This window comes from Pogona vitticeps, chromosome 4 (genome assembly GCF_051106095.1).
Source record: "Pogona vitticeps strain Pit_001003342236 chromosome 4, PviZW2.1, whole genome shotgun sequence".
In the NCBI taxonomy this organism is placed as follows: domain Eukaryota; kingdom Metazoa; phylum Chordata; class Lepidosauria; order Squamata; family Agamidae; genus Pogona; species Pogona vitticeps.
In genome coordinates this window covers 6,945,449-7,017,537 of record NC_135786.1, presented here as the reverse complement: position 1 = coordinate 7,017,537, position 72,089 = coordinate 6,945,449, and the positions used below count along the sequence as shown (strand labels likewise).

General features: G+C 43.9%; 1 protein-coding gene across 2 annotated transcripts; it reads right to left on the bottom strand.

Moving 5' to 3' along the window:
• Positions 1-22,656: 22,656 nt before the first annotated feature.
• OPRL1 (opioid related nociceptin receptor 1) lies at positions 22,657-64,457 on the bottom strand. 2 transcript variants are annotated; one of them, XM_072996719.2, is made up of 4 exons: positions 64,214-64,457; positions 63,290-63,546; positions 38,196-38,551; positions 22,657-32,948 (listed from the first exon to the last, which is right to left on the bottom strand). In XM_072996719.2, exons 2-4 carry the CDS (start codon positions 63,508-63,510, stop codon positions 32,425-32,427), a joined length of 1,101 nt encoding a protein of 366 aa, XP_072852820.1. In that variant the 5' UTR covers positions 63,511-63,546; positions 64,214-64,457; the 3' UTR covers positions 22,657-32,424. The 2 variants fall into 2 exon arrangements, with proteins under 2 accessions (XP_072852820.1, XP_078248117.1); XM_078391991.1 differs by lacking the exon at positions 64,214-64,457 and having other exon boundaries at positions 63,290-64,142.
• Positions 64,458-72,089: the final 7,632 nt, after the last annotated feature.

Sequence of the window (72,089 nt, the reverse complement as noted above, 5' to 3'; positions counted from 1 at the left end):
GCTTGGGTGTGGGATTTTAAAAACACTCCTCTGATCTGTTCCAGCAGTCACCCATTTGATAGGGATTTTCAGCACATCCCACATAGAACCATAGTTCTAGCACTGTGAAAGAGAGAAAGAAACGTCTTGTTTATTTTCTTAACTTCATGCATTTTAATGCACCTCTATCTTGTCTCCTTTTCTCCACTTTTTTTTCTCTAAGCGGAGCACCTCAAAATATTGGCCCAAATTATCTTGCCTCGCATCACACAATCGGTGTAACTTTTGGAGACAAAATGCCTTAAGCCAAGAAATCACTGGAGACATTGTAAATTGCATACCGGATTTTCTATGGTGATTTCTTAACTTGGGGAAAATTATAGAATTATATATTATGCTCACTGGAAGGACAGATCCTGAAGCTGAGGCTCCAGTACTTTGGCCATCTCATGAGAAGAGAAGACTCCCTGGAAAAGACCTTGATGTTGGGAAAGTGTGAAGGCAGGAGGAGAAGGGGACGACAGAGGACGAGATGGTTGGACAGGGTCATCGAAGCGACCGACATGAATTTGACCCAACTCCGGGAGGCAGTGGAAGACAGGAGGGCCTGGCGTGCTCTGGTCCACGGGGTCACGAAGAGTCAGACACAACTTAACAACTAAACAACAACATAGAATTATAGAATCATAGAATAACTGAGTTGGAAGGGGCGTATAAGGCCATCAAGTCCAACTCACTGGTCAATGCAGAAATCCAAATGAAAGTATATCTGAGATGGTTATCTAAATTTGTCTTGAATGCCTGTAGTGTTGGAGCACTCGCCACCTTTCGAGGTCATTAGTTCCATTGTCATACCGCTCTAACAGTTAAGAAATTTTCCCTGATATTCAACTTAAGTCCAGATTCCTGTAACTTGAGCCCGTTGTTGCGTGTCCTGCACTCTGGGAGGACCAAGAACAGATCCTGCCTCTGGGAAAGTTGGAAAAGAGGAAGACCCAATATGAAATAGACTGATTACCTTACAGAAGCCACAGGCTTGAGTTTGCAAGAGCTGAGCAGGGCTGTTGAGGACTGGACATTTTGGAAATTGCTTATTCATAGGGTTGCCAAACATCAGAGATGATGACACATAACAACAGCAATATATACAGATAGACAGAGAGAGAGAGAGAGAGAGAGACTGAGAGAGAGAGAGAGAGAGAAGCAAATCCTTAGGGAATGTTTTTGGCCTACAGGCCACATTTTATCCATCCCTTATTCATGTCAGAAACCTCAACAAGAAACTTCCCATGCTCTGCAAGATTTCTGACTTTCAACCACTTAAATAAGGAGCACTTGTTACCCCTTTCAAGATGGCTTCACCCCAGCGTGCATCAAACATATGTCCTTTCCATGGGAGAAGCAAAACACACACATACACACAAGTACTACACGATTGCCACAAAACAAACAAACCCACAAATACCTAATCAGAGGTTTCTAACATTTAAAAGTCAGTTCAAAGAAGGTTGTTGTAGGTTTCTCGGGCTGTCTGGCCATGTTCTTGAGGTTTTTCTTCCCAGCATTCCGCTGGTTTCTCTGGCCGGTGTCTTCAGAGGACGGGAAGTCAGAACTCTGTCTGTGCTCTGGCGCAGTTTGTGGGATAACTGAGTATTTATAGCAGTGGGATCAGCTTTCTGTCCTTTTCAGGAGATTGAGTGATTATCTCCTGATAACCATCGGATCCTGGCCGTGAAAGCCTTCAAGAGTTCAAAGAAGCTTTGGGGAAGCAGACCTTTTGCACAAAACCCTACCACCTCCCTCCCCATGACAAAGTAGGACTACAAAACTCCTGGATCAGGGATATTTCAAGGTAAGGAGGTCTCCAACCATCCAATGCGGAATTGGGGAAACAGGTGCACTTACTTCAGTTTGTACAATTGGTGCCTTGCTAGACAATGAGAATCCGTTCCACTGAAATCGCTGTTTAGCAAAATCATTGTCTAGCAAAAAGCATTTCCCCATTGGAATGCATTGAAACCTGTTTAATGCATTCCAATGGGGAAGAATCGTCGTTGTCTAGCGAAGACCAGCCATAGGAAAGCTGTTTTGCAAACCGCCGATCAGCTGTTTAAATAGCTGTTTTGCGAAGCTTAGGTCCCGAAAACACCCGTTTTGGGAGCATGGAGGGAGCTGTCAAAATCGTCGTCTAGCAAAAATCGGTTTGCGAAGCAGGAACCAAACATTGTCCAGCGAAATTCCTCCATAGGAATCACTGTTTTGCGAATCGCTATAGCGATCGCAAAAAGTCAATGTCTAGCGAAAAAACTGTCATGCGAGGGGTAGCTGTCTAGCGAGGCACCGCTGTAATTTTCTGTATTGCTATAAGGAAATATGTTGTTATGACATCCCCAGGGCACCAGGGGGTAGTCTTGTTCCAGTCTTCAAACGATCCCAGCCGTTGTAATATTGTTCAACTTCCCGGCATGGAAGAAATGTTGATTTTGTTTGGTGCTTGCTTCTGACTGATTGAACGCTGACTCCAAGTTCTAGGCAACGTAACCAATACGTCGATCTACTGACTTTTTCAACTGATGAATCACTTGAAAAGATCTTTGGGTGAAAATGTGGACAATAATGCGAGAGCTGGGTATTTGTTATTTTGGAACATTCAGGCCCTGGATCCAAAACGTGCTTTCCTTCTTAGGTTCCTTAACCAAGTCCTCAAATTTGTGACCCCTACCAGGCTAAATTTTCTAAAATTAGATTTCTAGTCATGGTGAGGTGCATTTGTCCCATCAGCCCCATCCTTATTCGGACCTATAAATTCATATTATAATGGAGCTTGAAGGGCCTATAAGGCCATTAAATCCACACTTCTTGGTCAATGCACAAATCCAAATTAAATTATATCTGGTAGATGGTTGCCCATTTTTTTTTTGGAAAGTTTCCAATGTTGGAGCGCTCACCACCTCCCAAGGTCATTGGTTCCATTGTCATACTGCTCTAACATTTAGGAAGTTTTCCCTGATATTCAAGCTGGCTTCATGTAACATTGTGTCTCCTGCAATGTGGGATGACTGAGAACAGATTCTGCCCCTCCTCTGTATGATAGCCTTTCAAGTATTGGAAAAGGGCTCTCCTATCTCCCCTCTGTCTTCTTTTCTCAAGGCTAAACACGGCCAGTTCTTTCAGTCTATCCTCGTAGGGCTTGGCTTCCATCCCTCTGATTCTCTTTGTTGCCCTTTTCCGAACTTGTTCCATTTTGTCATCATCCTTCCTAAAGTGCGGTGTCCAAAACTGGATACGGTATTCAAGATGAGGCCTAACCAGTGCAGAAAAAAGTGGATCTTTGTGACCCCATGGACCAGAGCATGCCAGGCCCTCCTGTCTTCCACTGCCTCCCGGAGTTGTATCAAATTCATTCTGGTAGCTTCGATGACATTGTCCAACCATCTCGTCCTTTGTCTTCCCTTTCTCCTCTTGCCTTCACACTTTCCCAACATCAGGGTCTTTTCCAGGGAGTCTTATCTTCTCATAATATGGCCAAAGTATTGGAGCCTCAGCTCCAGGATCTGTCCTTCTAGTGAGCATTCAGGGTTGGGTTTGTTCTCTTTGAGTCCAGATTGCTACTGATAAGTGATATCATATCAGTTTCCAGTCTTCTCTTCCCCAAGCCAAGCGTATACAGCTTCTTCAACTGTCGTTTCCACAGTGGTCTGACATAGCAGAAGACTGGTAATTTCCAGGGAGTCTTCTCTTCTCACGAGATGGCCAAAGTACTGGAGCTGTAGCTTCAGGATCTGTCCTTACAGTGAACACTCAAGGTTCATTTCCTTCAGAATAGATAGGTTTGTTCTCCTTGCAGTCCAGGGGATTCTCAAGAGTCTCCTCCAGCACCACAATTCAAAAGCATCAATTCTTTGACGGTCAGACTTCTTTATGGTCCAGATCTCACTTCCATACATTGCTACTGGAAAAACCATAGCTTTGACTATTCGGACTTTTGTTGGCAAGGTGATGTCTCTGCTTTTTAAGATGCCGTCCAGGTTTGTCATCACTTTCCTCCCAAGAAGCAGGTGTCTTTTAATTTCGTGGCTGCTGTCACCATCTGCAGTAATCACAGAGCCCAAGAAAGTAAACTCTGTCACTGCCTCCATATCTTCTCCTTCTATTTGCCAGGAGGTGATGGGACCAGTGGCCATGATCTTAGGTCTGATCATTTTAGACTACATTACTTCTGTTAATGTAGTCTAAAATAACATTTGCATTTGGAGGGTTGTAGGTGGGGGAGGGCTTTATGAATCTGCATTATTGCATTTCTTCAAAATTATTTCATAGCTTTTTCTTTCATTGTACTTATTATATGCATTTTATGGTGAGATGCTCTCTGCCAGGACGCTCAGTTGGACCCCTCCCTCTTGTCCTTCCAGCAACAGGTCGTACGAAACAAACATTTTTTTTTTTTAAACAGACTTTTTAATAACTATATAGGGCATTAAATCCAGCCTTCCTCTGAGATCTTGGTTATAGTGTTCTTTAAGTGAGCTTTTAAAAGTTCTCTCTGTGCTTTTAGATGTTTCCTTGTTAAACTAATGTATGTTTAATTGTTTTTAATTGAATAATTGATTGTGCTTTTAACCTTACTCATGTTTTAATTATTGGGAGCAGCTTTGAGTCCCTTGATGGGAGAAAGGTGGAGGCAGAGATGGGATAAACTAAGATGGGAACACATACACCCACCTAGAATGGGAAAATTTGGGGAGAAGCAACCCATAGACACAACACGGAGATGCAACTGAAAGCACTATGACATGTTGAGTTTTCTCTCCCTCTCCCACATTGTTCCTAGGTGCAGTCAAGTCACTTCAAAGTTATGGTGATCCATAAATGAATGAGTGACCTCCGAATGGACCTAGCATTAACAGCCCAGGTCAGGTTCTGCAAAGTCAAGGCAGTGGCTTCCTTACTGGATTCAATCCATCTCATCTTTGGTCTTCCTCTTCTCCAGCTTCCTTCAACTATTCCAAGCCTTATTGTCTTTTGCAAGGAGCCTTCTCTTCTCACGATGTGCCCATGAAATGTCATATTCTTTATGACATGTCTTCCTCCTTCTCTCCAGCAGAAATTGATATGAGCCAGGCATAGAAAGTGTCCTTGTTGAATTTCTTCTTCTTGCTGATTTAGGCTGTCTCAATGTGAAAAACCCCTACCCCCACCAATTTATTTTTAATATAATGGCCCAGAAATGGCTTTTGTGCCTTCTGCCCTTGTTAGGCCCCGAATCTCAATTGTTTTCTTTTAATTGGCCACTAGGTGATGCAAAAGGTGCAACTCCACACTGTCAAAAAGAGTTGGACAAGATGAAGGTCAGAAACAGGAAATTTTTAATGATTGAAAATTGTTCCTTGTGGATGATGATGTCTTCATACTTCTGCAGTTACGCGACAGGATTTCAGCCATTATAAGATAAACTGGGGGGGAGGGGCAGAGGGTTGTGGAAATCCATACTGTCCCCCATGGCCCAGAGATAGGCATGGACATCCAAGGCGTTGCACGCCTCTGTTGTAAGGTGTAATGCGGTCCTGATTCAGGTGGAACTGAAGAGAACACACATTGGGTCTTACCAAGTAGAGAGGTGATGTGGAGACCCCCCTCATTGCAACCTTGAATATAACCATATATATCCATATATAAATATAATACTGTATAACCATATATAACCATATGTATATCGGGTTAGATTTCAAGGTTGCAATGAGGGGGGGTCTCCACATCCCCTTGTTATATATATAAATCATACTATGGCTTATTTTCAGGTTAGATTTTATTTTCAGGGGAACAAGATATATATATGTATATAAAGTCTAGTTGCGCTGGCCACGTGACCACAGGAACTGTCTACGGACAAACGCTGGCTCTATGGCTTGGAGCTGGGGATGAGCACTGTGCCCTAGAGTCGGACACGACTGGACGAAATGTCAAGGGGAACCTTTACCTTACCTCGGGGTGTGCAAACACCTGCCACACACACACAGAATACCAACATCAACGAATTTCTGTCATAGATGTGAACCAGAACAAGGCTGGCTTGGCTGGGTGAGAATATAATTTAAAATGTTTCTGTGTGCATTTTTCATATGCCTAAATGCTAAGAAAGCCATTTTCTTTCATATATTTTTACTTTTAAGAACTTCAATATTTAAGAGGTTGTTCTGTGTCTTTTGCTTTTTACCTTATAAGCTATTACGTTTTAGAATGTAACTTGAAACATCATTTTTGATATATTTACGTATGTTTGCTCCTGAATTTTGAAAAGAATTTTGACTTAAGTATTTGCCTGCAGGTGAAGTTCAGTTTTCTCATATATATATTTCACATACAGTTTTTACTTATCTCTACTATTTTTGGATATTCACAACTTGGAAGTTGTGAACATCCAAAAGTGTAGATATGGAACCCAGAAGCAATGTAAATAAATAAAGCTTGTAAAATTAAACAGCTGATGTTGCCTGGAATCATTGCAACCACAAAAACACTTTTACCTTGATACTCAGATGAATATTGATATGATTCTCAGTGATTGTCTGGTTTCCTTTTGGAATTAACTCTTCATTGGGATGAAATGCTAGCTGTGATGAACACAGGCTTCTGATTTCTTCCCCCGGAGCCCTGTAACGTGAGTAGGGCTCTTAGGGAGATGTTCAGGCATCGGAATCCCTGACCTGACCATTTCCACATATCATGTAAATTGCATTATTCTCTCTACTCAGTGTTCTCACTCAGTTTTAATTACTGCTTCCTAAGGGAGAATTGGATGAAGGCCAGAGGGAAATGCAGTTAATACACTTCCATATTTGCTTTTATTTTTCTGCTTCAGAATGTCACCTGACTTCTCCTAGGAGATGGTGGTTGCCCGCCACCTGCTGTCCGTCCGTCCGTCCGTCCGTCCGTCCGTCCGTCCTTCCTTCCTTCCTTCCTTCCTTCCTTCCTTCCTTCCTTCCTTCCTTCCTTCCTTCCTTCCTTCCTTCCTTCCTTCCTTCCTTCCGGACCTTACAATAGCTGCCAGATCACTCTTGCTTAGCATTCAAAAGGGATTTATTTGAAGCAGCATTGCCTGCATCTCCCAGCATGGCAACACGGATTTCATGCTGAAACAAAACTGGGAAGAGCAAATATATACATCTGCACAGCACAGCGGGTGAACGTTTGGCCTTCCAGTCATGTTCTGATGTTAAGCAAAAGGGCTCCCTTACCTGAAAGAAGGATGGGGATGATTGCACAGTAGAAAGAAGATGATTAGGTTTCAGAACCCTGAAGTGGGTGGCATTTTGAACTACAAGTCCCCAAATCCCTGTTGACCAAGATGACCCAAGGATTCTGGGAGCTATAATCCCATGGAGCAGTGGTTTCCAACCTTGGGCAACCCAGGGGTTCTTGGACTGCAATTCCCAAAGGCCTTCACCACCAGCTGCTCTGGTCGGGGTTTCTGGGAATTGTAGTCCAAAAACACCTGGGTGACCCAAGGTTGGGAACCATTCCCACAGAATAATTTAACCGGGACTTACCTAACTGTAGTCCCCAAAAGCTTTACAAAGCTTTGAGTTTGGTAAGAGGAACGAGTGAGGTTGAGAAAGTGGAAGGGGAGAATTTATCCTCGTGTCTTTCAAATACAGGATTATTTTGCGTAATAGGAGAGATTCTAGCTCAGCCATAGAGTACATTGTGCTATATATCTTGCACAGACGTGATCCCGGGGTGAATTTCCAACACTTTCCCAGTTAAAGGAATCATACAGTAGGTGAGGGAAACAGGTGAGGGCCACATAAATCCCAAAACTAGGGGGATGGGGTCCCCACTGCTCTGATCACTAGTCATGCTGGCAAACAAATTCCTGGAATGCTACCAGCAGTCAGAGCACAGAGGCTCCGACTGAGCCAGAATCTCACCCCCCCTCCAGTCCATCATTTTTCAGGGGTGTGTGAAATACACACAGGTTGCCTGCAGCATTAAAGCTGCTTGTTCTGCCAGCTGTCATTTTCCCTGCAGAAATCCTTCTGCAATAACACTACAATTCATTTTCCTTCTCTTTTTCCCCAACCCCTCCAGAGCTGTGCAGGAAGGAACATCAATGTTATCACAGGGGACCATTCCAGGATGGTTTGTCCAGGAGGTAGGGGTGGAAATGGAGCCATGCTCCCCAGTGCCATGAGAGCGGAAATTAGAGCCAGTGGCAGAAATGACAAAGAAAGGGGGCAGAAGGTGCAGCAGGTTTTTGTTTTTTGTTCCAGATAAGATTGGGAAGGAAGGCTCATAGAATTATCAAATTAATCATAGACATTAGGGTGGGTGCATCGCTTACAGCGGAGTTTGATTCTTCTCTGCATCTCCTTGACAGGGACTGGACTTGATAGTCCATAGAGTCCCTTCCACCTCTGCAGTTCTATGATGATGATGATGATGATGATGATGATGATGATGATGATGATGATGATGATGATGATGATGATGATGATGATGATGATGATGGAGGTAGTTTATGGCCAGAGCAGGGGTGGTACATCTCCCTGCTCAAATCAAGAGCCACCTTTCCCCTTTTCGAGGGTATATTTTTAAATGTTATACCTTAGATGGTTTTAGAAGGCTTAGTCACTGCTCCACGTCAGGGCTATGAAGTGCCTTGCAAAGAAGGCTTGAAAGCCCCAGAAATAATAGTGTGTCATCAGTGTTCATGAGGACATCCTAGTCCTGTTTGCAAAACGTTCAGCAGCCAGGCTGCTCAGCATCGGTGGGAGCAACAGCTTTGCTTTTATTTTTTTTACAGTTTCAACTAAAAAGGAAAGGAGTGGAGGAGGAGATCCTCCCATTCCCTTGAAATAGTTGGTCTTCCGTACAGGAAAGCCATCTTCCCATTTTTTATTCTGTAGTTTGTGGATCTGGTTCTGGAGAGTACATGGACCTAGAATAGGTCTGGAGACCGTACTTTAAGAAGGATGCTGGCAAACTCAAACAAGTTCAGAGGAGGGTACCACAGATGATCAGTGGACTGGAAACCAAGCCCAGTGAGGAAAGACTGAAAGAACTGGGCCCGTTTAGCCTTGAGAAAATAAGACTAAGGGCAGATAAGGCAGCACTTTTCAAACACTTGAAAGGTAGTCATACAGAGCAGGGGCAGGATCTGTTCTTGATCATCCCAGACTGCAGGACTCATCAGAATGGGCTCAATCTACAGGAAGCCAGATTTAGGTTGATTACCAGAAAAAAAAACACATCTTCACTGTTAGGGCTCCTTCCACAGCCATGGCTGCAGATGGGGTGCATCCAGGGGAAGCTATGGGGGGGCTGGCAGGGGTGAGCCAAAGCTTACCTTTAAAAGTGGAGCTCGCCCCTGCTTTGGCCTCTTCTTACTTGAAGCACCGACCTGCCCTCTCACCCATGATAAGAACGACCACTGCTGATTGCTTCGGAGCTGGATGGGAATTTTTGACCTGTAGCTGTAATTGGCTCTGAGGTGCAGGTGTGTTTTCGCCCATCCCATTCTTAGCTTCTTTCATTTACAATTTTGTCAATGGGAAAGGTCCATGGTTCAATTTCAACTGTGGGTCACATGGGCGGGTAGTGCGGAAGGCATGTGTTTTTTAGGTACGTTACAAGCGGCACCCAACAGGGGTGTAGCCGTAATACCTCCTGGAGTTGAAGACTAGGAGGTTTCTGCACCGGGAGGTGGACAAGAAGGGGCCTCCCCAGGGTGTGGACTACCTAGATTCAGGAGCATCAGATGGCCTGCACTTGGGAGATAACCTAGGTTTATGGGAACTCACCACGAGAAGGTCTGGATCTGGGGCAAGGCCAACCCCAGATACAGATCATGCTTCTGCAATACTATAGCCCTCGCTTTTAAAGGAAAGGGTTGTTTCCACTGGGTTCAATTAAGTGTGGCCCTAATTTATACCCACTTCTTGTGTGTTTTCTCCTTTTTTTCCAGTCTGGCTGGACAAAACAGTTTGACAACTGAACCCTTGGCCTCAGGAGGTGGCGAGCACTCCAACACTGGAACCATTCGAGAGAAAACTGGACAACCCTCAGTCAGATCTGCTTTGATTTGGATTCTTGACTTGAGCAAAGGGGTGGACTCAATGGCTTTATAGGGCCCCTTCCAATCCAATTTTTCTATGATTCCGTGATCTTCCTTATGCAACTAGACAACTACTAGAAGATGACTTGGTTTTGAATGACTCATTGCTCATTCTCTCTCTTTGGAGCACCCAAAAGGCATGAAGAGTTAGGGTTAGGGGAAATGTCCTGTTATGTGTTAGAAAATAGGATGCTCGGACAAATAAAAGCACTGAAATTTATTTTCTATTACTTAGTTTGAGGGATAAATATTCCTTTAATCATTTGGTTGGTATGAAGGTGAAAGACACCAATTTAGTCCAGGGAAAGAATTGACCGCATTCCTGAGCATCTCCTTGATCTCATCCAGGTTGGACAACCATATCATTCTTCCTCTGTGAGTCTGCACTGACAACGGTTTGGAGACTGCAGCTAGTCCAGGATCTCCCTTTTATTGGATGCTGCTAGTGACTGTGATCCTGTATGATCTTCATCAGTTTCATGTTCAAACCAAATGCACAGCTACAAGCTGCAGGAAGCCAGATTTCTGCTGAATATCAGGAAAAACCTATGTTAGAGCAGCATGACAATGGAACCAATGACCTTGGGAGGTGGTGGGTGCTCCAACACGGGAGGCATTCAAGAGAAATTTAAACAACCACCTGGCAGATTTCCTTTGATTTGCATTCTTGCATCGAGCAGGGAGTTGGATTTGATGTCCTTATTGGCCCCTTCCAACTTCATGAGTCTATGGTTCTATGATTTTATGATTACCAGACTCAACTCAGTGGATAATGACCTCAGGTAACCTTTTAAAAGTCATCAGTGGTTTGGAACCAGCTTATGCTGGTGACCCTTATGCCATGCTCATTATCTAGAGCAACTAGCAGAGTTCTAGTCATGTTGATTGGGGGAGTCTCCCTAAAACTTAAGTCATCCATATGAAAACAAGTTGGGTTTATGCCAGCAGAGCATAACAGCTAGTGCACAGCTTATGGTTACAAAATAGGAGAAACTACTTTGGTTAAAAACAGAAAACATGCATTTATTGTCCCCAATAAATCTATTCAAGAAAAAGAACCCTAAATTTGGTTTCAGACGACCATCACAACCGCCATGTGCAGATCTGTTCAGCTATTACAGAAAAGCCAGACACGTTTTTCTCTTTAGTTAGAAGGAGGAAGAAGCAACAAGTGTTCTTAAAGAAAGAAGATGGGGAAAAGAATAGAAGCCTAAGTGTAGATCTAGAGAAGACAAGAGTAACAAACAGAACTGGGCTGTCTATTTGTTGTTCTCTTGCTCAGATCATTTGTTGTATACATGTTGATATTGGAAGTTCGTTAACCTGGGATGTTGAAGACTGAGTTTGGTATCATCATGATGTGAATGTGTGTTCTGACAGTGAGTTTTGTCCTGTCACATCACCCTCGGGGCATCTGCACCAGTAGAGAAGGATAATTGCCTGATAACATGGGAAAGGTGGCTGGGGAAAACCGGAAGCCTTGAGCTTGTTTCTCCAGGTAGAGGTTGGATGTTGAGGTCTACAATTGGGCCCATATTTTATCAGTAGCCTTAATCGTTTCAGGACAAGAGGAATTTTCTTCTTGTTGATCACTGTTGAATGAATATTGATGAAGGGAAGGCAAGAATCGTCCAGGTTACTGTGATTATATGATAGCTCCAGTTAGGATGCAATCAGACATCAAGAAAGAATCACATCTGATGGCATCAGGAAAAGTTAGTTTGCTGACAGGGATCTCCCCATAAAAGAAACCCTTTCATCCATGCAGGAATCTCTCCATCCTGGCCCCCCAAAAAGTAGCCCAAAAAGTCAAGCTTGGGCATGGATTAGGATTGGTCTGGATCAGTATTGCCCATACGTCATGCAATCACAGGGAAATAGGTCAAACTGGACAGTACAAGCAGTCTAAACTGTGAGCTATTTCCTCATCTGATCAGACCCTTAGTTGCAAAAAAAAAAAGTTGGATGTTAATAACTAAAATGCAGAACCATAATGATTTATCTATAGGCTGAGATCAGCTTTCGGTGTAATGAGAAGAGGTTATGCAAGACTTTGCATTTTGTGCTTTTGCACTTATACAGATGATACAATTACTTTATTACATTTTGGTTTTGATCAGCAGAATTCCATCGATCCCCCTCTCCATCCTGCTCGGTTTTGTCTGGCTGCTGAAAGGACCAACACCCAATCCAATTTGCTTTCCCTTTCTAATATTTCTTCCTTCCTTTGTGGTTCTAAAGGGACCATGGTTCATTTTGCTCATCAGCAAGTTTGTAATGCAATGCTTCTGGGAGTGAAGGATTGGCCAGCTGTATGCCATTGTCCATGGGAGGCCCAAGTGTTCCCACAATCCTTTCCAATTTTTGTGGGGTATTTTTTGGGGGACTTCTATGTGCCTTTCTAGTGGGACTACAGAAATAAATTGTGCAAATAGAGATGGAGTCACTGCTTTTAGACTTTTGCAATGCATTTCTTGGCATTGTCAGTGCACTCTGAGCCCTTAGGAGGCACAGCTTCCAGAACCATTTTACATCAGTGAAGTGGGGGGAAGGGGGACCAAAACACCTTTGTGATCTGGAGGTTGTCGGGGTAGGGGAGGCTGGTGACACCAATGTTGCAAGAGCAATGGGTCAAGGAGCTTCGTGACGCAGTGTGGTTAAACAGCAGTACTGCAACCAAAACTCTGCTCACGAGCTAGATTCAATCCCAAGTATCCAGTTCAAGGTTCACTCAACCTTCCATCCTTCTGAGATCAGTAAATGGAATATCCAACTTGCTTTGGGGGCAATGTGTAGCCTGCACAATTAAATTATTAACCACCCAGAGAGTGCTTTAAGCGCTGTGCAGCGGTATATAAGCAGCACACTTTGCAAATCCACGCCAGGGTACTGTCTGAATTCTATAAGTTTAGCACCTTGGAGGTCTCTTTTAAAGTTAGGAATAAAACCCAGAGGACGTTCTCATTCGTTGTTATATTGGAGTCTGCAGTCTCCATTGAATTAGACTGAAAAAGGTTATCAAAACTCACCTTGGCCTTTCTACTGCTTTGTGCTTCCAAATAGGCCCTTTTTCCAACAGTGGATCAGTTAAGCTGGATCACTATTTATGAATATTCTCATCCACCCAGGTGAAGTTATCTGGAAGTTGAGTCATGACAAGTGGACTTCTTTCTTATAAGGTTGAAATATTTCGCTATTCATCCAAGTCGCTTCTTCAGTCTGGATCTGGGTCACTGTTGTGCATACACTATTGTATATATCACATTGTTGGTGCATTGGAGTTCCCAGAGCAGAAAGGGACACTCGAGGGCCTGGAATCATTGTAATACAGCTCCCAGAATCCCCCAACGGGTATGGTTCAGGGTCATCCCAAGATCTGTTGACACCAGCCCATAATGCAGGAAAGATTTGTATCAGCTCAATCAAATGGGAAGTGAGCGATTTTCATATCTTTACAGGAGAGCCTTTAAAAAGAAGCTTACCATGTTTGCCAAGGGTGTCTCATTATCTTGAGATTGCTTTGTTCCTGGGCTCTGAATGAATGTTGCTAAGATCATACACAGTCCTTCCCTTGCCACATCTACAGTTTAGAAAGGGTTCTGGAATGCGGTGTAGAGTACCTTTGATTTTGCAGGAGGTGGTCAGTTTGAACTTTTCAGGGGCGATTGGAGATCGCTATTGGTTAAAATAGTTTCAGCACCATGGACAGCTCTGATGAAATTCCATCTGAAACCCCAAGCAAATGCACTGTCTCCATGAAATGTGGAGCAACATGGGGCCATCAGAATGTCACTGCCACCAGCCCAAAACATCTCCCAGCTGTACAAGTTTGTCCCCATACCAGGAGGGGCTCATCAGCAACTGAACTCCCAACCATTGGCTGTACAGTTGAGTTAGGCTTGACAAGATAATGGCATGCCATTTTCATCTGCTATTTTATGTTAAGTAAATCAGACCATCATATGATGGTGATGAGGAGGACTGGAATAAGAACACTTATATCATTAGGCCCCATTCATCTAAGATCTTATAAATTCCATTTGCAAGTCCCATTAGTTTCAGCAGGAAATAGTGAAGGAAGCCTTTACTTCACCAACTGATGTCTATTGAATTTAAGGTCTTAATGTCAGCTGAATTGTCTGCATGGATAGTTGTTTAAGCTAGACTTGGCTTCATGTTCATTCTGGAATTTGCTGTGGCTTTATTCCTCCATCCCCATTTCACGTTTGTCAAAGCCCACACATGCCAATTGATGGGTGAGTTGGAGAAGACTTCACTCCTGTTCTCCACTACCAGAGCAGTCTCAGCATCTGTACATGAGTGGAATGAAACAAAGAATATCTGAGTGCTAGGGAACTGAAAGGCATTTTCTCCTGTATTAAGAACTGCTCAGTGGCTTAGACCAGTGGTTCTTAACCTTTGTTACTCAGATGTTTTTGGACTGCAACTCCCAGAAGCCTTCACCATCAGCTCTGCTGGCTGAGGCTTCTGGGAATTGCAGTTCAAAAACACCTGAGTAACAAAGGTTAAGAACCACTGGCTTAGACCTCTGGCTGTGAAGTCCATCACTCTAGCCACTACACCAGACTGTGTATGCCTCGATATCAAACAAAGGCTATTAAAAAGGCTTGAAAGAGAACATAAAATCCCAGAGAAAATAGCCAGTGAAAACTTAGGTCTCAAAAGTATTTGTCCAGCTTCTATAGCTTAAACTAGGCATCTAAAGAAATAATTGCTTTCAAATGGTTTTATTCTGATTTCAACACATTTGTTATTCCTTCTACATGTTGATTCCTCTGTCCTCAGTATTGTAGGGCCTTGTTTTTTTAAATCAGGAAGTAGTTGTCCTCTTTTTTTTTCTATGCATGTGTATCTGGGAGCCAAGAAGTAAGAAAAAAGTAATATGAACAAAGAACAAGATTAAGCTGTGGGTGTTTGTCTCTCTCTCTGTGTGATCTGTACATTGGCAGTTGACAGCTTAAAGTTCTTCCATTATGAATAATTTTTTGTTGTGCTGTAATAAATTTATATTTCCGCTCCTGGGGAATTATAAATCTCTTGCAGAGATGTCCCTCTGGTTACGATGTTGCAGATGATTCATTACAAGCATCTAAATAAGTTCTGGCAGCTTTGTACATTGCCAAAAAAAAAAAAATCCTTGCTGAACTTCTATGCAGTGATTCATAATAAATAAAGAGAATAATCATATCATACAGGCAGGCTGTACCCAGAGGAGGCACAGTGGGGAATTGAACTTCCAACCTCTGGCTCCACAGCCAGACAACAAACTCACTGAGTGTCCCCTTTCTGCTCAGCGTTCGCCACTGTACTCACCAATCAACTGTTGGGGAAAGGGTCTAATGATAACGAGTGTTATGGAAAGAATACAACAAGGTAATCTCAGCTGCTGATATATATATATATTTAAGACACAAAAAGATGCATGGTATATATATATTAATTTGTTCCTGCGAAATCGCTGTAGAACGAAAACATCGTAAAGCGAAATTAAAAAGCCCATAGAAACGCATTAAAACCTGTTTAATGCGTTCCGATGGGCTTAAAACTCACAGTCCAGCGAAGATCCTCCATAGGGCGGCCATTTTTGCTGCCTGTCTTGCGAAGAATCCATCCCTAAACACAGCGGGGAGCCATTTTATTTACCCGGTGGCCATTTTGAAACTGCCAATCAGCTGTTGGAAAATCATCATTTTGTGAAGAATCAGTTCCCGAAGCAGGGAACCGATCATCGCAAAGCGAAATTCCCCCATAGGAAACATCGTTTTGCAATTGCAAAAGCGATTGCAAAAAGTTCATCATAATGCGATTTCGTCATTAAATGAAGTGATCGTAATGCAAGGCACCACTGTACTTATAATTGTAAGTGCTTGTGTCCCAGATCAGATTCAACTTCCGTATAAAGCCCTTCACACTTTGCAACTATGCGACTTGGCTGAGCATCTTTCCCCAAGGTTATCATCTGTCCATGCCATCAGATCCTCTCAGGCAATGCTCCTCTGGGTAGGCACGTTGAAGGAGGCCCAGAAATCATCTCCAAGAGGTCAGGCCTTCTTTGCAATGGCACCAGCTCCATGGAATCAGCTTCCGGTGGAATTGCGCCCAATCCCCTCCCTGGTTTAGCAGCCATCCCAAAAGTTGCTTTTTTTTTTTTAGAGGGACCTTCCACAATGATCCTGCTGGATCTCAGGCCTCATAACCTGCCTGTCACAGAGATAATACGCCTCTTTGTGCCATTTGTTTTATTTCTTCCATTGCTTATGTATGATTTTATTGTTCCATGACTCTTTATTTTATCATGCTGTAAACCTCCCCAAATAGTGCATCACACTAATTGGACAGTATACAAATTAAATTATATTAAATTAATAATTGTGATATTGCACTTCATGGTTATCATATTAGGTAAACCATCTTTTGCTGATCACATTACCCACCATTTCCTGTCCTCGGCTTCCACTGCCTTAAAAATGTGAACGTGTCTCAAGTCCAGTTTTGTTGTGCTACTCTTCTTCAGCTGCTTTTTCTTCCTTTCTTTGCTTTGTATCAGATTTGGAGACTTTAATTTCCTGCACTGAAATTAATACCATTTTTTCCACATTTCCTGAAGGTATGCAATTGTCCACACAGTTATATGCATTTACGCATGCCATCTAATTCACTCACAGTTTTCCTGCAGCTAATGGATGTTTGCGTGTATTTTTCCCTCCCCGCCTTTCAACCTGTCTCATTTCAGAATCACTTTGTACCTATTTCATTCTGTTTGAAATGGCTCAGACGCTTTGCAAAGGCATGGATTCTCAATCCAGAACGTATTTCTCAGGAGGAGCAGACATCTTTTAAGAAAAATTAAAGGATTAAACTTCCCTTCTGTGCTTTTTGTTTGTTTGTTTGAAGTGCTATTAAGCTGACTGGATCACTCGGTAACATAGGTATCTGCCAGCGGTTGGGACTTCAGTTCCACATTATGCCTCGTGGGAGAAGAACGAGCCTGTGTAGGCTTGGGCGAGCTGCACAGTCCCAGAGCACCAGCAGAAGGAAGGACTGGTAAACCACTTTTTCTACCCAGAAAACCCTGAAAGGGGTTGCCATAACTCCGAATTGGCTTGACATCACATGTTGGCGGTGGGGTGATGATGATTGAATTCTAATTGAAAACTACCACCAAGAGGCTGTTGCTGGAAGCACAGAATTCAGTGAAAAATGCTCAACACTACCTTGTGGAATAAGGTGGGACTAAAAATATTCCTTGTTTTTTGTAGCAGGAGAAGCTGGTGGCACTGAATTTCTCTAGGTTTTAGTTTCAATTTTAAAGGAGGTGGTGCCACTGTGGGTTAAACAGCTGAAGCCTCTGTGCTGCAAGATCAGAAGACCTGCAGTCGTAAGATTGAATCTATGTGATGGAGTGAGCTCCCATCATTTCTCCCAGCTCCTGCCAACCTAGTGGTCCAAAAGCATGCAAAATGCAAAAATGCGAGTAGATAAATAGGTACCACTTCTGTGGGAGGGTAAACGGCGCTCCATGTCTAGTCATGCTGGCCACGTGACCACGGAGGATTGTCTTTGGACAAACGCTAGCTCTATGGGTTGGAAATGGAGATGAGCACCGCCGCCTAGAGTCGGACACGACTGGACAAATCGTCAAGGGGAACCTATCCAAGGAAAATATGATTCAGCATGTTCAACACCTCCTACGAAGTTCAGACTAGAATCCCAGGTAGAGCCACCAATCTATGGACACAAGAACCACCAATCCCAACTAGAGATGGACATGAACCAATTCATCTTAGTTCATGCCAGTTCATAAAGGCAGCAGCACTTGCTCCCGTCTCTCTCTCACCCAATCAGCCAATCACCAGGCCTGGATTGCTTCCTTTTCCCACCTCCTCAGCTACTCTCCCAGTTATGAGCAAGAGCACAGACTTCTCTGCCCCACCCTTTTGTCTGAGTGGCAGATCAACTAAGAAGGCGGGACAAAGAAGCCTAATTAAACATTTACTTACATTAAAATTAAAGAAGAGGTAAGGCGTTTATCTCTTAGAATACACTCTATATTTTACTGATGCAAATCGTTTCCAGCGGGTGAAATTACAGGCACTCCAAACTGTCAGGCAGATCAGTTGTTTTGTAACCCTGGCAGACGCTAGTCTTAATATATAGCTAGCTGTTAAACCCACTGTAACACGCTGAAGTCTGTGAGTCATGTCATGAGCTAGGATTTGTTTTGTGGAGCTGAAAATGGAAACATTTCAGCTGGCTTGGGATATATGCACCAGGAGGGACTTTACCATAAAATGTTAATTGTCCCAACACGTTACTTTGTACAATCATTCTGAAAAGGAGCAGTTGGGGGGGGGGAGAGAATGGTCCTTTCGATCTGTCCCTTAGGTAAAGGTTCCCCTTGATAATTTGTCCAGTTGTGTCCAGCTCTAGGGGGCAGTGCTCATTCCTGTTTCCAACCCATAGAGCTAGCGTTTTGTCCAAAGACAATCTTCCGTGGTCACGTGACCAACACGACTAGACACGGAACACTGTGACCTTCCCACCGAGGTGGTCCCTATTTATCTAGTCACATTTTTACATGCTTTCAAACAGCTAGATTGACAGGAGCTAAGACAAGCGACTGGAGCTCATTCCGTCGCGTGGATTCAATCTTACGACTGCAGGTCTTCTGACCTTGCAGCACAGAGGCTTCTGCGCTTCTCCTTTTTTCTGCTAACCAGGTGGATTTTCTCCAACTTCATCAGAAGGCCATCATACTAACAGACTTCCTCCTCAGTCCTTAGCATCTGGAGATGCTAAATATTGTAATCAAATGTATGTGGATAGAATCAGGTTGGATAAAACTATTATAGATCATAGCTATGGGCCTAGGGGTGGTGGGGAGACAACTCTATTTTGCTCTTTGCAGCTACATCTCAATTTGTTTGTTTGTTTGTTTGTTTATTGCATTTGTACTCTGCCCATCTAGTCAACTGACTACTCTGGGAGACTACTTCATGGCTAATTCCATATGAATGCATGAAGGTGACTCCTACCAAATCAGATGTACAGGAACATAGGAAGCTGAGGCAAGCCATTGGTCCTTCTAGCTTAGTATTGTCTGCTGTGACTGACAGTGGCCAGTCGGAACTTCACAGATAATTCTTTCCTGGCTTTGCTTTGAAATACTTCAGGTACAACTTAAGCCTTTTCATTGCCATGCAGGTGAACCACCACAGAGTTACAGCTCATCCACAGAGAAACACACATAAGGCAATATACTCTTCCCGGCTGACAACAGCTGTTCAAAATCCCAGAAGATTTTAGCATGTATTTTTTTCTCTTGATATTATAAATCTGAAACACTAGTAAAGGCCCATCTTAGATGGTGAAAATGAGCATTTCAATACACTTCCTTTCTCAGCCCTCCCGCTTGACACTCACCTGTCTGCCAGTCTCCATTGTGCTAAAGCAGGGAAATGACTATGCATGGCTATGATGAGAATAAATGTTCTCTAAATGCAAAGGAAGGCCACACAAAGGAATGGCTAATTCATTTCTTCAAGACTGTCACAGAGGCTGGTACCATTGCGTTTCTGCTGGATACTGTGCAGCAGAGCAAATCAGCATTCAGAAGGCAATTCAAAAATAGGGAGACCCCCACACATATATGTATATCCATAGCCAAGGGCAGCCTGGATGTTGACAACACCGATAGCAGCAGTCAAGATGGTCTACAGGATTCCCTCTTGTGCTCCCTGCTTTCACACTTGTTGAAAAACAGCTTTGGCAATTGCTTTGTGTTTGGGTGAGAAGTGGTTAACAGATGAAAAATGGAGTCAGCTTTTCAGATTTCCCCTTGTATGATGTCCCATTGGGAATGGTCATGACCCGAAGAAGGCAATTTATAGACCATCATCTTGACGGCTGCTGTCAACATTCAGGCTGCCCTTTGCTGTGGAAAACTTGGCAACTTTTTCCTATTGGCATTACAGGCACATTAATGTGCAGTGATATTAGGCCATTTCCTGGTGTTTTGAATTGTGGGTTGAGAAGCACGTTAGCCCACATTCACTGGTTTCCTCCTCTCAGATTTACAGGAACAGTCTCCTAAAAACATAAGAACCTTACTTTGTTTTGTTAATAAAAACCTTCATATTTTGCCAGAAAGGGACAAGAAAAGAGACTATTGCTAAAAGCTGCATTGTGACCGAATTGGTTTCAGACAGATAATTGCATGGAAGTTATCGGGGACCGAGGGAGTTATAAACCAGACTGTAATGATGACTAAAGCTCTCTCTGCTTCCTGCATTCAGTGGCATTTTCATGCTTTGAGCTTCCCCTTTGTGGGTATTTGAGCTTTTGCTGGCAGAGGACAGCTGATACTGTGCTTTGGGGTAAGTTCTTTGTCCTGCCATTGAAATCAATACATTTGCCTCATGCTCAAGACATCAAGCTCAGATCTCAGGGTAGAAAGCCAGATCTCCAGACAGAGTGAAGATAGGGGTGGGGAAAATCTGTTTTTGTTTTTCGGAGAGATCACTTTTGAAAATTCCAGATTGAGCCCCGTCAGTTAGAATCCGGAGTATCCTCAGTGTCCCACACTGTTTCAAGGCCATCCATAGGCTGTATTAACTCATGGCTGGGTTCCCTCCATTACTGCAGTCTTCCACGCCACTACAGCTAACAGCCCTAGGGTGCCTCAGCAAAACAAAAATTTAATGGGCCCTTTGCTTCATTCTAGTCAGCCTTTTAAACAATATGGCCTTGGCCAGCTATTGATTCCTATTGTTGGATTCTTGATGTTTTTGAATCTGCTTCATTTTGATACTCCTGAATGGGGATGTAAATCTTTGCTAATTTTCATGGAATATTTTTAAGCACCAAAATGTGTTTTTTTCTGTAAAATTTCCTATTTCACACCAAATAGGAAACATGGGGCAGAATACATATTTTTTTACATAAATACAGGAGTTCTTGTGCAAAAAGGATGTATGTTTGCTAATGCTGCTGATGGGGGGGGGGAAGCACTGTTCTTTTCTTTCCCATTGAGAATGGAAAAGCCTTCCAGAAATTGACTATTTATTCAATGAGATGTCTTGATATGTTGAGGAAGCCCTTTCAAAAAAAAAAAAAAACAGAAGTAAGGATGAGAAAATGTGCATGTATTCATTGTATAACCATTGCAACATCACCCACCTAGCTGTTCTCTAGATACAAGATTTCAGACACTATTTCCTTTCGACTTTCTCTTCTGTTTATTGTTAGCATTTTTCAGTATTGTACAATAGAAGAAGGTGATGAAATGAAATTGGGGGAGGGGACTGGAGATCTAGAGGTGTATTTTTTGCCTCCTCTCCCTCAATTTGCTGGATAAGGTGTAAAACAGGATTTGTGATTGGTTTCAAAATTTTGCTTTTTGTTCATCAGAAAGAAGATTCAGAGTAAGCTTTTATTTATGTCTTTTGTGCATTCATTTTGGGATTATAACTTGGAGCTGGGAAGAATCCTATAGATTGTCGAATCCAGCCTTTGTTTGGAAGGAACAATAAGAAATTAAACTCTCAAGCTCTGTCCTCTGTGTTAACCAGAAGCAATGACAGACAAATTATTGAGTTCTGCTGCCTGAAAATCCACATCCATTCTTAATCAGAAGGACTCTGTTCTCCTCAAATGGTGAAACTATCTAAACCAAAATACAGGTTTCAGCACCTTGGATAGCTCAGGTAAAGTTCAACTAAGACAGGCAAATATCCTGAGTCTGACATGAAGTTCTCTCTCTTACTTGCCCAAATACAGTACAAGATAGCAGCACAGAAACATGGGATTCCTTCCCTATCCCCATTAATTGCAAAAGTAATAGAAAAGTTATAAATAAAAGTTAGTTACACCACAAAAGAGTGACGTTTTCCCTTATTCGATGAGTATTGTAGTGTAAGGCAGGTATGCCTTTGATATTGTAAGTGGAAAAAAAGAACTAAATGCAGGTGAAATATAAATGCAAGAATACCTTTACAGACTACTAAAAAAATCATCATGCTATATGCGAGCTTTAGTAGATAAAAGCACCACTTCATCATGTATGAACCAGTGTGAAGAAATTAAAGTCTAAAAGTTCTTAGACGTAAATCAGGAGAATTAGTTATTAATGATTAGTGATGCCTAAGGTCACGTTGATTGAAGCGCTTGTGTTATTTAGTAATTTCTGACATCGTTGGCCAATAATTTTACCCTTTCATTCTACGTTCTGTTGCAGGGTAGGCTGAAGGCTAAAATTAACTCCATGCCTTCCAGTTGTGGAATCTAGCACTGTCTATTTATGTGAAGACATCTGACACTCGCCCTCTGTCCTAAGGGTAGGGCCAGCTCTAGCCTAGAGGATACGAAGTGGAGCCTTTGTTGCACTTGTTCCAAAAAAAAATGTTTTCAGTCATCCCAGAATATAGCGAATAGTAAGAACCTAAAGCATTTTATTTAATCAAAGTGTTACCTGTGTGATGGATAAAAATGCTGCATAATAGCACAATTAAGTAAGTGCACAATTATAATAATAATGCCACAGCTTTCCCAGTGAAGGGTTTCACTTTTATTTTTCCTAATGCACAAGGAGCAGCCTAGGAAAAATGGTCATTTGCACAGCAAGAATCATAAAGCTCAATCATATCATACCAACATTACAAACACTTCAGCAGATAATTAAGAAGATTGCATTTCAACCTGCCAGCCAACCATGGTCCACATAGTTCCACAGGCACAGACCAATAAAGCTATATAGTTATTAACTTTTTTGTCGTTTAACTTCTTCTTGCTCCCCTAAAATAAAAGGAGAAAAACAAACAAATCCAGGATGCCAAAGCTATGCTTCTAAGTGGCACACAGTAATAGCTACGAAAAGACTGACATACTTAGCTGTTGAAGCATTGTAACCGTACATCATCCTCAAATGTCTCCTATCCTTTTTTTTTAATTTGTGCATTTGTAGAAACAAAAAAAGCATGTGTTCAATTGACCAAAGGTGCATTATGTCCTTGGGGAGATCAGAGTACAGCTTATGGTGTTATTTGTTTTCACAAGAATACTGCGAGGTAGCTTAGCATGAGACAATAATAAGAGAGAAGTAACCCAAGACTGCTAGTGAGTGTCATGGCTTCATAAAAATGATTTGGAGAACTAGGCTATTTATACTCAAAAGCCTAACCTTTTGTCTAGTGTAGCATAGAACCACTACATCATGTCAGCTTTCCGAAATCTTGAAACAAGAGTGAAATAGTTATTTCACTTCCAGTGGTTCCCAACCTTGGGTATCCAGATGTTCCTGGACTGCAAATTCCAGAAATCCTGGCCAGCACAGTTAGTGGTGAAGACTTCTGGGAGTTTTCGTCCAAGAACATCTGGAGACCCAAGGCTGGGGACCACGGATCTAGCCTATCCGGTGGCCAACCAGTTAATTCTGATTTCTGTGCATCATTTTAATTTGTTCATTTTCAAATTCTCTGTGCTGTGACTTGAACCCTTTGGATAGCGGGTGGGATACAAACATTGCAATAATATGCATTGTTAGACTGAATTGGGGTAAAAGTTCATTTGGGACTCACCCAGTGAAAAATGAACTCTTTTACACCCTATGGATTTTAATGAGAGACTGTCATCAAGTCTAACCGTCAGTTATCCATTGCAGTCACTGAATTCTGAAACTGTGTAACTTTAGCTGAACTCTGCCCATTCCCGTTTTGGAGGGTGTTCGATTCAGAAATTGTAGAAACAGAATACAAATAAATGTTCTTTTCCTTATTACTATCTTAGTCTACATGCTTTAAAAATCAATAAAACTTAGAATTTAGAGTTTTTGCACCTCCTGAGAACTACAGCCAGTCTGGGCAACCTTGGGCAAGCTGCACAGTCCCAGGGATTCCCCCCCCCCATCAGAAGAAAGGAAGGGAGAACCACTTCTGTGTATTCTCTACACAGCATCTCCGTATGCCAGAATTGACGTGGTGGCACATGGCTATCATTTAAACACAAACCTCAAAATTCAAATTTTTAATTCAAAAATTCTAATCTGAGCAGTTCTGAAATGTCAGCTTTGGTTTTAAAACCTCAAAGTTTCAAATTGTCAGTAGTTTTACTTTTTAGTCCTATTGATTAAAATGAAGAATTTACATTTTCCCTATCAAAACCTTGTAGGACTGGGTAAATCTAACTCTGTCAAGGTTAGTGTGGCCTTTCCCCATCACTTACCACCGCTTGATTTTCTCATATCCCTTGGATGGGGGAAATTTGAATCTGAAACCTATATCCATTGACTATGGGTTGCTAATTTTGTGAGTTTCATGTACAGTTGAGTAATGGGAGGACAGAGCTAATATCTGTCATATGGGTTGCAGAAAAACTGAAAAAGATTATATAAATGGAACTCTGTTCCTAAGCTTTAGCTCACTCAGATGTGGGTCCTCCTTTTAACCTCTTTCTATAACTTTTTCTCCAGGGCTCAAAAACTTCCTGTCCCACTTTCAGTAGACTTTCACAGATGCTTTGAGCATTAAAAACCAGCCTTTGGAAGGTCTGAGTTGCATACTAACAAATCTGGCATTTGTTAAATACCTGTGTTTAGGAAATAATAATATTGCATCTTAGAACTGCTGAGCTGGAAGGGACCCTCTGGATCATCAATTCCAGCTCCTGTCAAGGAGGCCCGGTGGGGAATCGAGTGCCCAAACTCTGGGTCTGCAGCCAGAGACCTAAACCATTGAAATATCTAGCAGCTCATGTGCATTAAAAGGTATAAACTTGTTTTCTTTTTTAAAATGTGCACAAGTAAATGTGAGAAAAATTTTCTCCATTTTAAAAATGTGCACATTTGGGGGAAAAATAAGGTGAACAGAATTATGCACAATTTTTCCACTCAGGGGGAAAAAAATCTCATTCATGAGCATCCCAGCTAGAATGAGCTTCAAGGAAGAGACTGCAAAAATGCTGGAATTTTTCCTCATTTGCATATCCTTGGCTTAGAGGAAATGCCGAGGGGACAGCCAAAAGCACAGGAAAAGCTCAGAGGAATAATGTTATGACAACAACACAAGCCGGCAAAACTGACTGCATCTGTTCATGTAATTTAAACCACATGTCTAATCTCCCACTGAAAAGCAATAAAGTGTGCTGCTTATATACCACCCCGTCGTGCTTAAAACACTCTCTGGGCAGTTTACAATTTAATTAAGCAGGCTACACATTAGGACTTTAATAAGTGAAATAGCCAAACCATTCTCAATATTTGCAATGGATTCAGGGTTGAATCAACTATTAATTTGTTAAAAATGGGGCTTGCGGTAACATGAAACGGTCTCACCTCCAATCTAACAGTGTTCATCCAGAGATTCGACTCCGTCTTCCCCTTTCAGGCTTTGCATTTTCTTTTGCAATTGAGAAATTCATAGCTATTAAGCACTATTTGGGTGGGTGGCGGGGTGTGTGTGTTGCTTTTTCTTTTCTTTTAATTATTTTGCCTCACCCCAAACTTTAGATATGCCCTGAGTCACAGAGCCTTAGCGCTGCTGGGAAACCTACTTGTTCACCCCATTTCTTAGGGTTCTTTCCAAAATAAGGTCTTTTAAAAAAACCCAATTATGCCATAAGAAACCTTAAGGTTGTTCAGTAATGTACCACAGTTTTCCTTCTCCTTTGACCCTCTGTAGCTCTGTCTTGGTACTTGCCTCTCCCCCCCCCCCAAAAAAAATTTATTATTAGAGGGAATGATTCTGTTACATAATTGCTGCCAGCATTCAGCTGCCAGTTTTATAATGCAAAAGACTCTATAACTGTCTTTCAAAAAATATTGATCCTGAATGGGCAACGACCAGTCTAACAATTACAGTAGACTGAATCCATTAAATGGACTTCTCAAATTCTCATTCAGTGGGCTGAACTCCAGTAGTAAATCCAAACTAGAGTAGACCACTTAATCAATGGAACCCACAGAGACATGGGCTCCCCAAATCCCCATTTAATGGATTCTACTCTAGTTGTGACTTATTTCTGGAGTTCAACCCATGTAAGACAAAAAAATTCAGCAACTCTGCTCTAGTTGAACTAAATCTGGGATTCAGGGCAGTGACTGCAGGACCCATGTGTTCCTCTTAGAGAAGCAGATTTGGGAGATATTTGGAAAGGAAACGCCAACCAAGACTTTTGTGGCACATCACAGACTATCAAGTTTTAGATGGCATAATATTTTAGGGGCTGTGCCCGGCATCACCAGATACATGGAGTATTGCTCAAAGAGACAGATATATATAGATGTGGAGAGAGAGGCTGAGTTCTCTGTTTGTACTTCATGACTTTCTATTCTTCTGTCACAATCTACCTACCCAGCAATATGTACAGTGGTGCCTCGCTAGACGATGATAATCCGTTCCACTGAAATAGCTGTTTAGTGAAATCATTGTCTAACGAAAAGCATTTCCCCATTGGAATGCATTGAAACCTGTTTAATGCATTCCAATGGGGAAGAATCGTCGTTGTCTAGCGAAGATCGGCCATAGGAAAGCCGCTTTGTGAACCGCTGATCAGCTGTTTAAATAGCTGTCTTGCGAAGCTTAGGTCCTGAAAACACCCATTTTGGGAGCGCAGAGGAAGCTGTTAAAATCGTCATCTAGCGAAAATCGGTTTGCGAAGCATGGACCAAACATTGTCCAGCGAAATTCCCCCATAGGAGCCACTGTTTTGCGAATCACTATAGCGATCGCAAAAAGTCAATGTCTAGCGAAAAAACTGTCATGCAGGGTAACTGTCTAGTGAGGCACCACTTGTACATATGTTTATCCACTCAAGAAATAATCCATGTATCTTATAGAGTGCAAGGTAAAGGTAAAGATAAAGGTTCCCCTTGACATTTTTAGTCCAGTCGTGTCTGACTCTAGGGGGCAGTGCTCATCCCATTTTCAAGCCGTAGAGCCAGCGCTTATCCGAAGACAGTTTCCGTTGCCACATGACTAGAGAACGCCATTTTACCTTCCCACCGAGGTGGTACCTATTTATCTACTCACATTTACTTGCTTTCGAACTGCTAGGTTGGTGAGGAGCTGGGACAAAGCGACGGGAGCTCACTCCGTCACATGGATTCGATCTTACGACTGCTGGTCTTCTGACCGTGCAGCACAGGCTTCTGCGGTTTAGCCCACAGCACCACCACGTCCCTCCTATAGAGTGCAAAGCAATCCACAAATGTTAATGCCAAATAAAAATTGCTTTTCATGGAAGTGCCAGATAATAGCATGCTGCTTATATACCACCCCTTAGTACTTACTCTCTGGGCAGTTTACAATTTAATTATGCAGGCTACACATTCGATTTACTTATGTAGGCTACACAATGCACTCCTCCTCCAGCAAGCTGGGTACTCAGTTTACCACCCTTGGAAAGCTGGAAGGCTGAGTTGGTCTTCAGCCAGCTACTTGAGCCTATCAGGATATAACTCAAGCCATGAGCAGAGTCTTGACTGCAATACTGCAATTTAACCACTGCACCCTGAGGCTCCTCTAACAGGCTCTTGACTATTTTTCCTGCAATAAACTAAAACATCTATTGCCTTGGAAATCTTTAACCGGGCAGCGGTGGCGGGAATTGACTCAGGAACAATTTTTTTTATTTTTATATTGCAGCACTGACATTAAAATTAAACTTTGGCTGGCTGTAGCACATGCCTAGACTCTCTAATTACATTCTTGTCTCATTTTGCTTTTACAGCTTTCTCTCACTTTCCCAGTGGAGGAAGGTGTGAAGCCCTGGTATTGATCAGCAGCCCTAGGAAACCCAAACAGGGGTCTCAGACATTTTACTGTCTCTAAAAAGCAAATTGTGTTGCTCATAAACTACCCCATAGTGCAGTTTATAATTTAATTATGCAAGCTACACATTGCTTCCCCCCCCCGCCGCCCCAGAAAACTGGGTATTCAGTTTACTGACTTTGGAAGGATGGAAGGCTGAGTTAAGCTTGAACCAGTTACCTGATCCCGTTCGGATAGAACTCAGGTTGTAAGCAAAGTTTTGACTGCAGTTTAACCACTGGACCACAAAGTTCTCCCTGTTATTGTCTTTCACTTTGAAATATTCCTTCCTCCCAGCACCATAGCTCATAGCAAAAAGTGAGAACTCAATTCGATCTAGGCATCGGGATAGCACTGTGGTGTGCGATTCTCGAGAGAGTGCTAGGCTGGTGGGTGGGTGGCAGATTGGTAAAGGAATCCTATAAGCAATTTAAAGTAATATAATATTATCAGCAATAATCTACCCAGCAGGCTAGTGGTAGGTGGATTACGATTCCGAGGCTTAGCTCTGTCTGCTTGAGAGATAATTAGAGGCTGTTATTTTTACTTTCGAAAAGTATGCTCTTAACAGAACAAAGGGTATGCCCAGCCCTCAATCCACTTGCTGCCTGAAAACATACTAAAGACTCTAAAACTTCTCAAGAGGATGATTGGATAATTCAACAGGCATTTTATCCTGTCTGCTTCTGACAGATAATTCAAAACGGAGGTATGAATTTCACTGCTTCTTGTCCTCAGAGAGAAACCAAGGGGGGCGAGGAGAGAAAATCTCTCTTCTCTCATTGCAATGAAATTTCTCAGAGTGAGATTTTTTTTTTTCCAAGGAAATCACACACAAAATCTCACAGGGTTTGTTGGTGGTTTTGCAGTCGGATTTTCTGGAAGGAAAATACCAAGCTGTGAAGGATTCTTTTCATTCCTGCACAGTATGGCACCTTTCAAGGGCAAAAAAATCACAGACACTGAAAGTTTCATGAGCAGAATGAGATGGGTGAGAAATAGATTTGAAAAGGAAAAGAAAATATGACGGGTCTGGTTTCATAGAACACTTGGAAATCGTGATGATTCAGGATGTCTCGGTAGCGATTTTTGGCATGGCAGGATTCAAAAAAGAGCTGAGAACAAGAGATTTTGTGGCTCCTGGTCACATTCCACGTTCAAAACAGCAGAACGTCCACCAGCACTTAAGAAGGTCCCAGTAATAAAGAGAAGTTTGAATGTCAATTTTGAGCCAATTTGGAAGATTACATTTGAAGCGATGTTTGCTCTGGGGCAAAGCTTGGAAATTGTGCATTTTAAAAACATGGTCCCCCAGGATTCTTCAGACAGTGCTGGAGAGAAGATTTGAGGCATCCTGGATGAAAAAGTAAAATTCCCAACCTCTGTTTATGATCAATAACATCCTGATGAAGAACAGGTGAGATGTAAGTTAATAGACACAACCTCAAGTAGTATCGTTGCTAAAGTACTAGCCTTCCTCGTTTTTGGTTGATTCTGCCTTCAGTGACATGAGGAGGCACCTTTGTAAGGAAATTTTTAAGCTCTGTGCGATCTCTTGAGTTCTAGAGCACAAACAAAATCACAAGTCTGAGGAAAGGTGCTCTTTCCTTCTCAAAGGTCTCTGCAGCATCAGTTACCCCTTTCCTCCCTCTGAGCCATCTACGCCCATCTTGCTCCAGTGGCAGACAACTCTCCAGAGCAGATGTTGGAGAACACGGGTCAAGGGAGGAGACAAGCAGAAATCAGTCTAGAATTCAAGGTCTACTCTGTGGTTGTGAAATGGATTGGGAAAATGTCTCCATTGCAACATGGTTCTTAGTCTGCCTTTTGCCTTACTAATTAATACAAAGGATCAGCAATCTCCTAGCTATTTGCCCACCATTGGTTTTCAACCATTCTCAAACCAAGGGCAGGATATATATAAAACCTTACAAAACATAGTAATACAGCAGCATATAGGCATACAGCAGGACAGGAAGCATTCCAACATCCAGAAGACCGACACGTGAAAAAATACATCATTTCATCAAGCCAGGTACAAGAAATATGTCCACAAGGAATCTATACAATCAACGGTACGAGTAAAAAGACTCTGTTCCCAGTGCTGGGATTCAGTTCTGCAGGCTTGTTGTTCTTGTCGTTTCAAAGTCCAGTGTCTATTTTCAATTTATTTTTTTAAAAAAAAACACTTTTTGCAGGCACAAGAAGCTAAAAACTGGGGTGGGGTGAGGGCTGTTTCCCCCAGGCAGTCTAAAAAGTCGTACATTACACGCCGAAGATCTGACCCTCCAGTTTTTCTCGAGGAAATTGTAAAGCAGATAATGGAGAGGAATGCTCTTCGTTTTTTCCCCCTACCTGATTTTTCCCTTTCCATCTCTCCCGGCTGCTTTCCTCCCTGGTTTTAGACCCCAGATTTTTATCCCATCTAAGGATGGTTGGAACTCTATGGAGAAAGGGTGGTCTGGAAGGGGACGATCTGACTTTTTAGGAGGGAATTCAAACCCGACAATGGTAGCTGTGGAGGTTGGGTGGTTAGCAGTAAAGAGATGGGGAACAAGTAATAAGGATGGGTGGCTTGGGACCCCATCCAAGAGCATATGGTAGAGGCTCAGCTGAGACACAGGACAAGTGACACCAGCAACTTGCCGGCTGTTCAACCAGAATGCAGAGCCTATTTTTGGCCACCGCCTGCAAAGTTCCAGCTCTCCTTTCTACTCAAAACCCACCTCCTTCTGTATAAGAGCTATACAACATGCTGCCAGGGGGGGTAAAATCCAGGTATCCAATCTAACAGCCTCCTCTAGATTCCTGAAGCCAATGGGAACTGTGTAAACAATGTTATCACAACCAGTCCTGTTTATTCAGCAAGACTACTCTATTGAACCATCTGATTTTTTTTAAAAAAAATCCCAAATATGACATAAATAATCCAGCATGAGGTATTCCTGAACCTCTCTAGGTCCACACAATTGCAGTTATATATGTGGGACGCAAAGTGTATGTATATACACAAATATACCGTACGTTATAACTGGGCACATATATATACCCATCTCCGTGTACAGACGGACTGTTGCCATAGCCTGAAAAATGAAATTGTGGAACGTATTCTTGTATAACTCAAAGCCGTAGCATTTGAATTACATGGAAATCCGATTGCCTAGACTGGTCTATCACTCAATGCCTAATATGTACTAAACAACAGATGGAAGCCACCGCTGCCAGAAGAATCTGGGCCAGATGGAATTTGGTGTGATCTAGCCACCAAGTCAACAAATCTCTCGAGTTCTTACATGAATCAACACAACCCTCCTAGACTCCCCATTTCACTTCTGTTGGCCCTGTAAAAGGTGCACTTGAAATACATTTATTCCTTCCATGTTAAGACACTTAAATTGATTCAACTGACAAAACACTTTGTCTTCAGGTTTCTGTCAAGAAGCTTGACTGGCATTTACAAAGCAACATGAAAGAAATATATATCTTCACCCCCCCACCCCTTAGATTCTCTGTACATTTAAGTGCAGCAGCTGTCATTGTTTATCATTAAGAGCGTAAAAGGTAGAAGGATGAGCCGACCCCATCACTTTTTATCCCTGCTCAAGTCATTGCTTTAACCATTTTGTTTTTGCCCTGGAATCTATGCTCTGATTTTATTCCGGCCATGCTCGCTCACAGCTGCTGTTGCTGCATTGCGTAAAAACCTTCCGACGTGCATTAATTGAAGTGGTTCTCATTTGTTCTTGTGGTCTCCATGTGGCTGCTCCATCAGAGCATTTTTTAGGTGGCATTAGGGAAACCGATACGTCTGCATGTTGTTCCTTTCTTTCAGTGCACAAGACGCTACGTCCCCCAGCTTTCCACCAGGTCTTGATTCTGCTCCAGAGGACCCCTTCACTAAAGGGGGGCAGCCTTCAAAAAAAAGTGTGAAGACATCCTTCTTAGACCCCCAGCATTCAGAGACAAAAAGGTCTAGCATTGTGTGACCAACTTCTTCCTCATGAAAAGTCTGAGGAGATGTCTGATTCTCTCTTGGTGCCGTTCTGGGGAAACTGGAATTTGAGGCTCACCAGAAATTCTCATGCTACGCTTTTTCCAATTGCACTGTCTGAGGATCCACTGTAATAAGCTGTAGAAAGCAATATGTTTTGTTTCTTTTTAATTTCCCAATGAGACCCACAACACCCAGTTTGGGCATCATTTCTCCTCCAAAGTCTTTGTATTTCTGTGGTATCTTCAAAAACCTAGGCCACTGGTGGCCTTATGGGTTCGAAGACTCCAACCAAAACAGGTAAAGAAGTGTGTCACTCCAAAGTACAATAAGTTGCTTTCCTATCGTGTGGGAGGAATACTCTAGTATGGTTCTCCTCCCAATTCTGTGAGTCCCCATTCCTGGGTCAAAAACAAAAAAATGCTTGTACCTCAAAGAGCCGTGATCTGCGTTAGCTCTGACGTGGGCGTCGTCGGGCTCTGCTGGCTCACGGGCACCATGGGAATGTCCACGCCTAGTCATGCCGGATTGTTAGTCCCGTCTGAGTTCTTGCAGGCGTAAGCCACATCCTTGGCAATGCTGCACATCCTGTTGGACATTTGCAGCTCTTTGCGAAAGGCGGAAGGGAAGCAGAACTTCTTGAAACATGCTTTGAAGTTCTCATCTAAGAAAGCATAGAGGACCGGGTTAAGGCAGCTGTTGGCGTAGCCCAGCGCCGTGCAGAAGTATAAGATGGCCAACTTGACCTCGTTATCAGCCTTGGCCCCGAGACACCGGACCAGGACGAAGATATGAACGGGGGTCCAGCAGATGATGAAGACGGCGACCACGACGAGGACGAGCCGAGCGATACGCCGGAGGTTTCTGTCTTTCTCCTTGGACCCAGAGAGGACGCGGACGTTCTTGAGACGACGGATCATCAGACTATAGCAAATGGTGATGACCATGACGGGGATCATAAAAGAGAAAAGGAATATGCAGATGCCAAAGATGGGATCCCAGTATTCAATGGGTTCCGGGAGCCTGATGAGGCAATCAATTTCTGCAAAGGGAAGAAGCAAAGAAAAGGTTCATCCAAGGCATTGGGTATGCTGTGCAGATCCAAACGCTGATGGGTTTCATGCAGTTTTTATATTGTTAATACCCCTTCCCTTTTCCCAAGCGAGCTCAGAATGACCCACAGCAGAGCACAAATGCACAACCTATACATCATTGAAAGCATCCGCTGTAAAGGACAACTAAAAATATTTGCACTAAATCTAAACCAGCATTTAAAACAAAACTCAGGTGGGCATCGCCAAATGGATGGAACAGAAACTGGCAAGTCCATCTCTCTTTGCTTTGTCAGCTAAGGGTATAAGGAATACTTGCAACTTGTCATGACCTTGACAAAAAAGGAGGTTGTTTCAGCTCATCAAGAAACCACACTGGGGGGAAGAAGAGAGAAAAAACAGATCAGCCACTAGGTGACCTTCTACGCTGGTCCAAAGGTGGAAAGACAAGCAATTGTATACATGTATTCTCAAAGGCTTTCACAGTCGGGATCAGAAGGTTGTTGTAGGTTTTTTGGGCTGCTTGTTCATGTTCTGGAGGTTTTTCTAGCGTTTCACCAGTCTCTGTGGCCGGCATTTTCAGAGGACTGGAGTTAGAACTCTGTCTGTGTTCAGAGCACAGCAAAATGTTAGGAACAAAAGCCTCCAGAACACGGCCAAACAGCCTGAAAAACCTACAGTGACTAATTTTATATATGTTGACGAGTAACAACATGGGGAAAAAGATACCCTGCTATTTTTTTTTTTTGAGCAGAAACCTCGCACTTCATGTTCTAAAAACCTTTAATTTTTGGACAAAATGTAGGATTTTCTGTTCAAAATGCAGGAGTTTCTGTGCAAAACACACAGAATTTTCAAACATTGCATGAAAACTCTCCCAGTTTCACCCAGCAGACAGAAAACGTCTATACTCTTCTGTCCTCATTCCCAAGAATGAAATGAGCAAGGACATATACCGCTACGGCCAATACTCGGTAGAATATCACAGATTATTTTAGAGGGGGGTATTATCCAAATTCATCTGGAATATAGGAGATCAAGTTAGATCATTGGTGCTTCTAGCTTCATTTTGTGTTGCCTACAGCTGCCATTATCCCCAGCTTACATTACCAATTGGGAAGGATGATGGGGCTCCTAAGCAGCAGGACCTGGAGAACCTGGTTGAAGGAAGTTGATCAGTATTGATTGGCTGAAGATCTCTAAGGGCCCAAATGGGTAGGGGGTCTTTCTTGATTGCCCCCAAGCACTCTAAGGGCAAAGCATGTTCTCTATCATTGAGTTATGATCTTCCCTAATGGACTCCCTGTGAGTCACTCTCCCTGGAATGCTCACTGTAACAGAGTGGTCCCCAACCTTGGGCCTCCAGATGTTCTGGGACTTCAACTCCCAGAAATCCTGGCCAGCAGAGGTGGTGGTGAAGACTTCTGGGAGTTGTAGTCCAAGAACATCTGGAGGCCCAAGGTTGGGGACCACTGCTGTAACACACACTGGGTAGGCAGAGAGGTGTAGTGATGAGAGCAGCAGTTCCCAACCTTGGGTCCCCAGATGTTCTTGGACTAAAACTCCCAGAAGCCTCCACCACCAAATCCTGTTGGCCAGGATTTCTGGGAGTTGTAGTCCAAGAACATCTGGGGACCCAAAGTTGGGAACTACAAGGCTAGAGTGTGGGAGTAGAATTGGAAGATCTAGCTTGGCATCCTCTCAAGCTAATTCTTTGACCACTCTCTATTTCTCAGCCATTGTCAGAGAAACTTTCTTCTTTCTGGATCGTGGAAGTTGTAGTCCAAAAAAGAACATTTTTCCATAACGGCTCTTACGCTTACCAGTCTTGTGAAGGTAGGATCAGGGCAAGGAAAGACAACCATATAACAGGCTGAACCCAATTGTTTGTGCCAACTAGACAGACCTGTTGGATGAACGAGACTTGTTAAGTCAAAACTAAGGATGTACAAGGTGAAACTGCTTCTTCCAGTTTTGATTCTTTCAGGGTCCCTCCACTGTTTTCAGTGTTTTTTGTGCATCGAGACTTTCATTTTATGTGAAAGGGGGTGCTTCTGCTGGGTCATTTCACATGTTGTTTCCCCTCATTCATTCTTTCTAGTGCTAGTAATCCAAAAACGACTTCAAAAACGAAGGGGCAAGGTGACAGAGAATCAATGTAGAAAAAGACAACAGTACAGCAAAAGCCACACCAAACAAAACAGTCCCCGAAACACCCACCAAAATGTACAACTTTAACAGAATAAAAATATACAATAAATTTGCCAAATAACGGTTTTTGAAAAATCCATTGAACAGGGAAAGCACCTATCCACAAAGAGAGAGGGAAAATTAGCACGCACGCACACACACACACACACACACACACACACACACAGAGACTCTTTTCTTAATTACCAAATAAAGCAAATAAAGGCAAAAAATAAAATAAAAGCCTCCCACAACCAAAACAATTAAAACATGGGGAGATTTTTGCCCTTCCAACACCATCACACTTTACCTCTTCTTTCTTGTCTCTTCTTAATCCAGTGCAAAAGCAGGAAGGTAGAAAAATAATCTCCCAAGAAATGGGGGGAAATCAGCCCAAAAGTCAAGGGGAAAAGAAAAGGATCCAGAGACACATGCAGGCAGGCAGAAAAGCAACACAAGATGAAGGGAAGCAGGAAAAAGCTCACCCCAGAAAGGAACCAATGGAGTGAAACATAGAAAGTGCTCTCACTGGGTTCCAACCAATCCAGACCCTTTGATAGTTTCAAAACTCCCACTTTTTCCCACCTGGACATTCTGATTGGCCGCTGACAGCACCTCTTGTGATGCTATTTGACAGGAAATTAATTAGGCCATGTTACACACAACGGGTGAAAGAAAGGTGAAACGAGAGCAGGAAAAATGAAAGTGATAACAACATTTCCATCTTTCATCAAGACGACTCGTTCATTTTTAAGAGTCTCTTTCTCAGAAACTGATGAACGGCCGCAAAGGGGGGGGGGAGAGCTTCTCTGGGGCTTTCTTTCATTTATTACAAAGTTAAAGTCCCAGCTCTAATCAACACAGACAGAAGTCCATTTGATTCAGTGGATTACCTCTAACGGGAGCTGTGCCCATTTACAGGAGTGCCCTGTTGTACTCAGTGGGTCTTGCTCCTGAGCAAACAAACAGAGGCTTGCAGTGCGAGGAATTAATTTTAGCTCATGACTTACACGAAGCCTAATCTACAGCTGTACACGGTGCCTTGGCTTTTACAAGCACGCTGGAGAGTTTTTCTTTGCTCCTTAATTCCCCGGGTTGTTTTGGGAGTTTCACTTATCTACCCAGAGTGGCATTAAAGTCTCAGCAAACCCATGTAAGCTCAAGATTAGCGCTATTTCACACTTGGCAAGCAGTCAGGAAATAAAACATGGGCCTCTTGAGCCATAAAAGGCAAGCACCAATGAGCATTCAAATTTGTCTCTCTGTCTGTCTGTTTGTTTCCTCACTGTTTATCATGCCTGAATTGGTGAATGCTGATGTCCACGCAGATACCATGCTTATGTGCTAGTGTGCTTTTTGAATGGCTTAGAGAGTATTTCAGTGTTCAAACTCTGCAGATTTATGGCTCATCTTACTCTGCAGAGCGGCCCATAGTGACAGATTGCTGCTGCACGAGGAGGAGAATTCCCAAATTCCAACCCTGAGCATCTGGAACCAATTATCATGGTCCCCTAGCAAAACAGCCCAATGATCCATGGCAAGGCCCACAGAAATGTGCCCATGGAGATAAAACGTATTGATGGGAATACTTGTAACCACATTCCTTTCCAAAGTTTTGAGGGGGGGAAATCACATTTACTATGAGTCCCAGTATCCTCCAGTCAGGGGATACTGGGAGTTCTAACACAAAGCATTTCCCCTACAAGCTCTGTTCAGCCTCTCCCTTCAAAGATTGAGAAAGGACACCAGTTAATGTTCAACTGGCTGAAAACTCTTCATTTCAAAGCCACGGTGGAAGAAGATTGCCCCAAACTGACTCCCTCACAACTTACCTGTCCTTGGTGATGGTAAAACTTTTCCAGGAGCAGTTGACTATTGTTGGCCTTTACTGATATCTTGAGAAAGATGTGGAGATTTGCTGATCCCTGAGGGACGTTCATTTACTGCATGGATTGGAAAATGCATCCAACCCATTCAAAATTGTTAAAATCTTACCTGCACAGTTTCACAGTCTGTGAAGGAACTGTAGAATTGATGGGGCGTCTTGGGATATCTTGACAGAAGGTTATAGTTTTAAAATGCATATCACCTCGGCCACAGCCACCCACCCAATCTATGGGCATCCTTCAGTCTCAAGAGACGATGGTAACGTGCTCTGAATAGAGGACTTGGAACAACGTCTAGTGTGGCTGAGAAGGCCGATTCGAGCACGACCGTCCCTTCCACACTGAGGACAAGTACAATCTCTCCCCTGTCCAGCTCCCTGATTTTGCTGGTTTCGGGACTGCCTCTTGACCTTGGCCTTCGAACCAACCACTTCAGGGATATTTTATAAACAATCATTTCTGCATGACTGTACTAAAAACAAAATGCATGAGAACTGAAAAAAGTAATTGGGGAGGGGCAGAAAAAGGGAGAGAAAAAGGGGGAGGGAGGGTTTCGTATAGCTCAGTGGTTTAGGTATCTGACTGCAGAGCCAGAGGTTGGGAGTTTGATTCCCCGCTGTGCATCCTTAAGGCTGGACTCACAGATCCGTAGGGTCTCTTCAAGCTCTGCAGTTCTAAGATAATTAGGTAGGCAAGATATTGAGAACCTGGAATATATTCAGAAGTGGGCAACCAAGACATTAGTGAGTCTGGAAACCAAGCCTATGAGGAACGGATGAGGAACGATTTGAGAAGGGAAGACTGAAAGGCGATACAACCATCTTCAAATATTTGAGAGGATGTCATGTGGGGCTAGCTTGTTTTTTTGTAGGTGCAGAGGTTAGGGCCCAACAGAACTTAAAAAGACAGGCGAGATTGTGACCAAACATCAGGAGGAATGTCTTGTTCGCCAGAACTGTTTGACAGTGGAACTGACTACCTCAGTGAAGTCGCCTTCACTGGAGGCTTCTCAACAGAGGTTGGATGGCCATTTTGCAGGGGTGTTTTAACTGTGGATTTTGTGCCTCAGCATGGAGCTGGATTCAGCGAACCTTGGAGTTTCTTCTAGTTCTACATTTCTATGATTCCATGTTGATTTGTTGATTTTATTATATGACTCACCATCATTTTCATTCTCAGTCGATCCCATCACCATCACGGGGATACCGAAGACCGAGGCCAAGGCCCAGATGCAAACATTGACGAGTTTAGCTTTATGGGGAGTACGGATGTCCAGCGCCTTGATGGGGTGGCAGATGGCAATATACCGGTCAACGCTCATCATGGTCAAGGTAAAAGTACTGGTGAACATGTTGTAGTAGTCAATAGAGATGGCGATCTTGCAGAGGGCATTTCCAAAGGGCCAGGAACCCAGGAAGGTATCTGTGCCTTGGAAAGGTAAGGTCATCAGGCACAAGGTATCGGCCAGAGCCAAATTGAAGATGTAAATGTTGGTTGCTGTCTTCATCTTTGTGAACCTGGACAGAGACAGAAAGACACAAGAAAGTGGAGCCAAAACATAAAAGTTGCATGGATTTTATCCTTGATAGAACAGGGTATTCTTGGATTGTATCAGGTATTTATCTTTTCTGATTTTAATTGTTTATAATTTTTAGTTTTCAACACATTTTTGTGCACACGGCTGCTTTAAACTCCCACGAGGAAGTTGTCTGCAACAACAGAAGTAACAAACCATTTAAAAAACAGACCGATTTTTGCAAGTTGGTGAATTCTAAGAATTGTAGTCAAAAGGACAAATCTGCACACTTCTAGTTCTGATTATTATTTTTTTTAAAAAAAACTGTTTGACAAAGGTTTTAAATCCACTAAGAACAGATTGAAAAGCAGAATTCTAAAATGATCAAAACTAGAAGTATGCGGGTTTGTCCTTTCGACTACATTTTCTGTGATTTGCTTTTTGCTTGCTAATACAAATAAATGCCTAAATCTGACATAATTCACATTCAGGGGTGTTACAAAACAAATGCTGGAAAATCTTTCCCTGCCGTGATGTGCCATCAAGTCAGAACTGACTTCTAGCAGCCCTAATAGGGCTTTCAAGGTAAGTGTGATATTAAAGAGTGGATTTACCAGTTCCATTCCCCCAGTGAGGGTATGTCTACAGCAGCAGAACAGCTTGCTATATGGATAACTTTTAGTGCTTTTTGGTTCATGTGTTTTGACTTAGAATGATCCAACCTGCTGCTTTTCAAAGCTGTCCTACTTCTGTTTGGCAGAACACTAGTCGTACAGTTTTGTGTTGTTGTTGTTGTGTGTTTTTTTTTTGGCATGATTAAGGGGGTGCCTAATTAGCCCATTTGTAGCCTGTATGGATAGTTACAGTAATCCACATCAAAATAGAGCTATGGATGCAGCGTTATTCTAGATAAATGAGATATAATACTATGTTTCACCGAAAATAAGACAGGGTCTTATATTAATTTTTGCTTCAAAAAACTCATTAAGGCTTGTTTTCAGAGGATGTTTTATTTATTTATTTTTTCATGTACAACAATCTACATTTACTCAGATACAGTCATGTCATCTTCTGGTTGCTGCACAATGGTAGAGGGTGGGGCTTCATTTAACTGGGGCTTATTTTTGGGGTATGGCTTATATTATGAGCATTGTGAAAAAACATACTATGACTTATTTTCAGGGAAACAGGATATGATGTGTACCATGCTTGGTAGAGTCTTTGCTGTTGCGCTATGTCACTTTGCTTAAACACATACAAAAAAGGGAAAGTTACTGTGGCCCACTCAATGGTAGTTGTGGGAAAAGGTGGGGAAGTGGGAGAGAAGGGAAGTATCATTAATTGAAAGGGGGCAAATTGGGGTGATCTGTCTGGACCCTTCCCATGGGAGAAAAAAGTTGATCAGTGTGAACAGAATGATCATTCAAGTGAGAGATAAAATAGATCACACTAAAGATAGGAACCTTTTCAGTACAAACCAGAACTCTCTACCTTCCCCCTTCTGGACATGCTGTGATTTTCCATGGGTGAACAAGGATTTGAACCCAGGCCTCATGAGTCCTAATCTGTCACTCTGTCCACTACACCACACTCGGTTTCCTCCTAATTCTTTGGTGCAATAAAAAGTACCAGAGCACTTGGGTTCTTTTTAAGGAGATGGGTGAGAGAAAAAAATATTTTTTGCTGATCTTCTACCAAGAAACAAAATACCATATAAAAACAAAAAGATAACAAACAGTTGTGCCAAAACCATCATCTTGTTTCCAAAACCTTCCAACTAGATTGAGTGAGTGAGTGATGCATTAACATGAGTATACAGTACGTGGATACTGAAAACCGTAGATAACAGTGATTTATTTTCACATGCCTTACCAGATTTGTATTCCTGCATTGAGCAGTGGGTTGGACTCAATGGTTCCCATAGGCCCCTTCCAACTCAATTATTCTGCGACTCTATGTTCCTTGGAAAAATAGAAATCACTAGTACTTTTGTTGCATTACCTCAATTAATGATCCATAATTAGGAACATCAAATTACGAGGAACCTTTGCTCTGTTTCTTTTTCCACATTGTTAAGGACATACTTCTGTTCTCCTGGCTGATGTATTTTAAAGGGACACGGACTAGCTAGTCAAACTATGTCCCTGGTGAAACCCATAACAACCGGCGCACAAATTTTGAAGCTTTCAAATGAATAGGTTCACATCCTTCAGCCCCTTTCCCTCAGTATTGAACATTGTCACCACCATTACCCACTTTTCTTTAGCCCACTGTAAGCTAACTGAATCCCTCAGCTCCAAAATTGGTCAGCTGGCAAGTAGGCAGCTCCCTATTCTCTGAGATCCAGAGTCAAAACCTAAGAGCAGACGGGCCTGTGTAATATCATGGGGGGGGCAGTCAAGGACTGGGAAGGGGGGCAGAGCTGCTTCTGGACCAGCTGATCTCAAGCAGGGGGAGGTCCCAGTCAAATCAGCTAACCAGGTCCAATGGTAACCCAGTGGAAAAATGGTTTAAGAAACACACCACTGTTTCTGGTCTAAATGTGTCTAAGCAACTGGTTGCTTTCCTTCCTGCTACAGCTTGTACACCACGTTGCCTTAAGCGACACAACACATGGCATATGAAGAATTCCACCAAGCTGGGGGCTTGTAGAAAGACGGACTACTAGCCGTCAGATAATTTCTCCCTCAAGCCTGCACCATTGCTGCTGGAGCTTGTCGACCATTAAGGCTCATGAGCCGTGATGTTAGTGCTCCAACTAGTGTCTTACTTCAGCCGGGACAATGGCCCCATGTGCATACTCCTACCGGCTTTCTCCTCCATCACCTCCCCTTGGCCTTAAGCATTCTGATGCATCATTGTGCAGCTCCAGTGCACAAACAGATACCTTTGTGCTCAGCCAGCAGCCTATGGGATCAGCTAGAAGCAGATGGAGATGGATCTTCAAGCTTGAAAGCAAGGGTGCGTACATGGCAGCCTTGGGATCACATGCACCCCCCAGAGCTGTTCCTGTGGTTCTGATTGCTTCCCTGTCCTCCTTTTCTTCCGGGGGAGAGAGAGAAATGAGCTACAGCTCCAGGAAGCTTCCAGGATGGGTGATTCACCTTTTAATTAGGTCACAGCCTCTCCTGCAGTATTTGACAACCCCAAATACCTATATTCAAAACAGGACATATATTTCTAACCGTCAGCTTTGTTTTTTTCCTATTTCTTGGCATTTTTGGCACATTGCTCAGCCACAGAATCTTTCATGCTGTACATCCCACTTTGAAGGCATCTCACAGAGAAAAATCAAACTTTCCCCTCTTCCAGCCCTGGTCTCCATGGGACCCATCTCCTGCTCTGGAGATCCCAGGAAGCATTAAATTGCCTAAGACTGAAACCAGTGCCCTGAGATCTGTCAAGCTTTCCAGTGGAGACGTGCCTTTGAAACGTCAATGAAGTGTTGAGAGAGTTTGGGTGTGTATTTATTTATAATTTTTATTTATTTATTCATACTATGATTAATTTATTCACACTACTTATTAACGCTGAGATTGTTGTGACCCACCTTGCTCTCAACAAAAGTTCATCTCAAATAAAAGTTTGTTTGGGATTGTAACCAGGGGTTAGAGAAGTTATTTATCTCACAGAACCCCCAAATGCCATACTCGCTCTGGTTATAAACTCTGCCGTTCTATGCCTGAACTAAGGTTTCCCCGTCATTTTAAGGTGACTTAAGTCTGTATGTTCTTGGAAAAAGTCAGAGAATTTTGAAGTATTAAATACAGCGGTGCCTTGACCTACGACTATAATCCATTCCAGAAGATGGACGTAACTCGAAATGGTTGTAAGTTGAAGCACCATTTCCCATAGGAATGCATTGATATGCAATTAATCTGTTCCGGCCGAAGGAAAAAAATCACCAAAAAAAATCACTGCAAGACTCATTGGAAACGCGATTAATCCCTTCCAGTTGAAGGGGGGGGGGGAGAAAAGCAATCAAGTGTGCAAGACCCATTGGAATGCACCGAAAACAAACAGACCAGGTTGGAAATGCACAGAAATCAAAGGGAGCAGATCAGAAATGCAAAGAGAACAAAGGAAAAAGCAAGGGAAGCATGTAAGACACATTGGAAATGCACAGAAAACAAATGGAGCAGGTTGGAAATGCAAAGAGAACAAAGGGGCCAGGTTGGAAATGCACAGAGAACAAAGGAAAAAGCAAGTGAAGCATGCAAGACCCATCGGAAATGGGGGGAAAAAACCTCAAAAGCAACCAAACCCTGAAGTCCCATTGGAAATGGGGAAAAAACACTCCAAAAAGCAACCAAACACCCCCAAGACACATCGGAAATGGGGGGGAAACAAAAAAAACAAACCCCCAAGACCATCACAGCACAGAAACTTAACCCCCCCAGCCCAAAACCATGCTGCAAAAATACCCAGAACAGTTTTTAAAAAGCATAAAGCAGCACCTTACCTTAGCAGGCAGCCTCCTCGGAGCGCACACTCTCTAATCACTTGGGCGAAAGAGCTACAAAGAAGCATCCTTGTTGCCATCTACAGTTAGCTATTTGAATTTCCCACCCTTTTCTCCTGCCTTTTTGTGTTCATAAGTTGAAGCTCCAGTCATGAAGCAAAATTTTGCGGCCGGAGCTGGTCGTAAGTCAAAATAGTCATAAGTAAGGGTGTTCGTAAGTCGAGGCACCACTGTAAATCATAGTTTTAAGTGTCAAGATCTCCCAAAAGAAATATTATCTGGGCATTTGCATTAGATGAAATCTAATGAGTTGGAAGATGAAATCTAGCTGAGTTGGAAGGGGGCTATAAAGCCACCAGTCCAGCCCCGCACACACACACACTTGACTCAGGAATCCAAATCAAATAAGATTTGACAGATAGTTGTCCTTTTTTTATTGAGTGCCTCCAATATTGGAGGACTCACCGCCTCCTGAAGTCATTGGTTCCATTGTTGTACTGCTTTAACAGTTAAAATGTTTTTTTCAAGATAGTCTGCCTAAGTGTGGCTTCCTGTAGCTTGAGCCCATTGTTGTGTGTCCTGCACACAGGGATGATCCAGATGCTGCCCCCCCTCTGTATGACAGCCTTTCAAATATTTGAAAAGTGTTATCCTATCACCCCTCTGTCTTCTTTCCTCAAGACTAAACATGCCCAATTCTTCCAGTCTTTCCTCATAAGGCTCGATTCCCAGCCCCCTGATCATCCTTATCACCCTCCTCTGAACTTGTTCCAACTTTGTTGGCATCCTTCTTGAAGTATGGTGTCCAGATCTGGTGCTAAAATTCTCTTTTAGAATTCACAGCTTTGACTGGATTTTTAACACTATTTGTGTTTTCCATTTTTTGTGTTTTCCATTTGTGACTTTTTCAATTTTTTGTATGCTTATTGGTCTTTTGCCTTAATATTACCTGTTAATTTTGTAAGATGCCCCCTTATTCACTGTTCATAGTTTTAAATATCGTATTGTAATGATGCTAACCGCCATTGTATACACACTGTTGCCAACTTTAAATATTGTCTTTCATTGTTGTAAGCCGCTTTGGGTCCTTTTCAAGGAGAAAGGTGGGGTAAATATATTTTAAATACATAAGTAAAAGCTTGCTCAATTAGATGGTTTCAATGAGACATGTTATGTCAACACATTGAGACCATCAGCCAAGACTTCACCAATCCAAACCAGACTTCTTGCTTCCAGTATAAAGATAAGATACCGCCACCTTCCCCACCCCACCCCCACCTTCCAAAGTTTCATCAATTTGTGCAAATTGCCTCTGAGCAAAAACTACAGAGACAACTTATGAAACCTGCACACCTCCATACACATCCACACAGAGCAATTACAGAATGAATGGCTTAGTGATTGTTCACAGATGTTCTGTGTTTTAAATGATCCTTCTGACCTGCTGTGGGATGTGGTGGTGCTGCGGGTTAAACCGCAGAAGCCTCTGTGCTGCGAGGTCAGAAGGCCAGCAGTCGTAAGATCGAATCCATGCGACGGAGTGAGCTCCTGTCGCTTGTCCCAGCTCCTGCCAAACTAGCAGTTCGAAAGCATGCAAATGCAAGTAGATAAATAGGTACCACCTCAGTGGGAAGGTAACGGCATTCCGTGTCTAGTCGCGCTGGCCACGTGACCACAGAAACTGTCTATGGACAAACGCTGGTTTTATGGCTTGGAAACGGGGATGAGCACCGTGCCCTAGAGTTGGACATGACTGGACTAAATGTCAAGGGGAACCTTTACCTTTACCTTCTCTGACCTGCTGATCATTTTTTTAAAAAACATGCCATCAAGTTGATTCCAACTTACGAAAGGTTTTCTAAATACTGGGTACTCAGATGTGGTTTACTAGTCCCGTTTTCTGAGACCACGTAGCATGTCCAACGCCACGCAGGCTGGTTTTCCTCCTACAATGTACAGTTGGGGTTTTGAACGTCCTACCTCTGGCTCCACAGTCAAGAGCACCAAGCGATGATTTCTCCCCCTTGACCAATTTGGGCAAAAAGTGCTTTCATAAATGTGGGGGGGAAATTGCGTTTGCCAGAAAATGAGTCACTGCCTGGTAGGTCAGAAGCAAAATGTTGTGTTTTCTTGGACTGGTTTAGCTCCCAGCTTGAGAACAGTTTATTTAATTAAGCTCAATTATACATGGTAGAAGACTATAGATACTATCAACAATCTGTTGGGTTGGGGTTCGTTGATGTTCGCCATGACCTCTACTCTGACCACTATACTGCAGAAAATAAGTTCTGGGATAATTGCAGGCTGAGAAAAGGAGCTCAACTAAATCCTATACCATTCCATCTTCTCTCTAAAATGCAGAGAATCGCATGAGTCATCTGCTGGGCCAAGGGAGGGGTATCGTAAAGCTCAGTGGGAGAAGACATGTTTTGCACGTAGGAAACACAGAAAAGCCAACCACCAAATTCAAGAAGATTTTATGCAGCGGTACTGTTTTTAATGGTCCAGCTCCACATAAACGCAAATATGGTGTAGGGCATTGTGGGAAATTCCCAGAACCAGAAAGCCCCAGCTTTTATTCCTCCACGCAGTATTCAAAGACATGCTGTTTCTGATCATGGAGGTGTGCAGACGTCCACCCCCAACCCACTCAATACCAGAATAAAGGGCATACTGTTTGGGGCCAGCTCACCTGATGCTTGTAAGAGACATTCTGGCCTGTTCCATCAAGTGTTCATGGTGTTATCCCTCCAGTTTTTTTTTTTAAGTGTATATATTTCCACCAAGGGAAGGGAATGTGCAAACAGCTACAATCCTGAAAAGGGGACCGCAGAGTGCCCTGCATGATCTATCCACTCGAAGCCCATGCAACAATCACCTTTCCACAATCACACACGTACACACATGCACACACACACACACACACACACACACACACACACATACACAAAATCCTAATAGTATAATAATAATAGTATAATAAGCAAAGCTGAATAAAAGAACAAAGAAAGAGAACATTCCAAAATACAAAAGGGTTATCTAAGCAGTAAGGTTTATTTGCAAACAGATTGTATTTGTTTTCAGTATGGGAGAGATGGTCCCTCTCGAATTGGCCTTCTCAGCCACACTAAACACTGTTCCAAGTCCTCCAAACAGAGCACGTTACCATATTCTCTTGAGACTGAAGGATGCCTAATCTAAATTTAAGTTGAGCGCTCCAACGCTGGAGACATTCAAGAGAAAACTGGACAGCTGTATGCAAGATCTGCTTTGATTTGTATTCCTGCATTGACCAAAAGGTTGGACTTGATGGCCTTTTAGGTCCCTTCTAAGTCAATGATTCTATGACTCTTTATTCATTATCTCACTCAGCTTAGTTGCTGAAACATTACTGAAATATTTTGACACCACTATAATGGGGGGGGGGGGGTTGGTGTGTCTGGAAGGATGATCATTGTATGGGCTTTGAGTAAATAGTCCTTGCCCCCTAAAATCGCAAATATTTGCACAATTTTTTTTAAAAAAAGAGATCTGGGAATTTAATGCTAACATAATGGACCTTAGGATGTAGGGGATTGGAATGTTATCTAAATGGTGCAGAGTGAGTCAAGAGTGATCAATATACTCCATATTTCAGTACAGGGCAGATGGATTTACATTTAGAAAGATCGACCATAATTTAAAGAGCAATAGGAAACAAACCAGTATTGCAGAGAGATTAAAGACGGTGTTCAGGTGGCCTCTGTCCTTACTTCTCCATCTGCCATTCAGGTCCTATCATTTTCTTACTTTGACTGCAGAAAACAAGCATCACTAGCCCAGGAGGATGTGCTGCAAATCTTCCCCTATCTTACATAAAAGTTGTTTACTTCCTCACTGGGGTGGGACCCAGGCAGCTGCTTGCCTGATGTACATTGCACTGTCCTGCCAGCATGCTGCACTATAGAATGGCTTCTGATTAGTCTGTATAAAGATGTCCACTCAATGCTAATTGCATTTGTGTCTGATTTGCTTTAGATGCCTGTCTCACAAAGTGTAATGGGGCGGGGAGGGGGGTGAAAGGCAGAGGAAAATGAAAGGGATGGAAGAAGCTTGGGATGTTTCAACAAGCTTCTCATAAAGTATTTGCCGTGCCTTCGACTCAGGTTTAATTTAATTTAATTCAATTTCTGCATCGGACAGATTACGAAACCATTTTCCCCCCTTGCTATTACTGAACCTCATATTGAGCAGTCAGTTACTGAAAGAATATTAAATTCATTTCTCCTAGCCTTTCGGTGGCTGTCTTCCTTGTACCTTCCTTCTCAAGAGTCAACGAATAACTAACAAAAGAAAAGTGACTGGTATAAAGGAAGGGTGGAAAACGGGGCTTGGAGAAGTGACTTTTAAAAAGAATGTAGGTCTCAAAATCCCCTACTCATTGCCCAAGTTGACTCTGTTGTAGTCTACTACCCATTGGCCAGATCATCCTCTGATAGGCTGCATTTTTCCAAATATAGAAAAGGATATCCTGCATCTATAGCCGCAGATCCTTTTACTGGCAATGCTGAAGACAGGTAGGCAGTGGTGTAGTGGAGGCAGGGCTGACAAGACCAAACCCCCAGGAGTTTCTGACTAGTGGGGACTACTCTTTTAGAACGAGAAGCACATCTCTCTCTGGTTTTTCCTTCCCCTTTGGGCATCTTTGCAAACCTCAGAAAGTGGGAGAGAATTGGATTCTCTCAAGCATGCTATAGATATTTTTTTGCAAGTCATCGTTATTGAAATGTAAACTGATTGAAGATGATTTGTTCTTGGATGGGAAGTTAAGAGCAATTGGCTTTACAAAAGACCTGTTCCTTGGCAGGAAAAGCTATTAAAGGTCATTAGTGGATACAGATTAATGCAGCAACATAGGTATTTGGGCTCTTCTTGTCAGGAGGGAGGGAGCTGGCTATAGTGACTGATGTGATGAGTACCTGCACTTCCAAATTTACCACTAAAACAGAACCAGCATAAAATGGTTTTCAATGAGTGACTACATTCCCCCCACAAAGAACCTTTTATTGGCATTTTCACAATCTTGCATGCTGCCTGTAGTTCATGTGACTGGGAGGGGCTTTTCTTGGCTGGGGTGACTGTCAATCTTTCCAGCAATAACCAATCATTCTTTCACATTTCTGAATTCAAAGACAGCCCTGTGTCTCTGCTGAGTTTTCCTTTCCCTCTCTTTAGTCTGCTGAAAGCAGTCAGTTCTCCTGTTTGCTGCCGATCTGTTCACAACTGTAAGTAATGAAGTGTTTTTATCCTTTCTCCTACTAATGTCTCAGTGTGATTGAGTTACTGAGACTGTAAGTAACAATGAGAAAGGGGTGGATTCTGGGAAACTTATAGTTATTCTCCTTTGTGAGTCTCTGTACTTCTACTGCGTAGTAAAGGGAATTTTACCAGAAATTCAAAACTCTATAACATTTTGTGGGGGGGGGGGGCTAATCTCTACCAACTGTTACTGTTGATGTCACATGCTCTATCTAAGAAGGGGTAATAGAACTGTGAGCATGATAGTATATTTACCCTGCCCTGTCTTCCTCACTTTGTTCATAGTATGACTGACTTGGGAGCTCCACTGATGTAGCAGCTAATTGCAGCTAATTAAATAGTATCCCTCTTGATTTTGAGTCGTGTGCCACCCACACAGAAAGAGATGCATGCAAGCCACAATTGAAAGAGGAACTGCTGCAGTGGCAGCAAAGGACATGATATTCACTTGATACAGAGATCCTTTCTCTTGAGAAAAGCTACAGCTTCTCATTTTTACATTGATATATATGACATCTGGCTAAATGAGCGGACCCTAAAGAGGGAAATAAATCTGCAGAATTTCAGAAGGCGAGCTTCAGGGGTTCACATACTGGGCACTTTTAAAATTAGCTCTTTTTTTCAGAATAAAAGGAGACGGTTCAAGCAACTGGGACACCATCTGACTGGACTTGTGTTCTGGACACAATCGGACCTGTAGATTCACTTTGCTCTACTTTGGGATGAAACCCAGCCATTCTGTTGTGGTCTAGATCAGTGGTTCTTAACCTTTGTTACTCAGATGCTTTTGAACTGCAACTCCCAGAAACCCCAGTCAGCACAGTTTGTGGTGAAGGCTTCTGGGAGTTGCAGTCCAAAACTCCTGAGTAACCCAAGGTTAAAAACCAGTGGTCTAGATGGACCACATGCAAATTGGTTAGTAAGATGGGATTTATTTGCTTACGGTGCATAACAATAAAGGAGACTGTTATAGTAGCAACGAAGATGACACTTCTATCTATGTCTACTCTGTGCCATCAGCAAACCAAAAGTGCATGACACACGGGTGGCTCCAGAGGAAAAGCTGATCAACAGTGGGGTCAAACAGCTCTGGAGGCCATTTAGGATGATTCAGTGACAGTTGAAATGTGTGTGAAAGAAGGATAACGGCAATTGACAATTGCAGTAATTTTTGATTACACAATCATCGAATCATTGCTAAATTAGTTAACACCTCTTGTGAGACAGAAGGACATTATCTCTATCTAGGCAGAATAGGCATCCTTCAGTCTCAAGAGACTATGGTAACATGCTCTGAATCGAGGAGTGTCCTCTCCAGAGCATGAAGCCTGGGTAAGGTAATATGGAGGATAGGCTGTTACCCAAGCAGCAGATCCCCCCTCTCCACATTGCTGAAATGGTCCAATGGAAAGGCAAGAGCCAATACAACTGGTTCCAGCAACGTCGCAGGAGTTGGCAGAATGACACATGCTGCCTTCGGGACTCCAGCTCCGGATTTTGCCTCGAGGTTAACTCCTGAAGCCTTTTCCATGAGTGGATATAGCCACAAGGCAGTGGAGGTTTGAAATCGGAGTTTTCCTTCTCCTAGGCAGAAGGTGATATAATATTTAACACTTTTTGTGTGTGTCCTGGAACAGGTTTGGAGACTAGAGATGGGCATGAATTAAAAAAAAACAAATGTCAACATTTGTGAAAAATTGCTAATTTGGCAATTCGCATTCGTCCGAATTGATGCCCCTGACAAATACGAATCAATGGATTTTAGCAATTTTCGATTCAAAGAGTCATTGGACTATAAAATGGCCCCAAGGCACCTAAGGGCACCAAAATTGAAGGGAGGCTTCCCCTGACTCTCCTCTACAAGCCCTCCAAGTTTGGTGAAGTTTGGGTTTCCCCCAAGCCAGCTGCTAAATGTGACTTTTCTGGTGTGACCCACTTTGTGGGTGTATGACTTGGATGTCTGAAACCTAGTCTTCGACAAACTTGGGAGAATTGCAGAGGAAGGTTTCTCTTCAATTTTGGTGTCTTTCGGTGCCTGGAGAAAACTTTCCTAGCAGACCTTCTTTGTGGGTGTATAACTTGGACGTCCAAAACCAAAACTCCACCAATCTTGCTGGGCTTGTAGAAGAGAGTCAGGGGAACCTTCTCAGTGATTTTGGTGTCTCTAAGGTTAAGGAGGCATTTTATAGGGGTTTAAAGGCAAAAATGAATTGACTGATACATCAGAAAAAAATATGTAAATTTGTGATTCATGATTTGTTGACCTTGATGAATGATGCATCAAAATGAATTGCGATTTTTCTGATCCATGCCCATCTCTATTTCAGACTGTGAGGCTATCCAAACAACAGTCAATGAGAAAGGATTGTGTCTGACGGTACTAGAAAGGATCAATTTACCGCAGGGGTGGGCAATTAATTTCTAGGGGGGGCACATGAAAAATCTGAACTGTGTTTGGGGGCTGAACCTACATAAAAATAAAATGAAACAGTGATGTTACTTTTTTTAAAAAAAATTAAACTTGTTAATCTTCACAAATACTAAAGAGGTTTGTTGCGGTATGTTAAAGATAAGCAACTGATCAACTTTAGACAAAAAGCTATAAATGGTTTTGATGTTCAAAACTGTCTGCAGGCTGGACAGAAGTGGCTCGCAGGCCGTATGTGGCCCTCAAGCCGCACTTTGCCCAGGTCTGATTTACTGGAAGTGATGGCTCTTAAAGCAATCCATTCATCCATGTGGGAATCGCTCCACCCTGTCTCAGGAAGAGAGTAGATCAGAGTGGGCTGATTCATGATCTCCTGTACATTACATGAACATTGATAAATAGCTCAACCAGACCAGGCACGAGTAGCCCAAATGGTGAACAATTTCCCCAGATGATCACACCCTTATACTGCTATCATATTCGATAGTCGTGAGAGAACTGATCAGAACTGCACTGTGATCGTACTGATAGGTCCAGCTGTTCACCAGATCTTCCCTGGAAGATGGTAGAGAATCTCCATGGATACAGCTCTTGTATGGAAAGCTTTCACCATGTGATCAAGAGCATTGGCTTTGCATGCATGGTTCAGCTTTACAGACAGGATGTCTGGAAGCGTTCTCTGAAATGTGGATCTACTGGACAGGGAACCTAACTTCTGCAATGATGTTCTTTCTTTTCAGCTATAAACATCCATTCATGTGGACTACAACTCCATAGGATCAATGGGCTCTCACCTCCGCTTCTGGCACTCTTACTGCTTAGAGAAAAGTACAGAGGTGAGATGGTCTTCTTCACTGTGAAACAGAGAGCAAGAATGTCCTGGCTGTCTGGAAGACGTACAAAACTCCTTGCCCAAGCACCCCGGACCATATTTATCTGATCTCTGCCAGCCTTAATCCCTGGGAAAAGCACTCCCATTCCTACCAATTTCATCCATGTCTAAAGAAGAAAACAAAAAGGAAAGTTGGGTGCTGATTAATGCATTATAGTCAATGGGAAAAACATGCTGCGTTGCTTGGGATCCAAACAGAAGCCAAGTCCATCTATAGTTTTCAGCTGAAGTGTCTCTATGGGCCATTTGTGTGAATACAAATATGAACAGCAGCACCACAGGTGAAACAGAGGTCCATTCCCTCCCACACAGAGAGACACACCAGAAATGGCTGGTCCGGTCACAATTCACAGCGCAGCATCCATTGTCTTTGTTGTTATGCCAATTGCGAAAGGAGCCCAGCCATCAATTCCCTGCCTCCCCACACAGCTGACCGCTCATCAGCTGAGCAGGAAGACTCTCCATTCCACCTCTGCACTGCCGTGGTCAGCTGTATGGGGAGGCGGGGAAGAGCCAGCTGGTGGTGACGGCAACAATGGAGGTGAGTGCCATGCTGCAAATGTTGAGTGGAACAGCCGTTTGAGGTGGAGTGAAGGGATCTCTGTACTATCTGTGGTGGCACTAGTCATATTTATATCCCCAGGGATACAGATACAAATATCCCATGTCTAGTCTCCATTCCAATAAATAAGCAGGGATGGAAATGCCTCCAGAATCCCCCAGCCAGCATGACCATCAAATGTTTCCCCTCTCTCCCCAGAAGGCTGGTTCTGAACTAAACATTTTTGTCTGATAAAAGTCCTGCTCTTCTTCTTCTATCACCACAAAGAAGGGGGGGGTTTGATGCCTCTGGGACTCCTGTCAAGACATTTCACCATCTCCATGTCAGGACATGGCACTGAGTGATTGCCACAATGGCACGAGATTGACAAAGACTTGAGCCTTACTCAGCTAGGGAAGAGGCAAACTAGCTGGCTCCCCTTCTGTGCCAGAGCCATATCGAACGTTTCCGAACTTCTCGAGGCAGCTGCCGCCAGCCTCCTTCTAGGAATATGTGATTTATTCACTTAATCACAGGTTAATTCTTTGAGTGTCAACCCAAGACTGCACAAGCACTGCAAAAAAAAAAAATCAAGTTCCTTGGGTAACATGGAAGGAAGGCTCTGGCATTTTGGGCCAGTGAACCACGCATGTGAGAAATAGGACCTCCACACCCAGTGAAGTCTATCTCTAAAAGAGAAACTTTATTTAAAAAGGTTAAGACACTAACAAAAGGAGTAAAAATATTTAGGTTGCAAGGATATACATTTCAGGATTTCTTTTCTCAGCGTTCATGGTTCACTCCCAAGTCTTACTCTGGAAAATGTGCACAGTTTGGGAGCATTATGCTTTCAGTCTACAGCTGTGTGTATCTCCAAGCAGTCAACAATTGGGAAGCTGTAATGGGAAGGGAAAAAAATCAACATCCAAGTTTGGGCCTCTGTCATTTCTACTGCCACCCCCTACAGCTTTCCTGCTATATCCCATCCCCTTTGCAACCATAATGGGGGAAACAGGCTACATCCTCCTGGTTTAGTCTTAGGAAAGGTCTCTGGAGTAACTCCCCAGAATCCTTTAGCTCTGTGTATCAAATATCAAAACTGTTTCTATTGTCCTTCAGTGTGATGTTCTTTGGATGCAGCTGCACACTGCTATCCGTTGGTTCAGGCACAGGTGAGGCCAAGCAGAGAGCAGAAGGTGACAAGAAATTGTTCCTCTAGAAATCAAACTTGCAAATGAAGTACACCTTGACCTCCTGATGACCCATCACAAATTAAAAGCAGACTCATTTTCAGGCTGATCAGAGAAGCATGCACACCTCTTTCTGGCAAGATCCCTTTTGCATACCTTGTCTCACATTGGTTGTGAGAGCATTTGCACAACTGGTTGTGCGACTGGTTGAACAAGAGAGAGGAGCTACCCAATTTTACCCAATTTCCTGTAGGCTCCTAATAAGATACTGGCCAATGTGCCGGGATGAGGAAACTATATGGTAGAATGAACAAAAAACTTTTGTCTCTCCTTGGTGCTCTGCATACAGTGATGAACTAATTGTATGGTGTCATTCAAGTGCCGGGGAGGAGAGTGAGAAATTCTCCATGAAAGTATTCACTTCCACTTAAGGTGAAGCTGGCATGAGCCAGCTGCCAAATGTGAGTTGAAAGAGAGACACAAAATCACACGGATATAAAGCACATTAGTGAGGGATCTGCCTCAGCAGGAACATCCATCAACTGAGTAACTGCTTTGATTACTTCTCTCAAATAAGGGTATAAAATGGCAAACTAAAGGACTAAAGGAGACAATAAGAATGGTTCCATCTCTCTCTCTCTCTCTCTCTCTCTCTCTCCTCTCTCTCTCTCTCTTATATGTATGTGTGTTTAACCATTCTTTCCCAAAACACATCTGCAGTTATACACTTTGGTGACTCCTTAGAAACTTTGAAAAAATACTCACACTGGAATGTCTGAAGCATCTCTCACACCCTCCCAGCAGGAGAAACCATTAAGGTTGACACACACACACAGAGAGAGAGAGAGAGAGAGAGAGAGAGAGAGAGAGAGAGATGCCACTTAGCGACAAGGGCTAAGAAAATGAGAAGAAAAGCTTCAGAGGAAGCAGAAGGAAAAGCTCCACTCAGCCTGCAAAGAGAAAGAGTACCTTAGAAGGATTGGACATGTGGCCAAGATCCGCCAAGTCCCACCCACGCCACCCGTGCACTTCTTTAATGACATTTTTTGAAGCCTGATGACAATGGCTGGCACACACACAAGGCTTGCTTTTGACAGAAGTCAAGCGATGATCGTGATGACAGCGTTGGTGTGCGCCTTGCCTTGGGTTTTCATTAATCCTTATTCACAGTGTATCCAAATGAGACGACGTTAGTGGTTGGATGATGAATCATCGTGGCTCTACCCTGCAGAACCCTGGATCTGTAGATAGGTGGGATAGTTCAACTTCTTTGCTAGAGATCTAGATCACCTTCCCATAAACTGCCACTGAGAAGTCATGAAACTACAAACCTCAGGATCCCATCGTTGGCAGTTAAAGAGATATTATTAAACCATCATCTCTGTTCATTTCTATGTCAAGACTCCACGCCAGGTGCAAGGTGTTCCTTTATGAATCCTGACTGCCTTGCTTAAAGAAGCGTAGTTGATTGTGATGTGGAGGAGGACCTTCCCCGTTGTGGTCAGGGCTGGTTTGTCATGGCCATTGGGCAGAGTGTGGCCATCCCATAGGGTAGCAGAGTCTTGGAGTGGCAGCCTGTTATCATCATCATCCATTGCTGCCTTTTGATCCCCATGGCCCACAGCCCACAGCCACCATTCAGGAATAGTTAAAGGGGGTGAGGTTGGGAAGAAGGCGATGGCCATTATCACAGCACCCATGGCAGCTACAGGAAAAGACCCTGATGTTGGGAAAGAGTGAAGGCAAGAGGAGATGGGGACGACAGAGGGTGAGACGGTTGGACAGGGTCATCGAAATGACCCACATGAATTTGACCAGACTCTGGGAGGCAGTGGAAGACAGGAGGGCCTGGCATGCTCTGGTCCATGGGGTCATGAAGAGCCGGACATGACTTAACGACTAAACAACAATCTTATGAGATTTTTCTTCTCAGTTATACTCAGAAGTGATTGGGTTTAGCAATACATATAGCTGATTTAAAAGTTTTGGTGTCACCATGTACTCATTTCACACAAAAGCAAGGTTATGCTCAAAATCCTACAAGGTAGGCTTCAGCAGTATGTGGACCGAGAACTCCCATAAGAACAAGCTGGATTTCGAAGGGGCAGAGGAACTAGAGACCAAATTGCAAACACACGCTGGAAAACCAGAGATTTCCAGAAAAACATTTACTTCTGCTTCATTGACTATGCAAAAGCCCTTGAATGTGTGGACCACAACAAACTATTGCAAGTTCTTAAAGAAACGAGAGTGCCTGATCACCTTATCTATCTCCCTATATGTGGGATAGGAAGCAACAGTTAGAACTGGATATGGAACAACTGATCGGTTCAAAATTGGGAAAGGAGTACGACAAGGCTGTATATTGTCTCCCTGCTTATTTAACTTATATGCAGAATACATCATCAGAAAGGCTGGACTGGAGGAATACCAAGCCAGAATTAAGATTGCCAGAAGAAATATCAACAACCTCAGATATGCAGATGATACCACTCTGATGGCAGAAAGTGAGGAGGAATTAAAGAACCTCTTAATGAGGGTGAAAGAGGAGAGCGCAAAAAATGGTCTGATGCTCAACATAAAAAAAAACTAGGATCATAGCCACTGGCCCCATCACCTCCTGGCAAATAGAAAGGGAAGATATGGAGGCAGTGACAGATTTTACTTTCTTGGGCTCCATGATCACTGCAGATGGTGACAGGAGCCACGGAATTCTTGGGAGGAAAGCAATGACAAACCTCAACAGCATCTTAAAAAGCAGAGACATCACCTTGCCGACAAAGGTCCGCATAGTCAAAGCCATGTTTTTTCCAGTAGCGATGTATGGAAGTGAGAGCTGGACCATAAAGAAGGCCGACCGCCAAAGAATTGATGCTTTTGAATTATTGCCCCTGGACTGCAAGGAGAACAAACCTATCCATTTTGAAGGAAATCAACCCTGCACGCTGGAAGAACAGATCCTGAAGTGGAGGCTCCAATCCTTTGGCCATCTCATGAGAAGAGAAGACTCCCTGGAAAAGGCCCTGATCTTGGGAAAGTGTGAAGGCAAGAGGAGAAGGGGACGACAGAGGATAAGACGGTTGGACAGGGTCACTGAAGTGACCGACATGAATTTGACACAACTCTGGGAGAGGCAGTGGAAGATAGGAGGGCCTGGAGTGCTCTGGTCCATGGGGTCACAAAGAGTCGGACACAACTTAACGGCTAAACAACAACATGTATCAAACCCCAAAAGGGTTGTTATCTCCCAAAGTTGTGGAGCTTTGACTCCCAACACTACCAGCCAGCATTTTTGTGGGGGCAGAAAAAATACAATAAAAATCTGTAGTTACAAGCAAGCAGTAAGTGTCTTTCTCTCTTTCTATGTACACTAAAGATAGAGAGAATAGCCATCAGACTACTTCCTCTCCTGTAACTGTCCTGATGAAGTGAAACACTTCATCAATGACAAATCTGTAAGTCCTAGGAGGTGAGAAATTAGTTGTGTGTAATTTGTGTAAAAAAAAACCTCCACTGTCCTTTCCTTTTGAGAGGTAAAGCGCACACAACAATTAGAGAAGGACCTGTTCAGCATTAACAAAGGTGCCCACTGCCCATCTTGAGCTTCAGGTTTTTAAATCAATCGGGAATCCTCCTAATTTCAGCCAATTAGCGCAATTCATGGACATGCACAAGTCGAACAGCTGCCACAACTTCCTACCAAAACCCTTGGCAATCACACACACAAAACATCATTTCTGTCCAGGCAAACATCCTAACAAAAGCATCAAGAGGTCCTTTGCCATTTTTGCCGTAAACAAAGTTGCAATCCTCTGTCCCTACTGGAGAGGATGAGATGTGCCATAATTTACATTCCTAGTGTATGCACACACACACAAACACCCCACAACCCGGAGAATGTCCAGGAGCAGCAAAGGGCAGCTTCTCCTTCAGAAGGTGGCTCCCAACCCAAATAGCTGCACCCACCCATCATCTTCCTACCAGCAGATCATTCACAGAGCCATAGCTAGCAGTTTTGGACCTGGGCTTTACTATCCTATTGATGAAGCTTGGGTCAGGGCATACACAGAGAGAGGGTGGAAGAAGGAACTCTTTGGTTCATGGTGGCCATATTGGTCCCATGATGAATCCAGCTCTTTTGTGTTTCCTTCCACTTCGGTAGAATGGCTGGAGCCAGTGTACACACTCGGGGTTGGTAGATTCACATCCTTCCAACTGCAAATTCCAACAGGTAGAGTTGTCTCCTTCCAGTAGCAAATCACTCACTAAATTTCAGCACCATACTGTAGTTCCATGTCCTAGTCTAGTTATGGCTCTGGTCATCCACATTAAAAGTACTTCATAGTAACCTGAGATTTTATGCTACATCTGTTGAAGGCAATATGTATTTCATTTAAAACAGTGCTTCCCAACTTTGCTCCCCCCCCCAAATGCTTCTGGACTAAAATTTCCAGAAATCTTGGCCAGCACAGCTAGTGGTGAAGGATTCTGAAAGTTTTAGTTCAAGAACATCTGGAGACCCAAGGCTGGGAACCACTGATAAAGAAACATGATTCTTAATCATTTTGTTCCTGGCAACTCCCTACCACATCAAGGGCCTTTATTCCCACTCCTATACCAAGATCTCATTCAGTGTGTATATAGCGTACATCTCTGCTTGCAAACTTCTGCTGGCTTGCACCATTGTACGAGTGATTGCAAAACCATCAGGCAATACAATCTCACAAACCCCACAGCACAATCCCACTGCAGATATTTACGGATCTTGCTTAGGTACACCAGCGACTCCTCAGCTTTTTATCCAACCTTCCACTAACAGAAAAGCCACTTGTACAAAGGACTATGGTTCTGTAGTTCCCCTCAAAATTCTGTATGAGCAACAGAAGTGGATTCTGGCTGTAAATTTTAGAACTGACAGCACAAACTATGCAAGTAACTAATAATAATGATGTGCTGTCGAGTAAATTCCGAACCTTTTTCAGAATTTCCTAAGAAGAAAATAGAAGTGTTTTACCATCCCCTTCTTCTGGGGTGCCCTGGGACTGTGCAGCTTGCCCAAAGCTACCCAGGCTGGCTCTTCTTCCTGGAGGCACAGTGAGGAATCAAACTCCCAACCTATGGCTTCACAAATACCTAAACCACTGAGCTATCCAGACAGCTACACAAGTAATTGACTGTATGAATAAGTATTTGACAGGAAAGCCTTTAGCAGTGGTCCCCAACCTTCGGCCTCCAGATGTTCTTGGACTTCAACTCCCAGAAATCCTGGCCAGCAGAGGTGGTGGTGAAGGCTTCTGGGAGTTGTAGTCCAAGAACATCTGGAGGCCCAAGATTGGGGACCGCTGATTTAGAGCATATCCGTTTGTATGGGTGTGTGTTTTTCTTTTTCCAGAATCCCAAACTATCACTGTGTGAAGATGCTAGTTTCGTTATCATAGCAAGGCATCCCGCCACTTCCCCAACACACCTCGTAAGCAACAGGGATCCATTCCCATTTCATCTTTTGGATTAAATGAGGTTCCTTTAAGAGATCCCCGAGGACTATTTGCCAGCCACCAGTTGGTGACATGATGGAGAGGAAAAGAGATAAAAGTCTGATTCTTCTACCTGCCAAAGAAGAAGCCGAGTTTTCCCAAAGAGACATTGAGTGATGGAACATCACCTCCTGTTCTCCCGCAGTATCAGCAGCACCTTTTTTTCCTCTCCTGACTTTTCCTAAAACTAGTTGGAATTAGAGACAGGCGCAACCCAGAAAAAATGCTGAATTGGAGTGGTTCCTAGTTTGTGGCTACCCACGAATTCTGCCTGAACTATGTCTGAAGTTGAGACTGTCCTACTTTGGGCACATCCTGAGAAAGCAAGATTATCTGGAAAAGACAATAATGTTGAGAAAGATGGAAGGCAACAGGGGGAAAAAGGAAGACCCAATACGAGATGGACTGACTCCCCAAATTAACCACAGGGGTTGAGTTTACTAGAACTGAGCAGGGGTGTTGAGGACAGGACTTTGGAGATTGCTCGTCTAGAGCAGTGGTTCTTAACCTTTGTCACTCTGATGTTTTTGAACTGCAACTCCCAGAAACCCCAGCCAGCACAGTTGGTGGTGAAGGCTTCTGGGAGTTGCAGTCCAAAACAAAGTCAAGAACCAGTGAGGGTCACCAGAAGTTGGATGTTATGTAATTGGCAGCACAGAACCACCACATGTTGGTGGTGTTCTAGAAAACCAGCCAGGCGATTGCTGAACCCTAGCATTGAGAGAGAAACTGAAATTTCAGAAATGGGCAAGCATACCTAATTTCCTCATACTTGTTCCTTGCTTTCTCTCTCATGCCTCTTTTTTCCCCCACTGAGGTCTCTCAAAACTGTGAAAATACCTGTTTCCAGCCCATTGTGGTCAAGAAACTTCTACTTTCATTAGAGAGGCTTCAGAAATTCTGTTTACCTGAATTTCCTGACATTTTAAATTATCTTTGCCCTTCTAAGTGTGCCGGAGATAAACACATCAGATGGGGAATACATCCCTCTTTGTTCCTCTTTCCCTCACCCGCCACACATAGACCAACATTTCTGAAGACAAAACCTCTTCTGTCTCTGGTGACTGTCCATGTGACCAACAACGTTGATTTTTCTAACGTTCCGGATCACGCGGAGAACCTTCACAGACAGAGCAGGATCTCCTTTCCAGGCACCATTGGGGATGTAAGTCCTGCTTATTTCACTTTCATAGAGACAAATTATAAATTTCAACAATTATATCTCTGTTGGATGGATGATAGGAGTCTTTGTGCATTTTAATTTATTTTATTTCATTTGCATTTGGGCGGCAAACAGAAGGGTTTTGTGAAAAGAAACCTGGATTGTGACAGAAAACTTTGCATTTAGCACAAAAAAACCCATTGTCTTTTATAAATACTACAAGTTTTCCAATGCAAAATATATAAGGTTTTGTGCAAAACCCATAGGCTCGTAACTTGTTGCCGAGAGGCAGAGCAGAATTCCATAACTGCTCCCTACTATGTGGCCAGCTGCATGACTGCTCCCCCAACTCAGGTGAGAATAAACATGTGACAGGAAGGCTACTTAAGTGACTGCTCTTCTGCTCGACATTTGCACATTTATTTATTTTGTTTATTTATTAAATTTATACCCCGCCCATCTAGACACATGTCTACTCTGGGCAGCTAACAATAACACATCTCTTTCGTTTCCCAGTTTTTCACAAATGCTGTTGCTGAAGGGGGAAAGTTGTGTTGTTGTTGTTTTTTTCTCATTCTCCTGTAACAGCACAAGAAACTATAACAGACAATAATCATTCGGGTGACAGGGTATTGGGATATGCCGATATGCCCTTTTCCGTTGACAATGTTTTGAAGTATTTTTTATCCTTCTCAGAAAACCAAGCGGAACAGAAATGATTCAGCAGGATTGGAGCAAGCGAGGTTCTTTCCAGACACTGCTAATCCACATTCAGTTGCCGTGTGTCTACACTCAACAGTTATAGCACTTTGATTCGATTTTAACTGCCGTGATAACATCCTATGGAATCCTGTAATCACCATCTTACAACTGCAGAGTTGGAAGAGACCCTACGAACCTCTGAGTCCAGCCCCAGAGTCAAGCAGGCACAGTGGGAATCAAACTCCCAACCTCCAGCTTCCGAAGCTAGATACCATGAGATATCCAGCAGTTCATAGTGTCCATTTGATTTATTTATTTGATTTATACTCCGCCCATCTAGACCAATGGTACAGAGTGAACACTACAGAGGAATGCTTCAAATTCTGTGCCGTGGTTCAGAGTGAACACTACATCCCTCTAGCAGAGAATCCTAAGTACCTCGCAAACCACCATGGATGCAGCCATGGCAGTTAAAGTGGAATCAAGCTGCTATAATTATATCTTGTAGATAAGCCCTTAAAATGTCTGAATGGAGCTCCTGATTAGCGCCAGAAAAGGAACCAGGTTGTTGTTTTTTTGCTCCTCCAGTTCATGTGTGTCTCTCCCCTGCCACCACTAAACACACCCCTAATGATGCACACAGCCATCCTGATACAACAAGACGCACGTCAATACGGATGGGTTTCTGTGCCTGTGGTCCTTCGACTAGGCTCTTTGAGCGAAGCTTCTGCAATGCACAGGAGTGACGTAAGTAAAATAGGTCATAAATATAATGTTGATGCAGATCTTACCAAGATTGCATGTTTGCAGTGTTTTTATAAACACCTTAGAGATGAGCCAAGGCGGGTTGGCAGAAATGAAAGGGACGGGCCTCTGCAAAACAGAGCATCCCCCGAGGTCTGTTTTTAGTTACAGAATTGTTATTAGTGAAAGCCGAACTCAGGGACACGGGAGGCATAGAATTGAGAAAACATTAAAAGAAATATCTCCAATTGACCTGTTTATTTACAGATCTGCGTGCTATGGCAAGAAAACACAGCATTAGAAGAAGCAAACCAATGGATGCACCAATCTGTCCACCCTCATAACTTTCTGTTTTCCCTTCTCTAAATCTACCTCTCCCTCGTCCCTCAACCATTTAGGTTCACTAAGTCTACCCATGACTGAGTTTTCACCCTTAAAGTTCTTTCCAAACCACCCACCCCGCAAAAGACTCCTTACACATCTGCCAGCCTTTGGGTTCCTCTAAGGCAACAAATCATGGGCACGGTTAGTACCATTTTTGGCCACCCAAGGATCTACGTGTAGAAAGCCACATCACTATGTACCCATCAAGATGACCCATCTTATAGTCGTCAGTGTACACTGATATCATAGTATGAAAACAGTAACCTTTAAATGTGTAGTCGTGGATCTATAGAAAGGCAAGGGATGTAAAACCGCCTACGAGCAAACCGAGGACAATTTTGTAACTTTTTGTGATTTAGCGCTAGTGTGCGGTTTGGCATTTAAAGGCAAGAACAATTCATCAGGGTGAGCAAGGTGGTCTCCTCCAGGAACTACAACCCCCATCTCCCAGGACCAATGGTTAAGGATCATGGGAGTTGTAGTCCAAAACATCTGCAAAGTGCTGGTTGCATACCTTGGTAATAGATTGTGTCTCCTATAGACCTTTCTGAGAGGGAAACATCTGATTCAGCGCCAGTCCTTTGCGACCCATGTCTAATTAGAGACCAAGATCTTGGGTTTTCATGCCCAAGCAAAACACATTTATCTTCACGATCAGACCAGCTGCCCTAAAATGGTTCATCCACAGCAGCTCCAGCTCAGGCATATTAGGAACGGTGACAGCAAGAGTTCATGGCACGCAAGCTTTCCTTGGTCATAGAGATCATTCTTACAAGGTGAGTGAACAGCTACATAGCCAGCAGTCCTACCCCTATTCATCCAGATGGCGAGTCTCATACAAGTCCTTGGAACTTACTTCTGAGTAAGTATGCATCGGATGGTTTTGCAAGTGCCTCAGCTGGGAAAGTAGGAAGTCTTCCCTTCAAACCTCACTGCAGTTATTGAGCTTATTAAAAGGCCTTAAACAAGCCAATATGGCCCCTCATAAACAACCACAACCTTTTGAGAATAATAATAATGGCCACTTAATTGTTTCTGTAGGGGAGACAAGAGAATATTAAGTGAAGAGTCGTGAGCACGCTTATAGTGGTTCTTTCTATCATTATGTTCATTGTAATTTGGATCCTGGAATACCCCTCCCCCAGCAACCTCCCAGGAGGCTAAGATTGCTAAGCAGCTAGAGAAAGGGACTTGGCACATGCTCAGAGGCACTCTTGTCACTGTGACCCTTTCTTGACGTAGTTCTGGCTGCGTCCTGCACCGGGAGAGAGCGTTCACCCAAGCCAGCCTTGATGGTTCTCCCATCTGCTCGATGCAGCCACAGGTCCTACGTGACCTTCTCCATCCTGGATTCGGCAGAGCCACCACGACACCCCCCCCACACACACACACATTCGCTTACCTGATGATCACATACATGACGGAGCAGTTGCCGATGAGCCCCACGATGCAGACAATGGAGTAGACGATCACGATGGTCACCTTGATGCCCATGGGAAGGAAGCCGTCGGCGGTCCCATTGTGGAACCAGTCCCCCAAGCTCAGGTTCCACAGGGAAGAGTCGTTGACCAGCTTCCTCATGTAAAGGAGGTCTCCCGCTTGGGTGTGAAAGAAGGGATCCATCCTGAATGCACCACGACAATGGAGGTAACAAAGCCTCTGGAGTGGCAAGAGGGGGAGGGGGAGGACACACAGTAAATAAAGATAACCCCGTTTCCCTGCACAGTCCCACATGGGGGGGGGGGGAGGCAAGGTTTTGGGAATTGCAGACCTCATCTGGGCATTATCAGTACATATGCAAGGTGAATGAGATCATAGGATTCCTGTTGGTGGCATGAAGATGCAGGCATGCTTGGCTCGGCCACCTCTTCCTGAAGGAGCCAGAGTGAATGCAGCCATTCCACACACGCCCCTTTGCACTAAGGATGAGGTTGCAAATCGCCCCCCCATCCCCGCCACCCCGTTCCCAGGGCTGGCAGCCTCGTTCAACAGCAAGCCTCTCTTCCATCCTTGCATGCCAAGAATATCTATTCTCTTTGCTTGCAGCTGCAGGAGAATTCAATTCTTCTTCCCCCCCCCCCACCTCCATGCACCTTGCAATGCTGGCAGGTGAATTATCTTTGCATGCAGAACGGAGTGCGTGTGTGTGTGTGTGTGGCGTGGGGAAAGAGGGGCTTAACAGCAAGCCATTCTTGGGATCGCGAAGAATTTCTTGCATTTCCCAGGAAAACCGCCTTTAGGCGAGTCCCCCCACCCCACCCCCCACCCTAAGGACTCCGACAACCCCAGGGGCAACTTGGAAGGAGCGCGCCCGCCGCCTCCTTACCGCTGCGGACGCTCGGCTGGAGAGCCGCACGAGAGGGAGAGAGAGAGGCGCCGATCCGCTTCTGGAGGCGCTTGTCTTCTTCAGCACCGCCGCCGTCCAGCCACGGATGGCGTCCCTCGAGCGAGACGGAGCTGCTCCCGGCGGCGGCGGCGCCTTCGCCCTCCTGGCTCTCTAAAGCGGCCGCCGGAGGAAGGAAGCTTCAGCCGAGATTCGGAGGCGATGCGGAAGAAAATGCCAACTTGCAAAGGGAGGGGGGATGGCAGACGAGGCGCACGCCTGCACGCGGGCACGCGCATCCCACACCGCGCCCGCGCCCCCACTCCTAACCTGAGTGGGAGGGCAGGAGGAGGAGGAGGAGGAGGAGGAAGGGAGATCGCCTGGGAAGACCAGGTTGGCTAGGGAGCCAAGGGGAAGCGAGCCGGCAGTGGCTTCGCTGCAGACCGTCTGGCCGGCCGGCTGCGCCTCTGGCTAGCTCAGCCGGGAGATCGCTTGCTGTCCAACACCGGGGGGGGGGGGGGGAGCAGCATTATGTGTGCGTCCGTGTGGATGCCAGTGGGGCAAGGGGGCTTTGGAGGCGTCCACGCACACACACGCGTACACCACTGCATCCACTTGCTTCCCATCCCCTGGCGAATTGGGGCTCAACGCAGACATCACCTCTGGGCCTCCCCCCCCAGGGCAGAGCAAAAGTTGGCGGAGTGGTACCCCTAGGTGAGAGTGGGGTGGGTGGGGAAGGGCATCATTCCCGATGGATCAGCCGGGCCAAAACGGCCACAAACCCACCTACTTCATAGGCACATCTCTTCTGCCCTGCAAAGGTGCCCTTTAGGTTTCCGGAACCCGGCCCAGTCTGGTCTCTCAGCACCCAAGGGTGGAAGGATGAAGGTCTGGAATGAATTCGCCTCTCTTCTGACTTGGCTCCCCTCTCTAGAGTTTCAGCTTTAGTGCTGGAGGAGTCCCAAAAAAAAGGAGAGCCGGGTCAGCTTTTCAAAGTCCCAGGGGCCAGGTGGGATGTCACCCAGTTCATCACTCAAAGGAGGGCCACAAGGATGATCCGGGGACTGGAAACTAAGCCCTAGGAGGAAAGACTGAAAGCACTGGGCATGTTTAGCCTAGAAAAGAAGACTCAAGGGAAAGACAAAAGCACTTTTCAAAGACTTGAAAGGTGGAAGGGCAGGATCTGTTCTTGAGCATCCCAGCGTGTAGGATACACAACAATGCGCTCAAGCTACAGCAGGCCAGATTTAGGTGGAATATCAAGAAAAACGTAACTGTTAGAGCAGTACAACAATGGAAAAAAATTACCTTGGGAGGTGGTGAGCATGCCAACATTGGAGGCATTCAAGAGAAAATTGAACAGCTACTTGTCATAGCTACTTTGATTGTGGATGCTTGCGTTGAGCATGGGGTTGGACTCAGTGGCCTTACAGGCCCCTTCCAATTTCACGATTCTTTGATTCTATGAGCCACTAAAATGGGAGAACTACATCAAAATTTCAGAGTAAAGTGTCACCTGCTGAGTGTTACCCAGTTAAACACTGCAAGAAGCCAAGGCTGGGGCCAGAAAAGAAGGGGGGGAGCATGGACCTCAAGGCACCCCAACCATCCCGGTGGTCATCCCTCTTAGAGCAGGGACTGAATAGGCATCAGGCTTCCTGGACTGTATTTGTCTGGCTTATAAATTTATTTATTTCCTGGTAGAAGAACCAGATAGCTCCGTGAGTTAGCTACCTGGTTGGGAGTTCTACTTCCCACTGTGCATCCCAGAAGAGTCAGCCTGCATTATTTCTTTATTTCTTTATTATTTATTTAAAACAGGACAAGGAGTGGATTTTCGCCCCCCCTTCTCCAGGTTTCCATTAGACAGCATGTGAAAGCTCCACCTGTAAAACCTGTGTCTTTTCCCCTGGTGAAGAAAGGGGTCCGAAAGTCCCATTCTTTGGGTTCTAGTATAGAGCAATATTTTATTTTTACATGATTCTTGCAAACACAGTGAACTTTACAAAGTTATACGTTCCTCGGTTAAAACAACAACAACAACAACAACAGATAACAAAACAGCAACAGTAATAGAAACACAACCCAAACTGGAAGCTACAAAATATACATCCTGGAGTTCCATTCACTGACCCTGTGCCAGAACAGGAGTTACTTGAAGTGCAAATATCCCTTTGAAGCAAAATGGGTCAGGAACAAGGTCCCAAATATCTTTAAGTGTAGCTTTAAAACATATTTAATATCTTCAGATAACCTGAAGCACAAGAGAGAAGATTCACAGCACAATGAAAATAACTTCAGCTATACAACAACAACAACAACAACAACAACAACAACAACAACAACAACAACAACAACAACAACAACGTGCTATCAGGTCAGTTCTGGCTCACGGCAACCCTTTTTCAAGGTTTTCTAGGTAGAGACTACTCAGAAGTGCATTACCATTCTCTTCCACTGGGGGCGCTGTGGGACCTTTCAGCTTGCCCAAGGCCACCCAGGCTGGCTCTGTTTGCAGGAGGCAGAGTGGGGAACCAAACTCCCAGCCTCTGACTCTACAGCCAAATAGTAAGCCCCTGAGCTATCCAGCCAACTTTTAATAATAATCCTGTGTCATCAAGTCTTATGGAAACCCTTTTCAGGATTTCGTAGGTAGAGAATACTCAAAGGTTGTTTGCCATTCCCTTCTTCTAAGGGCCATCCTAGGACTGTCCAGCTTGCCCAAGGCTACACAGGCTGGTTCCACTCCCAGGAGGTACAGTAGGGAATAGAACTCCCAACTTCTAGCTCCACATCCAGATTCCTGAACCAGTGAACTATCCAGCCAACGGGAGCAGACGCAACATAAATGGCCAATGAACAACAAAGTACTGCTAATTTCCTGAAAGTTTACACCTAGTGTTGTGTTTTTAGTGGGCACTTGACAGACAATGTATTCCATACCAAGCAGCTCTCCAAGATCTCAAGCATATGCTTTTTCACATCATGTTGTCGTTTTTCCGTGGCATCAAGTCAATTTGGACTTGCAGCAACCATTTTCAGGGTTTGCTAGGTAGAGAGTACTTAGAAGAAGTTTACTCTTCCCTTCTTCTGGAAAGGTGCAACTTGCCCAAGGCCACTCAGGCTGGCTCTACTTTCCAGGAGACCCAGTGGGGAATAAAACTCCTGACCTCTGGCTCCCCAGACAGATACCTAAACCACTGAGCTATCCAGCCAGCTAAATCATCTTTAAGGCTCCAAAGTATAATACAGATACAAATGCATAATATCACTATAGAGACTCCCCTTTCCAGCACCCCTCCTGCAGAAATATATTGAAATTCTAGGGGATTAAGAGCCTATATTATACTCCTCGGGAGGAGCAGCTCCTCCTCTTTGCAGCTTCTCCCCCCCCCCCAAAAAAATAATTTAGAGCCATAGGCTCCTTCCTAAGATTTCCCCAACTGCTGAGCTGATCCAAATGGTCTACAAGGGTTGAACACACTCACGCAAGCACAGAAAAAACAGGCGATCCTTTAAAAAGACACCAACGCCTTCCCTAATCTTTAAAAGCCCTGCACCAAAGCAGCAACCATCGCCATTTTATACAAGGTGAATTATTTGCATCAAAGTGTTATTTACATTAAAGTATTAGAGTGCATGGTTTTGCTTAATGTCTCCCACCCCGCTCCCAGGAAATAATTAGACCACACAACCCTTCTATAGAGATGGGGTTTGTGCTGGTTTGTTTACTGGCTGAACAAGTGTTTGGTGTTTCCAAGCCCCGTCTCCTTTGGGGGGGGGTGCCCACCCAGAGGCAGTGCCACATCTGCCCTGCCCTGCCTTGCCTGCTCCTGGCAGAGCCTCTAAATGGGCAGGGCTTGGAATCGCCACTGAACACCTGTTTGGCCAGCAAATGAACTGGCATGAACCAGGTGTCCGTGCCCATGTCTACCCTCTCACTCTTATCTCCTGCTGCTATTCAACTCCCCTTCTGAAAGGGTTCAGGTGTTCGGCCTGGAGGGCTCAAAGGGCGAATCATGCGACAAAAAGGGCAACGATGTGGTTTATATCCAGGTCTTGTGCTCAATGTGAGCAGGCAACCGTAGCTTCCCAGGAAAAAAGGAATTGCAAGAAGGTGAGTTGTTATTCTTACTAGGAATAACAATTGTTTGGGGCCTGGAACAAGGGACCAATGTGGGAAAGAAATACATAATTCTTTGACTCTTGGAGATGGTCACCCCTGAGCCTGGGATGTTTCTTGAACATAAATAGGACCTAGAGTGTTCTTAGCCCTTAAAATGACCGAAAACTGTTCCTATAAATACTGTAGATAGTTCTGTGATTTAAATATCTGGCTGCAGAACTAGAGATTGGGAATTCAATTCCTTACTGTGCTTCCTTGACAGGGGCTGGATTAGATGGTCCATATCCCTTCCGGATCTGCAGTTCTAAGATGATGACAACAGTTCTAAGATAATAAGGATGATGACGATGATGATGAGATGCCACACACTCATTAAGAGCTACTTTGTGATGGGTAACTAGGGAAGAGGGAACAAGGCATAGAGATGAGAGCTTCGTATTTGCATCCCTAGGGATACGAATACAAAGCGGGGGCACCACAGATGGCATGTAGGTCCATTCCCTTCAGCATTTATAGCACAGCACTCAGCTCCATTGTCTTTGTCCCGTGGAAGGAGCCTGGCCAACTCTTCCCGCCTCCCCATGCAGCTGACCACTGCAATGCAGAGGCAGAAGAGTCAGATGTGATCAGTGGTCAGCTGTGCAGGGAGGCGGGGAAGACCTGTCCCAGCTCATTCCACAATGGGAACAACAACACAATGGAGCCAAGCACTGTACTGCAAACAGTGAGTGGAGTGGCCATTTCGGGGGGGGGGGGAGAGGGAATAGAACACCATTGCATCTGTGGTGCCGCTATTCATATTCGTTTCCTCGGAGATATGAATAGCCCATGTCTAACAGAGGCATTTTGGCTGAAAATTATAGATGAACATTCAGCTTCTGTTCAGATCCCAAGCAACACAACATGTTTTTCCCATTGACCACAATACATCAATCAGCACATGCCTTTCCTTTTGTTTTCTTCGAACAGCTGAGCAGGGAGACTCATCATCCCACCCCCTTGCTGGAGGGGCTGGCTGCACGGAGAGGTGGGGCAAAACTGATGAGCTACTTTCACAATTGATGCGATGTCATAGAAGGGTAAAAATAGAAGGGGAAGATATGGAGGGAGTGACAGATTTTACCTTCCTGGGCTCCATGATTACTGCAGAGGGTGACAGCAGCCCCGAAATTAAAAGACGCCTGCTTCTTGGGAGGAAAACAATGACAAACCTTGACAGCATCTTAAAAAGCAGAGACATCACCTTGCCGACAAAGGTCCACATAGTCAAAGCTATGGTTTTCCCTGTAGTGATGTACGGAAGTGAGAGCTGGACCATAAAAAAAGCTGACCACCGAAGAATTGATGCTTTTGAATTGTGGTGCTGGAGGAGGCTCTTGAGAGTCCCCTGGACTGCAAGGAGAACAAACCTATCTGTTCTGAAGGAAATCAACTCTAAGTGCTCACTGGAAGGACAGATCCTGAAGCTGAGGCTCCGATCCTTTGGCCATTTGATGAGAAGAGAAGACTCCCTGGAAAAGACCCTGATGTTGGGAAAGTGTGAGGGCAAGAGGAGAAGGAGACAACAGAGGATGAGATGGTTGGACAGAGTCATTGAAGTGACCAACATGAATTTGACCCAACTCCGGTAGGCAGTGGAAGACAGGAGGGCCTGGCGCGCTCTGGTCCATGGGGTCACGAAGAGTCAGACACGACTTAACAACAACAATATGTTTAATTGCTGATTTGATCATTGTCATTTGTAATAGGACCTTCTGGATCTTTCTACACTGCCCCGAGAGTGCTTGTTCACTATGGGGTGGTATAAAAATATAATGCATGCATACCCCTTTGGTTCATGGCTTTGCCTGCCACCGGATGGTGTACCTTTTGCCCCACCAACCGCATTGGGCACCAACTGCCCCTCGGGAACGGCTTCTTCTCCTTTCACTTGCACAATCCCATGCATGCTGTCAGAGCAGAGAAAGGTTTGTCTGCAGAGAAAGCACAGAAGCTGCAGTTTTTAATTGACTGGAGAAACTGCAAGCTCAAAAATGCACTTTGTTGGTGGTATTTGGAATTCTGCTGGCCAAGACAGGGAAACATGGACTGGAGTCCTCTCCCTCTGGCTTTCCTTCCTTTCTCTGGCTTGCTGTCTCTCTTTTCTTGCCATTGGTGTTCTGCCATTTCATCAAGAACAGATTGTGCGGCTCTAGCCAACACGGCAGTGGCTTGACACTAGTCAGCAAAGCCCTCTTCGATACTGAGTTTGGAAGACTTACTTTTTTTGGATGATGTTTCCCAGAATCTCCCAAGACACCATGGTTGTTGTTGATCCCAAAAAGTTCTCTTTCTCTAACAGAGATTGGGGGGGGGGGGGGGTTGGCACTGACACATGACCAACAAAGTGAAAAAGGAGAACCAATGAAGGTAAGGATCTAAACTACATGGCATATGCTAATGTACAAAGAGGCAAAAATAGAAGGGATGTCATGGAGGATACGGCTCACCTCGCAAGGGATGGCCAAAGGTGGTTGGGGTCCAAAGTGACCCATACCCCCAATCAGCCATACGTTCACCAGGACAGGGAGGATTTCTCCTCCCCATTGCAGGACATTTAAGCAACAGAAGGGAGCAGAAGACTCCCTGGAAAAGACCCTGATGTTGGGAAAGTGTGAAGGCAAGAGGAGAAGGGGACGACAGAGGACGAGATGGCTGGACAGCATCATCGAAGCGACCAACATGAATTGGACCCAACTCTGGGAGGCAGTGGAAGACAGGAGGGCCTGGCGTGCTCTGGTCCATGGGGTCACAAAGAGTCGGACACGACTTAACGACTAAACAACAACAACAAGGGAGCAGAGCAACCTCCTCCAAAAATGTAAAGATATCAGGAGAAGGATGCTTCCTTGGAAGAAAGTATCTGGCAGTGGCAGCATTGAGCCATGGCAGGCAAATGGAGGCCGAGCCCACATGGACTCTTTGGTGGATGAAACGTTGGAGGCTTAGGCGGCTCATGGGAAGGGTGATTAGGAAACTAGTTTGTTGAGATGCTCAAGATATGACCTTGCTAAACACCCATTCTTTAGTGCCTGGTTCCTGTTCCAACAGTTCTGCACATGCCATTTTAGCTCTATTTATGCAAGCAGATACTTATCCCAAACCAATTATTTCATGTGTTTCCGTGGGTACCTCAAGCTTTCTCTCTGCTGTCTTCATTTAGCTGAGGGGACCCCACAAATTCTCAGGAAGCTGTTCCTGCCCTTTTGTCCTCTGGCTCAATTAACTTCAACAAGTCCACGTTCTGGATCAGGCCAGGCCCTGCACCCATTACGGAAAAGTGTGCTGCTTCTATACCACTCTCTGGGCAGTTTATGATTTAATTTTGCAGGCTACATTTTCCCCTCCCCCTCCAGTGAGCTGGGTGCTGAATTTGCCAAGCTCCGAGGGATGGAAGGCCGAGTGAACCTTGAGCTGGCTACCTGAGCCCATCGGGACTGAACTCACTGACATTTCATTGGCTGAAATCCTGTTCATACCATACACCAAGTCATAATTCAGTAAAGTGTTCTAGTTATATACCACCCCATAGTGCTTAAACCATTCTCTGGAAGTTTACAATTTAAAGATGTTTCAATAGCTGAAATCCTGTTCATGGCATATGCCAAATCATAACTCAGTAAAGTGGGCTGCTTATGTACCGTCCCATAGCTCTTAAAGTAGTCTCTGGGCAGTTTGCAATTTAATTATCCAGGATAGACATTGCCCCACCCC

What these genes read in the sequence shown, in the direction of transcription:
- OPRL1 (XM_078391991.1), bottom strand. Translation starts at nt 63,663, where the DNA reads ATGAGGTCTGCAATTCCCAAAACCTTGCCTCCCCCCCCCCCCATGTGG. An exon ending in GTCATGTATGTGATCATCAG is followed by an intron (nt 38,552 to 63,289) that starts GTAAGCGAATGT and finishes GTCTCTGTCCAG; the next exon opens with GTTCACAAAGATGAAGACAG. An exon ending in GACTGAGAATGAAAATGATG is followed by an intron (nt 32,949 to 38,195) that starts GTGAGTCATATA and finishes TTCCCTTTGCAG; the next exon opens with AAATTGATTGCCTCATCAGG.